The sequence below is a fragment of the Rutidosis leptorrhynchoides genome, chromosome 1 (genome assembly GCF_046630445.1).
Source record: "Rutidosis leptorrhynchoides isolate AG116_Rl617_1_P2 chromosome 1, CSIRO_AGI_Rlap_v1, whole genome shotgun sequence".
Lineage (NCBI taxonomy): Eukaryota > Viridiplantae > Streptophyta > Magnoliopsida > Asterales > Asteraceae > Rutidosis > Rutidosis leptorrhynchoides.
Window position 1 is genome coordinate 562445973 of NC_092333.1, and position 72089 is coordinate 562518061.

General features: G+C 35.9%; 2 protein-coding genes across 2 annotated transcripts; one reads left to right on the plus strand and one right to left on the minus strand.

Annotated features, from left to right (window-relative positions):
* The first annotated feature begins 15924 nt into the window (after positions 1–15924).
* LOC139881159 (BTB/POZ and MATH domain-containing protein 2-like) lies at positions 15925–19769 on the plus strand. Its single transcript, XM_071865678.1, has 4 exons — positions 15925–16445; positions 17457–17805; positions 18374–18650; positions 19351–19769. Exons 1-4 carry the CDS (start codon positions 16021–16023, stop codon positions 19527–19529), a joined length of 1230 nt encoding a protein of 409 aa, XP_071721779.1. The 5' UTR covers positions 15925–16020; the 3' UTR covers positions 19530–19769.
* A 4278-nt stretch (positions 19770–24047) lies between these two features.
* On the minus strand, positions 24048–30346 carry LOC139881167 (aminopeptidase M1). Its single transcript, XM_071865686.1, has 18 exons — positions 30045–30346; positions 29804–29955; positions 28325–28427; positions 28052–28238; positions 27781–27874; positions 27489–27642; positions 27292–27396; positions 27090–27206; positions 26851–26964; positions 26574–26756; positions 26242–26497; positions 25999–26120; positions 25822–25919; positions 25163–25340; positions 24896–25078; positions 24706–24780; positions 24515–24592; positions 24048–24390 (listed from the first exon to the last, which is right to left on the minus strand). Exons 1-18 carry the CDS (start codon positions 30261–30263, stop codon positions 24205–24207), a joined length of 2604 nt encoding a protein of 867 aa, XP_071721787.1. The 5' UTR covers positions 30264–30346; the 3' UTR covers positions 24048–24204.
* Positions 30347–72089: the final 41743 nt, after the last annotated feature.

Here is a 72089-nt window from a genome sequence, read left to right on the forward strand (position 1 = left end):
TGGGAAGATTCACATTTGTTTAAAAGTTGTCCCGATGGAATAATACGCCGATGTGTATTCGGAGATGAAGCTAGTCAAATCTTAAACCATTGTCACACAGGACCAACAGGAGGGCATTATGGGCCTCAGCTCACAGCAAGAAACGTTTACGATGCTGGATTCTATTGGCCTACAATTTTCAAAGACGCACACCTTCTTTGCAAATCCTGTGATGCTTGTCAAAGGCCCAGAAAAATAAGTCAACGTGATGAAATGCCACAAAATGTCATTCAAGTATGTGAAGTATTTGACATTTGGGTATTGACTTTATGGGTCCATTTCCAAAATCTCATAATAATCTCTACATTCTCGTTGCCATTGATTATGTATCTAAATGGGCGGAAGCACAAGCTCTCCCAACTAACGATGCACGAGTTGTAGTCAACTTTTTAAAACGTCTTTTTGCAAGGTTTGGAACACCGAAAGCTTTAATAAGTGATCGGGGTACTCATTTCTGTAATAATCAACTTGAGAAAGTTCTCAAAAGATATGGAATAACTCATAAAATCTCCACTGCATATCATCCACAAACAAGTGGACAAGTTGAAAATACCAACTGAGCTTTAAAACGTATTCTAGAGAAAACCGTAGGATCAAATCCGAAGGAATGGTCCATGAAATTGAAGGATGTACTCTGGGCTTTTAGAACTGCCTACAAAACTCCAATTGGAACCACACCTTTTAAACTCGTTTACGGAAAAGTATGTCATCTTCCAGTAGAAATTGAACACAAAGAATTTTGGGCTTTGAAGACATGTAATCTTGATTTACATGAAGCCGGACGTCTACAATTAAGTCAACTAAACGAATTAGAAGAATTAAGACATGAAGCATATGAAAATTCGTTGATCTATAAAGAAAGAACGAAGAAATGGCATGATAAAAGAATCAGAAGTTCAAAAGAATTTAAAGAAGGAGACAGAGTTCTTCTTTTCAATTCACGATTCAAGCTATTTCCTGAAAAATTGAAATCAAGATGGTCTGGACCATTTATAGTCAAAAGAGTTTTCCCATACGGAACAATAGAGTTAATAAATTCAAATGGGATTGAATTTAAAGTTAATGGTCACAGAGTTAAACATTACATACATGGTCCGATGAAAGTTGACAATGAAGTCAATCATAATTTCATCACCCAAGAAAACCCTCAAAATGAAAACATAAATATGTTATCAACAACATATGAAAAATCAAAATTGGAAAATAGGGAGGATTCAAATTGGAGTGATGAAGAAGAATTCCTATATAAACCTCCCATTCCAAGAAACGAAGAAAAATGTGAACAAAAAGTTCAAATAGAAGTGAAAGAACCAAGAAAAGAACACCCAAAAAAGGTTTACAAACCAACTCGACTTACTAAAGCAGGAGACCCGGGTGAATTTATCATTTCTTGCTTGCTTAATGATGGTGCTGTATATAATTGTGATGACCCGAAAATTTCTGACCAAATTTAAACTTAATCTTTGTATGATTAACATTTCCGACACGATAAGCAAATTCTGTAAAACTGAATCTCAAAATTTTTGAACTACTTTTATATATTTAAATACCCTTCGGTTGTTTTCGACGATTCGCGAACAATTAGATGTAAATAGATACATATATACTATAACTTGAAAAAAAATAACAATGTATTAATTGTTTGATACCGTATAATTTCAAGTTATTTAGTAAACGATAGTAACATTCGTTTGTTAATTCGATTGATATTTAGATAAGTGAACTAAAACATTTAAGATGAACCAGTAAAACACTAATTTGCTACAGTATTTTCAAATTGCTACAGTACCCAAAATGCTATAGTGTTTTCAAAAATCACTATTTGCTACAGTGAAATTGACTTTGCTACAGTGAATTGCTACAGTAACTTTGCTACAGTAAAACACTATTTCAAAATGAAAATGTATGTATTATATATATATTAACAAATAGCGAGACGATGATTTATAGAAGTAAATGACCAAAACACTCAAGTGTATAAGTTACAATTCTAGTGATATAGTTTATAGATAATTTAAGGTTATATTTAGACAAAGGTACGTGTCACGAAACATAAAAAACGAGTTTTCTAAGCGTACGAAAATGCGTTCGAGAAACCGGAAGCGGGACATAAGTCGAGCGTAAACGTACGAGTCATCGGAACGAAAAGTTCAAGTCAACTATGCATGTGAATTAAATATAATATATAATTAATTATATAAATTAAATATATTATATATATATATATATATATATATATATATATATATATATAATATAAAAATATGTCGACGAGGAAGAAGTTAAACAAACCTGAGCTGGAAAAAGAGGCCATGCGATCGCATGGCCATTGTGCCTCTGACCCATGCGATCGCATGGAGGGCTGGGACAAGTCAGGATCTATAAATTCAGCTGAAGTCAGTTCATTTTATTTACACACATACATATTACACTCGTATACATATTTATTAATTATATTATTATTATTATTATTATTATTATTATTATTATTATTATTATTATTATTATTATTGTTATTATTAAGATTAATATTATTATTAATCTTATTATTATTAGTAGTATTATTATTAATTAGTATTATACATAAAATACTACGACGAGGTCATGAGCGTGTCACTTTCAAAATGGTTTTCAAGCGGGATAGAGCTAAGGAAATTATGGGTTATTGCCAAGGAGATTATGGGTAATGTTCGGGGGTATATTTGTGAATCAAACCTAGTGTTTATCATCTCCGTTGCGTCTACGTACTTTCCTACAATATTGAATCTCAATATTGATACGTTGAAATCTACGGTTATTTGGTAATCCGTGTTTCGATCACATTTTGGTGAACGACTTTATATGCTGCTAAGGTGAGTTTCATATGATCCCTTTTACTCTCTACATTTTTGGGCTGAGAATACATGCAAATGCTTTATTAACTGATTTACAATATTTATATGTGTGAGTTTCATTTGCTCCCTTTTTAATTGCTTTTGCAATATATATTTTTGGGCTGAGAATACATGCACTTTATTTTAAACACAATGGATACAAGTACATACTAAATTCTACACTGAGTTTGAACCGAAAATCCCTTAGCTTTGGTAACTAGTAACTGCCAGTTATAAGAACTGGTGGACGCGAGTAGTAGTATATGGATCCATAGGGCTTGATATCCCTGTCCGAGCTAGAGCACTAGCCTTTTAACGGACGTATGCTATTTGAGAAGCGTACACGTTGGTTTACGTGTATTATTAAGATGATTATACAAAGGGTACAAATTATATATACGTTAAGTTTAGTTACCAGGGTGCTCAATTTCGTAGAATATTTTGATAAACGTTTCTGGATGAAACAACTGAAATCTTGTTATCCACTTTTATATGCAGATTATGCGAAACACTAAAACTATGAACTCACCAACCTTTGTGTTGACACTTGTTAGCATGTTTATTCTCAGGTTCCCTAGAAGTCTTCCGCTGTTTGCTTATATGATAGACAAGCTATGTGCATGGAGTCTTACATGGCATATTTTTTCAAGAAAACGTTGCATTCACCAATTCATCACCATGTACCTTATTTAGACTGCATTGTCAATGGAAGTACTATTGTAAACTATTATATAAGGTGATTGTTTATATGTAGAAATCATCAGATGTCGAAAACCTTTGATTTAATATTCATTTATGGTGTGCCTTTTCAAAAGAATGCAATGTTTATAAAACGTATCATATAGAGGTCAAATACCTCGCAATGAAATCGATGAATGACGTGTTCGTCCATATAGATTTGGAGCGATCGTCACAATAATGGACTCGCAGATTTAGGAACAAGTGCAAATATTATGCCTCTTTCCTTATACAAAAGATTAGGTATGGGTAAATTAAAACCAACCAAAATAGGTGTTCAATCATTTGACCTAACCATTAAACACCCAGTTGGAATAGCAAATAATTTACTTGTTAACGTGGGAAGTTTGACCTTTGTTGCAAACTTCATAGTGATTAATATGGAGGAAAACCTTGATATTCCTCTAATTTTAGGTCGCCCATTTTTAGAAACCACCGAGGCATTCATTGATGTAAGAGAAGGTAGAATGACACTTAGGGATGGTGATACATCGATCACCTTTGTGAACCGAAAGTTTAGATCTCCACCAACCAAAACTGTTAAACCAATAAAAACGCATAAGTGTGGGAAGATGAAGAAACACTTAATGATGATCCGATCACAAAGAACCCCGTTGATGATAAGAAATTAGATGAACACGTTTTTAACAGTTCAATGAAGAAACTTTATAAACGGATTCACGATGCTAAGATTAAGGGAAACTTTAAGTTATGTAACTGATTAATATCCAATTTATCACCAAAAGAAAAGGCGATGTTAGTTGAATTTGTGAAAGTTACGGAGGAAATCAACAAATGGATTGAAGTAAAAGTCAAAGATATTCAAGTTGTTGATGATCCAATTGAAAATAACTTTAATCACAATTTCAACTAAGTGTGAGGAGGTTCGAATCTTTTTAGGGTAATATGTATTTCTGTTAGAGTTAGATTTTCTGTTTTCGTGTAGTTCTCGAGAATGGAATCCGAATGGTCTTTCCCTAGCAGACCCTAAAGAACTAGTCTTCTCCCCCCATTCTGAATTTTTATTTTTTTTAGGTTTTACGAGATGAAGACTTCTTGTGAATTAAACCATGGTCTAATGCTACACGCTTTGATCACTAAACGTAATAATGACACCCTTCCAAATGAATTGGTATAATTAATCAGAGGTAAATTGGACGGAGTAAGAAAAGAATCCAGGAACGGAAATAATAAGTTACAGTTTGGTAAAGGAAAATCAAAATCCGCAGCGAAAAGAAGAGCACGACACCTTGAAAGATGTCACAAATGCGGAAAATGGTCACACGAAGGTAAATGTTCAAATAATCAAACATATTCAAATACCGAATTTGTTACTTTATGCAGAGATGGACCGTTCATATGTTTCGAAGAAAAAACGTTGAATGCTCGAGGTTATGCCTATGTAGCTATGGAAAACCAATTAGTCCGACTATCTTATGAGTGGGCTAAAACAGGTCACTGAGAATTCCATTTCACAGGTAAGTATGTACAGTTTTTATTTTTATTTTATTGCTTTTAACCTTTTGATATTAAATGCTAAATTGTTCGCTATAAAGTATTAAATTGGTATTCAATAAAATTAGGTTTTGCGACCGAAATTATTGATATCATACAAAAATTTATTACATCACTGCGAAATTTACCGTTTATTCTTAAGGTATAAATATCTTTAATCATTCAACCCAAAATATTTCAAAAATTCGTCATGAGTTAAACTAGGTTATGGAATCGAAATTACTTTACCGAAAAGAGGGGCGTATATTTTTGATAATATTTGATTGATTAAAGTGGGATAAAAGACCAAAAAGATTTTTAATTCTATTTTTACTTTGTTTTTAAAATTAATATTAAATTATTATTGTAAACTTTTTAAAATCAATATATTTAAGTTTGTAAATATTTGAAAAATTAATATTTTTAATATAAGTTTGCATATATAAAAACAAAAATATAATAAAAGTTTGGTGTGAATTTTCAATTTTATTAATATAAATTTTTAATTTTATGAATTTTAAATTTAAGTTTGGTGTGAATTTAAAAATAAAAATTTGCTTTATTTCGTTAAGTTAAAAATATGATTTTTAAAATTCGTCGTAAGTTGAAGACTAGGTCATTGAACCGAAATTGCTTTACCCAAGGGAGGGACGAGATCTTTTATTATCATTATTTTTAATCTTATTGAATTAAAGTATGCCAAAAACATTTAAAAAATCCAAAAACCTTTGCTTTTAAAACTGCGCTTAAAATTGACAAATTTTAAAATTTTGTCGAGGGACGGACTAGGACATCATTCCGAAACGCCCTCATCCTAAAAAGAAACAAATTTTTAAAATTTAATTTAATTATATGTTTTAAAAAGTGTAAGGTTTTATAATATATATATATATATATATATATATATATATATATATATATATATATATATATATATATATATATATACCAGACCCATGCGATCGCATGGGTTTTGAACTGCAACTCCATGCGATCGCATGGAGCTGGATTTCAGGCCAGATTGATAAAACCTAGCGAGCTGTTCTTTGTCTCCACAAAACACACACATATACACACGAACTCTCTCAAATCCTCACCAAATTTCACCATTTTTTCACCGTAATTCGTCAAATTTCTTGCTCTAATCATGCATAGGTTCGGTTTCTTCAACAAAAAGGTAAAAATTACACCCCTAAACTCATAAATTTTCTAGTTTTTGTGATAATTATCAATATTTTATCTAATGCAATTTTGTTAATTTCTAGTGTAATTAGAGTTAAATTGTTAGTATATTGTGCATGTATAACCTAGATTGATGCTATTTAACATGATTTGAAGCCAAAAACTTCAAAATTTTTAGAAATCTAGGGTTTGTGTTCTTGAGCAATTTGGGGCTTTTTGATATAAACAGGTTATGGCCGATTTTTGTCATGAATTATTGCTAAATTAAGTAGTGTAACATGTTTAGGTAGCTAAATGATCCAAACATTGATCCTAAACATGATTTTTGGAGATTAAAGTAGACTTTTTAAGTCTAAAATTCATGAACTTGATTAATTTGATATAATTGCCATTTGAGACTTGTTTAATTGTTTGTAATGAATATTTTGACATGTTATTTGAGTTAAATGCTTATGAACTTTGTATAAATTTTCATATGTGCTTATTTGAAAAAGTGTAGAATTGTAAAAAATGTGAAAATGTGTATAAGTTTAATTTTGATTGAACATGCTATTGTGGTTAATTTAAGTTGTTATTTTGCTAACACTAATGCATATTTGGATGCACAAATTTTGTGTTTAATGTGTTTTGCAGAAAACCGATACTACTGGTGCTTCATCATCATCTAGACAACCACAAAAAGAACCTGAACCAGAATATGAGCCGCAATACTAGCCAGAACCCGAACACGAACCACAACAGGAACAACAACATCAGCCTGATCAACATGTACCTTATTATGATCCGCTACAGTTTGTTAATGAATTCATAGTAGTTCTGATGCATCTGCCAATAGAATACCCAACGATTCTTGAACACACGTTGCATCCTAATCTGAGATTCGACAGAAGCTGGAGAGATTACCCGGCATATCAAAGTAATAAATTCAAATTAGTAACGAAAGATGTAGAGGTGCCTAGGGTAATTGATTGGGATCCTTTGGAAAGGGTACATCTAGCTGACCGTGTTAGACTGCTACTGATTCAAAGGTATGGCAGTTCTTCTTTTACTGATTGGGAATGCTTATTCACCATTCATAGGCCTGTATATAAGGAATGGTGTGTCGAGCTGATGAGTACTATAGCATTAAATGTAGATGTAGATAGATTAGATGATAGAAGTTTTCTTAGATTTATACTTGGCCGTAGGATGTACAGGATGTCCATGCTGGACATGGCCAGGGCTTTGCAGATATATACGCCCGCTGAATTACTACTCCCATATTGTATGAATTTGATTTATCGTGGTGAAAGGGTAGATAGGAATTTTGATGCGAACGCCGTCTGGAGGCGTATGTCAGATTATAATGTTTTTGGGCGGGCAGGAACACATACCTACTTGCATATTAACAGAGCCGAGCTTCGTATAATTCATAGATTTTTGGCTAACTCGATTACACAGAGAGGTCACAACAAGGAAAAATTGACCTTACATGATTTATTTTACCTAAAGTATATTCGAGACCCAAGAGGCTTTGTTAATATCCCTTACTGTGTTGATTTTTATTTGTCTAAGATGGTTGAAGGAATACAGGAAGGGGGGATAATTGGAGGAGGTATTTTTGTTACTCTCATTGGAGAGTATTTAGGTGTAGATAAGGACCAAGGGGGTCCACTTTTGGAATGTAGGGAACAGGTTGAGCCTTTAGGATTGAGGGTTTATGCGGGTGCTAAGGTATTGAAGAGTAGACGCAACCAGGCAATACCCTATGAAGGTAGTCATCCACAGGTAGAGAGAGGATCAGATGAGGAGATGGAGGAAGCGGATGACATTAGGGATGTCATTCGGGAGGCTATGACTGACGTCTATCAGCATATAGATGAGGTAGATATGACAAACGCGGAGAGATTTCGTCGGATGGAGCAGTGGCAAGCCCGGAATGATTACGAGCATTCCAGGGAACGATAGCATGATAGATGGGACTATCATCAGCGTCAGATTATGAGCCAGCTGTCACCTCAGGATCACTACGTTTCGACCCGACCCGCTTACTATCCTCCACACCAGCCCGAGATGAGACCACCATATACTCTCTACGACCCTAACCAGGCATACCAGTACACCTATCACCAAGCATGGAACCCGGACGACGACATGAACTGGAACCCCTATCCAGATTGATATAGTTCCTGTTGGTGATTTCTATGATTTCTATCTTTTTATTATTTTTATTTATTTATGTTTAAACATATGATATTGTGATACATTAATGTATTGTTTAATATTTTTTATTTTGTACTAATATTGCATATTTAATTTGAAAGTGGGATTTTAAGTCCCATTTCAAATTAACATGCATGTTTATATTTGTATTGTATGTATGTATATTGTCAATTGTACACAACAGGGTAAAACAGCGCATTTTCAAAGACTGGCATTAAGTTCAGCAAAAGATAGTACTTTTGACGACAAAACAAAAAACAAATGTGATATAACAACAAGACGGAATGAACAAATGATGTGCACCATTTATCATTCAGCAAACAAAAGCCAATATGTTTGGAAACTTTGGTAAAATTTAATCATTTTTCTACGCTAATCACCCTCAATAATTTAAATTATTACTGATTTCTTGCAAATGAGGGCATTGCAAGATCTTAAGTGTGGAAAGGGGTTAAATTCTTTCGGATTTTTAAAATTTTAACTTATACACTTGGTTACCATTAAAAATACTAGTAACGCAGTAGTTGTATTAGAATCTAGTGCTCTCTGATAATAAAGAACAGTCCTAGTCTTATATACTGACTACCCAATTCTAGTAAAAAATTTCAAAATTTTCAAATAAATGAATTCAAAATCATGTTTATACATATTTATGAACGATAAAACTAGGTGTTAACACCGAAATTATTGTTACCTCGGAAAGGACATAAATTGAGAAACAAACCAAAATGTTAGAATTCATTTAAAATGGAATAGAGGACAATAAAAAGGAAAATAAAAGCCAAGTGTGGAAAAAATTTACCAAGTTATTTAAAACATATATCACATATTTCTGTAACAAATAATTAAAGATACTTTTACTTTAGACTAAACTAATCAGTTTTACCAAATTTACTGTAATATATTTGAAAGAAAGATGGAACTACACGATGAATCAATTCCATCATTAAAAGGAAGTAAAGTCTTCCGAAAAAGAAACGCGCTTCTTGATTTAGGTCAGGAAGTTGTCGTCCAGACCAGTTGTAGAGTCTACGAAAAATCTTGAAAAGTTTTCTAGAAAATCAGCAGGAAATCCACGGACCTCAGCATCAAACAGGGTCGCCAGGTGATCAGACTTATCCTAACCATGAGAGGATCTGTCTTGTAAAATGGGGAGGGCGCCGTGCAAATTAGCTGGATAAGACTAATGAACCAGATCCCCAGAAAGGATAATCTCCTTAAAAGATTAAAAATCAGCCTTTAAGCCTGATATTACTCAATCCTTGAGATTGACTTTAAAGATTGAGAATTACAAACTCATGAAATTCGATGATATCTAAACTCGAGCTTGAACGAGAAAATATTTTGATCAAAATACAAACCGATTTGTTTTCTGAAAACCCAATTTTTTTATGCGTTCATTACCATTGAACGTAAAATCTTAGGAATTCACCTGGAATTCATTAGGTCACCTGAACCAAATCGGGTGTCAACCGTAAGAACGGTGGTTGCATAGCATGGTCAAAGACAGGACCTTGTGCCAGACCGAAAAAAACTATAGGGTGAGCTTTACTATTGCTCCTACAAAGGATAGTAATTGCATCCGACAAGTTATAAACCATAATTAAAAGCATGTCAGGGGACAATGCCTTAACAGTTGCTTGTTCAACGCTTTCCTTTACAACCGGACGGTAGTTTACCAAAAGGTAATATACGGAGCAAGTATACTGGACGTGTTGCTTTCCCAATACAAGGTTAGCAAGTGGGTGACACAAAACCGCAAGTTTTGAGCTAAAGTTTTCAAATCTGAAACCCACCAAACCTACAAAAACAATTTGCAAACACCGGTGAAGGGTTATTCCGGAAAACTTATTTAGGGTAAAAGCTAGATTAAATTTTCAAAAGATCAAATGTTTTCATAAAGATCCAATTTCCTTAAAGGATCTAAATTTTTATAGTCATGTGGGACTGTAAACCACAACGTTACTACCATTGTTTATACCGCCGTATAGAATTCACTGATGTACAAAGTGTGAAGAATAAAGAAGTGATTCTAGTATGTTTTTATTTCAAGACTATATTGCTTGAGGACAAGCAAAGCTCAAGTGTGGGAATATTTGATAATGCTAAAAACGAACATATATTTCATAGCATTATCCCTCAAAAAGACAAGCTTTTAATTGAAATTGTTCTACGTACAAGTAATATTCGTTTAAATAATAAAAGGTGAAGACAAAAGACAGATTCGACGAATTGAAGACGCAAACGACCAAAAAGCTCAAAAGTACAAAGTAGAATCAAAGTGGTTCAAATTATTGATGAGAAACGTCTCAAAATTACAAGAGTACAAGACGCAAAACGCAAAGTACAAGATATTAAATTGTACGCAAGGACGTTCAAAAATCCGGAACCGGGACCAAAGTCAACTCTCAACGCTCGACGCAACGGACTAAAAATTACATGTCAACTATGCACATAAATATAATATAATATTTAAATAATTCTTAAAATTATTTATATATTATATTTATTTATAAAAACCGTCGGCAGAAGAAACAAGCTCATGTGAGCTGGAAAAGCAGGCCATGCGATCGCATGGCCTGGCAGTTATAAAGCCATGCGATCGCATGGTGAATAGTACCAGGCCACATTCCTATAAAAGCACGCTCTAGTCGACTGAAATATATATCCATCCATCTCTCTATCTATCATACGTAAATATATATATATATATATATATATATATATATATATATATATATATATATATATATATATATATATATATATATATATATATATATATATATATTATATTTTAATTTTAATTTTAATTTCAAATTCTAATAATAAGGGTATGTTAGCGAATGTTATAAGGGTGTAAGTCGAAATTCTATCCGTGTAACGCTACGCTATTTTTAATCACTGTAAGTTATGGTTAATGTTATTTTTAAATTAATGTCTCGCAGCTAAATTATTATTATGCTTATTTAATGCCGAAGTAATCGTGATGTTGGGCTAAATATTAAAATTGGGTAATTGGGCTTTGTACCATAATTGGGGTTTGGACAAAAGAACGACACTTGTAGAAATTAGACTATGGGCTATTAATGGGCTTTATATTAACTAAACGATACCTCGTTAATTTAATATATAGACTTATAATTTGACGTATTTATATATAACCACATACGCTTGACTGGGTACAGTAGGAGGGATATCTATAAATACCAATAATTGTTCATTTTACCGGACACGGAACTGGATTAATAGTTAATAGACTTGTTGAAACAGGGGTGGATTACATTCAAGGGTAATTGGTGTAATTGTTAACAAAGTAGTAAAACCTTGGTTTACACGCAGTCGATAACCTGGTGTATTCATTAAACAAAGTATTAAGACCTTGTTACAATTTGAATCCCCAATTAGTTGGAATATTTGACTTCGGGAATAAGAATAATTTGACGAAGACTTCCGCATTTTATGATTATGACTGATGGACTATTATGGACAAATCCGTATGGACATATCGAATAATCCAGGACAAAGGACAATTAACCCATGGTAATAAAACTAAAATCAACACGTCAAACATCATGATTACGGAAGTTTAAATAAGCATAATTTATATATTTCATATTTAATTACACTTTTAATTATCGCACTTTTATTTATTGTCATTATATTTAATTGCACTTTTAATTATCGTACTCTTTAATTGTCGTACTTTTTATTTATCGCATTTTTATTTATCGCAATTTCATTATCGTTATTTACTTTACGTTTTAAATTAAGTCTTTTATATAATTAATATTTTACATTAGGTTTTAACTGCGACTAAAGTTTTAAAATCGACAAACCGGTCATTAAACGGTAAAAACCCCCTTTTATAATAATAATACTACTTATATATATTTTTGTATTTTTACAATTATAAGTTAAAAATAAAGCGTTAAGCTTGTTTAAAAGATCCCTGTGGAATGAACCAGACTTACTAAAAACTACACTACTGTACGATTAGGTACACTGCCTATAAGTGTTGTAGCAAGGTTTAGGTATATCCATTCTATAAATAAATAAATATCTTGTGTAAAATTGTATCGTATTTAATAGTATTTCGTTGTAAAAATAATACTATTTCATATACCCCTCGCATAACATCAATGACCGAATGTTGATGTTAGATTTCTATCGCACTTTAAAAGATGAGTTGAAACGTAAGATTAGTCGAGGAATGGCTAAGTCTTTTGAAGAGTTATTTGAGTTGGCTCGGGGTTTCGAACCGAAAGTTCCAAAGAAAAGCGATTTCTCTTTATCTAAGAGAAAATTCGAAGGTTCGAGTCATTCGAACTTTTCAAACAAGAAGAGTAAGAAGGGTTCCGAAAGTGTTAATAGCGTGAAGAAATGTGGTTTTTTGAGTTATGGACCTACCTGTTTTAATTGTAATCAAAAGGGGCACATGGCCCGTGATTGTACCAAGGCGCCGAACAAACTTACTTGTTACAATTGTCAAAAGGAGGGGCATCGAAGGACGGAGTGTCCCGATTTGTATGGTGACCAAGTGAAGAAGTTAGAAAAAGCGGCGGGTACGGCTAGGGGTCGCAACTATTTGATGACCAACGATGAAGCCAAACAATCCAATGAAGTTGTCTCAGGTACTTTCATGGTTAATTCTAATCCGGCAAGGATACTTTTTGATAGTGGTGCTAATTTGTCGTTCGTGTCTCCGAGATTTGTGCTTAAACTTAATAAACCGCTAGCTAAGTTAAGTCATCCGGTAGAAGTCGAAATAGCGGATGGTAAGACGGTGCTAGGGGTTGATGTTTGTAAAGATTGTAATGTTGTATTTGGTGCCGAAACGTTTAAAATTGATCTCATTCCGATGACTTTGGGTGAGTTTGATATTGTTGTTGGTATGGATTGGCTCGATCGTTATAGAGCCGATATCGCATGCCATGAGAAGTCAATTCATGTAAACACCCCAAGTGGGGGAGAGTTAATTATTCATGGCGAGAAACGTAGAAGGCTTGTGCCATTATGCACTTATGCACAAGCACGTCGATTTCTTACTAGTGGTGGCATTGTTTTTCTTGCCCATGTAGTTGATACTCGTGAAGAGCCACCATCCATTCGTGAAATTCCGGTGGTTAATGAATTCGAAGACGTTTTTATGGATGAATTACCGGGTGTTCCGGCGGAAAGACAAGTTGAGTTTCACATTGAGTTGGTTCTGGGGGCTACTCCCATTGCTAAAACTCCTTATCGTTTAGCACCAACGAAAATACAAGAGTTGTTAAATCAAACCCAAGAGTTGCTTGAAAAGGGTTTTATTCGACCGAGTGCTTCGCCATGGGGCGCTCCGGTTTTATTCGTGAAAAAGAAAGATGGTAGCATGCGGATGTGCATCGATTAAGTTGAATAAAGTGACGATCAAAACTCAGTTGAACAAATGACAAATCCTCATTGGTTGATACAGCTGGTGGCCCCTGTCACGTTCGAAACAAGGTAGCCGTTAGGGAAAACTCATATGTCAATGGTATGGGTGATGTAGATGGGAGTCCTGCAACTGCCAACCCCTGTTTCTGCTACAAAGTACAATGAAAAAGCAAAGAGTGACCTACATCTTTCATTAGAAAAGTTTCAAAAAGCCGTCTCTATCCAAAAAATTAAAAATAAAGGTACTCCAGTTTTCATTAGTGCTTTTTCTAATCTCGATATCATAAGCCCAAAGCCGGTTGAAGGTAGTGTCCAAAGGACCAATTAAACTGCCCAAAAAGTCTCCCTTGACCTTAATGAAAAAGATTTTCCACATCTATAACCTAAAGTTCCAATCTCAGTCAACCAAAAATTAACATCACCTCAATCCCACAAAGCAAAACTGAATTAAAAACTAACAACCCAAGTGTACAAGCTAGCAAACAGTGTGTCGATAAAAAAGAAGTAGAAGTTATTGTGATGCTATTCGTAAAAGAGGAGGAAAAACATAGCTTGATAATGATAACAACCCCCTCCTCAAATCTCAATCTAAAAACGTATTTATCATAAAGAACATGTTGACAGTGCATGAGTAGTTGGCAAGTCTCCAATCTTTGATATGGTAAGTGAGATAAAAAACAATCAGGCACAAGGTTTATCCTCTGTTGGTGTCTCAAAATTCAAAGAAGATATTGTGGCGGGAACTTCATAAATCTCATACAAAGATGAACTCATAAGATTTAATAATATAATGGAACAAATGGCGGCGGAGGAGTTGCCATCTAAATTGTCAAAGGCATGACATTAGCCTCATAGAACACCCGCGGCCTCGGGAACATAGATAAGGGTCATATGGCGGGTACAATGATCAATCATTTTCAAGTTCACTTTCTAGCAATTCAAGAAACAAAGGTAAAAAAAAAGTCTCACAACCAATTTTGAATTCTATTTGAAAAAACTTCGTGTTCTATCGAGTGAATTAGACCACAATCTGTTGCTTCATGGTCCGTTGACTGAATTAGACCACCTGTTTTCTATCGAGTGTTTTAATGTGTTGTCCAACTTTAAGATCGAATCTTCTATTTCTGATGTGGTGGTTTGAGTGCCGGCTGTTAATGGCATTTTCAATGTGGCCGAAGCTGTTAGGCTTTCAACAGTTTCTGTTACTTCACAAAGCACAAGTTGAAAAAAGTTAATTTGGAACAATCGGGTTCCTTCAAAAGTTGCAATCTTCCATTGGTTAGCTTGTAAACATAGTAATCCGGTCAGGGACGTTCTTATCCGTAGACATATTCTTCCTCATAATCACTCTTCTTTATGTGTATAGTGTGATACTGAAGTGGAAACAATTTAACACCTCCTTCTTCATTGCCCATGGACTTTTAAAATTTGGTGTTCCATTTTTCAATGTCGGAATATTAGTTGGGTCATTCCGGGTTCAATTTTGAGTTTTTCGGCTGATTGGTATTTTAGCACGGGCATTGCGGATAAAAAGTTTTGAGATTAATCGATCCGACTACTCTTAGGGCCATTTGGTTAGCAAGAATCGATTTATTTTTAATGGCAATTACACTTGTTGGGCTTCCGTTGTTTGTCAAACCAAGCTCAAGGTCTTCCTTTGGGCCACTACTTTGAATTTGTGTTACGGTTACCAATCCTATGCGTAATCTCGATTTATTGTCATTCGGTTTAACTCCTTTATACGGAGTAATAGGTTTTATGTTTGTAAGAGTCCGAATGACTTTCCACGATATAAAAAGGGGAGTGATTCGTACACCACCAGCTTTTGGTCATACACCATCAAACATGCATTATGATGTTGTACTATACAATACTGTAAAAACATGTTTGGTGGTGTATGATTAAAAATTAGTGGTGTACGAATCATCCCCTATAAAAAAAAACTAGGCTTCCACCTTCCAATTTTTAACGGGTTGACAAATCAGTACCAATTTAACCACAAGATCAACCCGAATTGTAACCAAAACCCTAGCTTTAGAATTCAATCGGATCCCAAATCCATTTCTCCCCCAAAATCATGGGAACGGTAATCCGTCTTTCAAAATCAAAAACCCCAATTCCAATTCCACGGGCATCGATTCCATCAACCACAAGTTCATCAATTTCATCAACTGACACCATTAACGCATCTCATGAGTTCAAGATCACCTGTTACGATTCTTCAAAAGGAATCGGTGTGGGTAAATACATAGCATCTGAATCTTTTACAGTTGGTGGTCATACATGGGCTATATATTTCTATCCAGATGGTAAAAGCCCTGAAGATAATTCAACATATGTTTCTTTGTTTATTGCACTTGCGAGTGATGCAACCGATGTTCGAGCATTGTTTGAGCTGTCGTTGATGGATCAAAGTGGTAAAGGAAGACATAAAGTTCATACACATTTTGGGAGGGTGTTAGATGCTGGTCCGTACACACTAAAATACCGTGGTAGCATGTGGTTAGTACTTATATACTATGCATTATTGTTATTTTGCAGTTTTTAAATTTTTTATATGATACTCGTTGATTGTTGATTATATGTTAAAAGTACACTTCCATATATTGTTTGGTGCTGCCACTATAGGATAGGTAATAGATAGCTCCAAAATCATTGAAATAAAATTAAGCTGGACTACTATATTTCTCATTAGTCATTAGATAATAGATAGCTCCAAGTTTTTGCCTTTAAGGATTAGGGATTATGAGATATGGTTTGATATGCTCGGTTTGGTCTGATCATGGTTAAGCTAAGGTTCAGTGTAAAAACGAAAAACGTCTATTGAGAATTTGAGACACAGTTGTATCTGTTTTATAGCTTCTGGAATTTCAAGAAATATGGGTTGTATTGTTTTTATTAATGTAGATTGTAGAATAAACTAGGAGTTCTTTCTAGCTAGTATAACCTTGAAGTTAGTTGTGGCTGTATTGACCCGTTACATTACCAGTTGATCAATTTGGGCTGTATTTTATCTCTAGCAGGTTAAATAAATATTTGCCAAAAAGGGGAACTGGTCAAACGTCACCCAAACCTTTGTTAACGCGTACAACCTCCGAAATTGTCTATTGTAATAGTCTTTGATAAAGCATATAGAAGATGTATAGAAAGGTTTAAAGTGCACTTCAACTAAGATGTGGGTTCAAATTCCACTTGGGAGAAAGGTGTATTTAACATGTTGTGGATGTGCGAGTCTTTGGTGTCCAAAAGAAAGTGTTTAATATTTTGATCTTAGAATAAAACCTCCCGATTCCTGCTTCAAATACTCCATTGTTTTGCTATTTAGAAAAGAAAAAAAAAAGAATTAATCTGTTATAAAATTAACTCTCCGTGACCCATTACCAAACTATCATGACCCACCCGTTTTGCCACCTTTGCTTGAGGTTTTGGTAAGGTAGTCTGTTTATCATCAGCTCATTCGTGTTTTTGTTATAATTTTATTTTTATAACTGGAGAATCTACTGAATGTCACAGGGGTTACAAGCGTTTTCTAAGGAGGACAGCTTTGGAAACATCAGACTATTTGAAAGACGATTGTCTGTTGGTTAAGTGCACCGTTGGTGTTGTGAAATCATGTACAGAGGGCCCACAGGTTTTCAGTATACCTTCACCACCGTCTGATATCAGTCAGCATTTTGGCCATCTCCTTGAAAGTGGAGAACTTACAGATATAAACCTTGAAGTTGACGGTGAAGTATTTCGGGCTCATAAATTGGTACTTGCTGCACGCTCACCTGTCTTCAAGGCACAACTTTTTGGTCCTATGAAGGACAATAATACAGATTCCATTAAAATACAGGAAATAGAACCTTTAGTTTTTAAGGTTTGCTTTCTTATCTCATCTTTAACTTGCTTTATGAGTCTATACATGAAAGATTCATGGTTGCCAAACGATGGTTGCGGCGGTTTGGTGAGTAGCTCGTCCCGTTTCGCCTAAAACCTCCTTATTAGTCGGTCAACGCTAAAAGTCGGGAAAAGTCGGTCAAAAGTTGACTTTTTGTCTGGCGTTGTTCTAGTGTAAATGAAAATTTCAAAGCCATTTAAAAATGAGTTGGGAAAAGCACCGACTTATATAGTATCCCTTAAAAATAAATTAATAAGGTAATGATAATTATACAAAACATTATAAAAACCTATATATTATTTACAATAAAAGTCAACGTTAGTCAACGTCTGTCTGGACCCCGTCTCAACCAATTCGACATTTCAAGGTGCTGACCGACTCGTCTCCATCTCGCGTCTTTTTCAACCTTGTTTTACATGAAGTATACAAAACAACAAATTATTTGACTAACACATTCTATATTAATATATCTTTTTCAACCTTGATGAAATTATTATACCACATCAAATTAGTTGTACTTAATGCAAGTATGATGTGTTTAATGCAGGCTTTACTCCATTTCATATATTGGGATAAGCTCCCAGACATGGAAGACGTTAGTGGGCTGAGTCCGCAATGGGCTTCGACTCTAATGGCCCAACATCTTCTTGCAGCAGCCGATCAGTATGGAATTGAGAGGTTAAAGTTTCTTTGTGAAACTAAACTTTGTGACGATGTTGCCATTAACACTGTAGCCACAACTTTAGCTCTTGCCGAACAACACCATTGTTTTCAACTCAAATCTGTTTGCCTCAAATTTGTTGCCGAGCCTGAAAACCTTAAAGGTACTGCTGACCAAGTTTTATTTATTTTCTTTCTAAGACCATGTAAACATTCTAGTATAATTGATCAAAAAATGAAATTGAGATGAGGTGATGTTTCCTCTCTACCGGGTCAACATGATAAAAAAAAGGAAGTTAATTTCTTTTTCTTTTGTTTTTTTTTTTTTTTTCCCCCTTTTTTAAAAGCTAAATATGTATTAACCACTACTCTAGCAAGGAAGTTAGGTTACAAGGAAATGTGTTAAATGGGTCTAGTCACCGATCATAGTTTATGATCATATGTCAGTTTGACAAGCTGTATTTTAACAAAATGTGTTATGGGTCAACCCGGCCCATATTGCCAATCATACAAATAAAACATGTATCGTCCTCTGATGTTTTACTGTTTTAGTTATTTTAGCATATTTTTTTTGCGCTCTCTTAGTGTTTTTATCACCTTATGAATATGGATCATCCAAAGATAGAATAATTCCATACAAGGGTTATATTCTTAAATGTGTAATTTTGATCCAGAAAAGGGTAATGTAGTGATATGTATATTTGCATGAAAGTGCATTGTAGTTGTGATAATATCCTATCTTAATACTTAGTAGATCTTTGAACACTTGTGTTGCGAGTCATCGTAAAGATGGTCGGGACATGTCTACAAAAATGTTAGTTACTAACATTATGGTTTTATTAATTTTTTTTGGGTTGGTGTTAGCTGTGATGCAAAGTGATGGATTTGACTACTTAACGCTGAGCTGTCCATCTGTAATAACTGAACTATTGGAGTATGTGGCAAGGATGAGAGAACACTCTGTAACGTCTTATGGACATAATGATGGTAATCTTGATGGCAGTGGTCCAGATGGGCGCCGTGTTAGGCGAAGGATCTACTGATGATCGAATGAAGATGACGAGAGAGATCGATGCTAATATTTTTGTTTTGATATCTGATGTTGTATGTATGTATTGTTGTATGTAGTACCCGCCCCTGATTTTTAATCCTAATCGTGTCATTTTGTAATATCATCATATCAATTGCAATCATGAGTCATGAAGACATCAAGTAAATCTTCTATAGTTATTACATTTATATATTTTGTTTAACCTTTTTCTGTATGTATCAATATCAATGCAGGTTTGTTTTAACTGTAAAATCTTTGCAAATAAGATGTGAAGTGGCTTGGTCTGGTCACAGTGTCTCGGGTATCTTTTCATGACATGAATCGTTTTTGTCGGATGTGTTTGTATTGTACAGCTCGACTATACCACCTGCACGTACTAGCTTTAGCAGATATTTTTTGTGACTGATTCTTTTTTTTTTTTAATGACAAAACTAAAAGGAGAAAAGGAGAAATAATATGAAAGAGAGTTGAAGTGCATCTCTTTCTATGTTAATAAAGTTTTCATGACTCGTGGAAATGTTATTGGAACGTTTTGCCTGGAATCCTCTATGACTTCTTGATTCTGTTCCCTCTTTTTTAAGCTCATCTTTTTGATAACGACCCTCTCTTTCCCTACGCTTGGCATCATCTCTTTGCCAATTAAACGTTCTATTCATATCCGGCTTCTTAAACTTTTTTCCTTGCAATAAATTATTAAGATCATCTTCCTTGATTCTAGCCACTATTTCTCTAATTAAGGCTTTACATTCATCCGTATTTTAACCGTAGTCTTCATGGAATTCACAATATTTGTCATTCTTTCGCCCATCTCTATATTCTAATGGTGCCAGTGGATTAAACTTAGCCTTCACCGACTCCGTCATCAAAATTTCGCTTGGAGTTTTTGTTATATTATTCAACAATTTGCTCTTCTCATACGGCTTTTTGTGTTGCCGATCATAGCGATTGCTCTCATTGTTCCTTCATAGTTATTGTACTTTTTGTGATAAATCATTGTTTCCCTCACTTCTTCCTCCTGAACCATGATATCGACTTCTCTCTTCATCATCTTTCCTTCTCTGTTCCTTGTGAAATCCGACCTGCCTATCCTTGTCCTTCCTTGACCTCTAATATTGGCTTGCCATAGCTACACATTCGGGAAATGTTGTCGGTATATTCTATCATAGTTCCGCCACCAAATATGGGTGTGCATCCTTATCCAAACAAGATATGAATCCAGATATTTGTCGACTCTCCGGTTGACTCTCCGGCAGGATAGGAATTTTTTTACACTCAAACATATACCTTGTCACAAAAACATCAACTGGTTAATTTCATGAGCATACGTTAATGTGTGCCTTTGTAAATTTTGAGATTGCATGAGGAGATTGAAACGAAGGTCCGGGAAGCTTCTTATACTTCTTGGCGCTAATTTAGAAAACAATTCTCTTGCTAACGATTGCAATACTGTTGGGAATATGTGACAAGCTACCTCGTCACTCCAGTGTTGTGTCTTTATGGCTCCTTCAAATACTTGTAAAAGATCATCCGGATCCATTGTCCCGTCATATATTCCCAAAGTGGTCGGGATAACAACTTTGCCGGCAACATATGGCTAGCAATGTTTTTTGAAAACTTTTGAGTCGTAGCCGAAAGTTCAACAGTTTTTTAGCCTTATTACCTGTAAATCAGGCCGAATACATTTTCCACAGTAGTCACTGGACGGCTGGCTGAGATAATGAATATTTGTATGCTTGTGGAGCTTCCTGCTTAAGGAGTGTTGTTAACCACCTACTTGTCTCTTCCGTTGTCATTCCTTCATCACCTGTCTGAAACTATTGTTGTTCACCCAAATTAATCCCTCTAGTCCTCTGAAATTCACTTTCATCTTGTTGAAATCGTGTCGGTTGTTTACCACTGATCTTACTTTTCAATTTTGCCATTAACTGCGTTTCTACATCCCGTGAGATCATTTTTTCCATCAAATTTGTTTCGCTCTAAGATGCACTACCTTTGCTTGCTTCTCAAATCATTTGATTTGCAAAATTGAAGTTTAACTTTCTCGCTGTAACCGGAGATGGCTCCATATGCTTCATCGCTTTCAAATGTATTTTTTTCCTCATCAGCTTCTTCAATACTTCCAACATACAGAGTTCCAAATTGAATTTGTTAATTCGATTTCACACTTGTTGCTCCTAATTCCGCCCTAATTGGAGCTTCTTGAGTTTTATCAGCTTGCTCAGATTCATACGTTCCTTTTTCATCACCGAACTGCTCTTTGAGATCGTTGAATTGTTCGTATCTTTAGACTGCGCCATATGATTAAACCTTTTTTTCCCAGAATTAGATCTAAGCGCTTAATATGGGGGGAAATGGATTGATAGATTGTTTTATCTCCGTCATTCGTGTTAAACCCGATCGAAATTTGGATTCACGAGGGTGTAAAACAATCAATCGAATTAATTTACTTGATGAATCGGCTAATTAATATATGAGGTGATTGAATAGCTCAAGGGATCTATTTAAAGTCAGTTATTAAGATGGCTGACGTAGCACATGTATTATAAGTGGGAATAACAAACTTCACGAAATAGTTGGGCTGGCGTGGCACACAAACGCTCCTCTAGTGTGTCACTGCCTATATATATTGGGATACGTGTGCCGGCTGCATGGTAGCACACACGACCTGTCCGGACTAAAGGACTTACGTATGATTGTATGAATACAGGTTAAATTATTCATTAAGTGTTGCTTCCCGACAACTCCCTCTTCCCGGTGACTTCTATTGTCTTTTCTTTATTTGTTATCTTATTGCTATTCTCTGGTACCCTTGCATCCTGATAGAGTCAGACCTTCTATTTCACGATCCTCATATCATAATATCCTTTACTGTTCGGCAACACCCAAAATCCTTGCCGGTCCCGGCTATGCCGCGAACACTTTATTTTGTATCAAAGTAACAATCTGTATACGAACCATATGGCGTATCATTAGTACGCATATATGTTGTTATACAGAGACGTTCTTGAGCACAGGCAAGGTAGGCAATGGTCTAGGGTCCAAAATTTTGAATATGTATATACTTTTCTCAATATTTTCAATTAAATTCAATAGAAATTGTCAATCAAAGTTATAATAGTGTAATTTTAAATAGTTATATAAACCGTAAGTAATAAATAGAAAAATTTAAGTATTTAAAATTTATACGAGTCAAAAAAATTAACGAGTATGAGGGCCCATTTTTATTTTCGCCTAGGGCCCTCGAATTGTTGAGACGGCCCTGTTGTTATAGCATGTTTAATCCCTACCGAATGATTTTTTTTTATCCTCTCTATAATTTTCCGTGACGTGCAATCTTGTTCAAATGAGTCTTCTTGGCATTTGAATTGATAAAAACTAGTTGAAGAGCCCTCGCTTCGCGTCGAGACTCCGTTTTAAATATAACTTATTGCGTTTATTTCGTAAAATTATTTCGTGTTAAACGATTATGTCGGTGAAACATAACTTGAGTCTAACGAAGAGATAAAGTTTGTCAAAAATTTAGGTGAGTTTAGTAAACGGTTTATGAAAAATTGAGAAGTTACTGTTTGACACCTAAAGTTAACCTTTTCCCCAAAATAATTTACGTTTCGGCCCCTAATTTTTTTAATGGTTGTCAAATTTACGTTTGAGGTACAAACATTTTAAGCTAGAAAGTAGTTACTATTTATTATTTTTGCGTTTCACATTACGGGTTAATGTGTTACATGTAATGTTAACTCTTTCAATATGCATTTTCTTAGGTTAGAGATTTGACATGTGATGTGATGTGATGTGATGTACAAATTTACTACTCCGTAAATTAAACTTTAACTATACATATATAAAGGGGGAATTGCATTTTGTTATCGGTAACACGTGATACCAATAAATGTGATCAAAATATTAGTGTGCTATTTTTTTGGATATCAGTTTGGGATCACCCAGTGAGGATTAAATCACCCAGACGTTCATCTCTCGTAGTTTCATAACCCGCACTCAACTATTCCTAGAGGAAACTCGGACCAATCCGAGGGCATGACCGGTAAAACCCCCATCACCGCTGCCCCCACATTAAGCGAAAGGCGACCTGGGTGGATATTTCAGGTCATGGATAACATTGAGTGCAATGTTGCGGTCCAGCGGAATCGAACTCCTAACCTCTAGCTAAGTGAAATATTATTGCGCTATGCTTATTATTCAAGCATATACTTCTAAACAAACCAAATTTTCATCACCTTTCTGATTGCTTAGCCCATTTCATCGATATGGCTACCACTATATCCTCTTTTTATGCAACTACTATTATACTATACGGAGTATATATGAATAACAGTACATATTAACGATTATGAATTAAACATCATGAACAATTTTGTTTTTATTTTTCGTATTCACTGTTTCTCTTTAATCGTATTCCTGATTAGTGATCCTTAGCATCTGATCGTAACAATTTCATCCACAAAACTGTGGAGCGAAACCATAAATAATGAAGAATTTGATGAAACAAAAATGTCAAAAGGTCTCTTTTAGCAAGGTTTGAAAAGCAACAGATTGGTTTGTTTATCTCAACGACATGTAAGGCCAACAACTAAAGTACGAGTACGCAATAAACCATCGTCTTAATAAAGCAATAAAAAAGTGTGGAGAAAGAAAGAAAAAAGCAATTTCTAGTATTTCCTGTAGGCAAGTTCTTGAACACAATCTGCAAGCCCTTTCTCATTCTTAATCGTTTCAACCCACTTTGCGTTAATCTGAACACGCTCAATGCTCTGCTTCAACGTTCTAGTAATGGATGGCTTAGAACGTGTTGCAAAAAACTCCTCTACCTCCTCCACCTTTTCGTAAGACGAAAACTATACAAACAAAAGTAAAACAAATGGAATTATTTAATACTCGTATAACATAAAGGCGCCTCCTGAATTCAAGACACGTGTAGGGAACCTAACAGAAAAATACTTGAGCTAAAGAAACACGTACCGGTGATACAACTGCACTGACAAAACGTGTAATCAAGAAGCCACGGCCCCATGTATTTGAGATATGTTCCCAGTTGTTCTGCAGTTGAGAGAAAAATATATTATTATATGCATAATGTTGCATTGACTTACAAAATTTCTATTAAAAAAAGAAAACAAAAAAAAAAATTAAAACTTTTATTTGAAACTAACTTTGAACCAGTTCCAAGCCACTTCACGACCCTCTCTGCTAACAGCCAGTCCAAACACAGCATCCTGACTTCGAACCTAAACAAATAATCATTATCATTATCAATCTCTATGAAAAGAGATTACAACAGTTTGAAGAATATATGTATATATATAAACTTATAAGCACCAAAATTTTTGGTAATTTTAGTACCTCGGGGGTCAACAAAAAGTTAAGGACTTCAAGAATGATGTCAGGGTCACTGCAAGATCCAAGAGCACCTAAAATGCGTGTCTTTTCTTGACTTAAATCAGTCTCTCTATGAACTTTCAAAAGTGAATCAAAACCAGATCTGTTTGAAGCTGTCACCGATTTCATCACAGCAACATAAACAGCCTGATAAAAGCAAGAGATAAGTTTTTTAAAGTGCAAATAAGAAATTGATAGTAGTAGATATGAATTAAGAAATAAGAAATTGACCCTTCTAATATCAGGTGGAAGAAGAGGCGTGTTTCTATCTTCCAAAAATGCTTGAAAACGTCTGCTTGCTTCTTTTAATGTTTCTTCGTGTCCAAACAAGGCTAAAGTAGCAAACAGTTCCCCTCTTAACAAGGCATCCAAGTGGCTTTCCCCTTGCTTACAATCAAAACCGATCCTCCTGAAAAAAAAAAAAAAAAAAAAATTAACAGAAGTTTATAACAGTTGAGCTTAAAAAACAACTTGACAAAGTATTTATTTTGGTGTCTATGTATCTTCACTTGTACGGGATGATGCTATTTACCTAATGATCATTCACTTGCTTTAAGAAAAACACACATGATTACATTCTTATAATAAGAATCGTCACTCTTACATATGTTGAGCGTTTTCACGTTTTACACTGTACAATATGTGCAACAAAATTAAAAGTACAATTGATACAAAATCATTCACTCCATTTTCTAGCACCTTGAAAATTTAGGCACAAAACATACTAGTGGTAGCAATTTCAACCCATTAACTTATTATTGGGTCAATTTGGGTCAAATGGGACTATGTGTAATTAGTAATGTTGAATTAAATGGCTCCTGAGGTATACTTTTTTAATGCATAATATATCTTAAAAACTTGACATAAATGACAGGAGTTAAGAAACTGACTCTGCAGAATACTGTAAAACGTTAATGAAAAACATCTTAACGTTGTCCAGCAATTTGCTATCAGCATCAGCAACAATTGAGGCAACTTTAGAGCTAACCTGTGGTACCAAAAACATGAATCGGGATAACGTTTTTGAAGTATTAATAGAAAGTGGTTAATTCGGTAGGGGTCATTACAGTAATTAAGTTGGACAAAACTGTATATTCTGGTTCCTCTCTGTATGCACCGGTTAAAGTAAGCAAAGAAGATAAAGGTAACTGGCCAGCCATAGACAACGCAAACGAGTCATCCAGAATTCCTGTAGAAAAAAAATGGGTCAAGAAGGTTAAATCTCGACCCATTACCCAAATGGCCCATTTTGCCACCTCTAGAGAAGACTAAACAAAGTTCAAGATAAAAGTGAAAACATGAAAGCATACCATATCTATCCATTGCTGACAAAGATTTACTTTCAATTGCAGATCTAAGTTTAGCTGACAACTGCTCATCATATTTAACACGGTAAAAACCAGCCTGGTCAACATTAATCTTGACCCATTTACTCGATGGTTCATCGATAGTTTGAGATTTTTTATCCAATAAGAAGCTCTTCTTTGCTTCATATGAGCCGCATGCTAATGTTAAAGGCACAATCCATTGTCCATCTCCTGGGGACCCACTTGATAAGAATTGTCTCTGTTAATAAAACAACTATCAATAACCTTAAACCTTCAAACTAAAACTCATTATATATCAAAAGAGACATAAAAACCTGATCGAACTCCAACTTGTTATCTTTCAGACTAACAGAAATTACTGGATATCCTTGCTGTTTTGTCCATGAGTTCATCAGTTTATTCACAGGCTCCTTGGATTCTTCCTCAAGGACGGCCCACAAGTCCTCAGTTTTTGCATTTGAGCATGCGTGTCTTTTTATATATTTAGCAAGTGCTTGCTATTTTAAAAGGCAACAGATTTACAAAAATAATATTAAATCTAATAGAGAGAAAACATCAGTAAAGTTATATCAAACTCATGTGTATCCAAACCTGAAAAACTTCAGCACCAAGATAACTCTGTAACATGCGAATGACAGAAGCTCCCTTATGGTAGCTTATCGCATCAAAGATTTCATCTATTTCACATGCATGATTAATCTCCACCTGCAAATAATAAAAACCTTATCGTTTTCATAGGTAAGTCATATAAATAGCACTATTAAGCTTAAAATATAATATTTAACACCAAAGATATGAATAAATATAACAAATAATCCCATATAATCTACCTCGATAGGGTGTGATTCTGAAAGGCCGTCAAGTCGAAGACCAACAGTACTTTCATCAAGAAACTGAGTCCATATTTTCCAATCAGGGAACAAGCTATCGGCAGCTAAATAGCTTACCTGTAACAAAAGTAAAAATTAACATTTGAATATCGACAAACGTATAACTATCAAAGGAATGCATGGACCAGCTAAAAGTAATTACCCAAGTTGCAAATCCCTCATTCAGCCACAAATGTGTCCACCACTCCATTGTTACAAGATTACCAAACCATTGATGTGCAAGTTCATGAGCTACAACAGTTGCTACCTGAATATTAATTTCTGTTAGTTTAATTGATTAAAATGTAAGAAAAAATAGAGGCACTGAAATTAGTAAAGTTCTAATTTTGACAACATTACCCTCTGCTTGTTAGCAGCTGCAGAGTTCTTCTCATCATAAAGAAGAGCCGTTTCTCGGTATGTTACTAAACCATAATTCTCCATGGCCCCAGCAGAAAAATCAGGGATTGCAATCATGTCTAATTTAGGCAGTGAATACGGTGTTGCAAAATACCTGCATATATAATAAAAAGAATATATTATAATATTATTATTATATAAAATAATATAATATGATAGCACAAAAAAGAGAGAACGTGTTGAGCCGGATAAGATTGCAATTAGTGCAATCACAAAAGAAATCATAACATACTCTTTGTACAGTCCAAGCGTCTTAACAGCAACATCTAATGCGAACTTCCCTTGATCTGCTTTCCCAACTTGGCAATAAACCCTAACTTTGATTCCTGCAAAGAGAAAGATATACATTAAGAAAATAGGTTGACCCGTTTAAGTAATTAAAGATAAATCATTTTCCAAATCGACCCATACTCTAGCAGAAACGAAGAACTTTCCATCTAAAATAAATAATAAATTAATTTTTAATATAGAAGTAAATGACAAAAAATGTTATAGTATTGTACCATCAGGTGTATGATCTTCCACATAATCAAATAAACCAACAACAGCCGCCACTAAATATGTAGACATGATGGGCGATTCCTGGTAGCAAACAGTCTTCAAATCGCCATTCACTTTTTCTTCAACAACTGGCATGTTTGAAAGAGCTACAAGCTCAGAAGGCACCTCCAGTGTAATCTTGAATGTAGCCTAATAACAAAAGAGCCCTTAATAACAATGATGAATTTATTAATCAATTGAGTAAAAAAATTAACAAGAATTGCATAAAATCGTACCTTGCAGGCGGGTTCGTCCCAGCAAGGAAAGCAGCGTCTGGCATCAGCTGGTTCAAATTGAGTAACAGCCATGTTCTTTTTTTCTCCATTATGTTCATACTTACTGTACACATGAAATGAAACAAGATAAACTATAAATTAGCACAAACACATACTAAAACTGTTTAAAAACTGAACAGAAACCAAAATTATTGCAGTGGAATGCATATACAAATGCACTTATTTCCATAAAGTGTATAAAAAGTACACGATCATATATAAACAAATATAACAAGTCACTAATTAATTGATTCTTTATATGGTGGTAAGTACCTAAGTCCAATCTAAAAAAGAAAAATAACCCATCAGGTACACGATCATACGTAAACAAATATAAGGGGAGTTTGTCTTTGCATTTAGAACTTGGATTATTTGATTATCACGTTTTCAAATTGTAAATAATCAGTTTATAGTGTTTTGGCAAGTTAAACAGAAAAATCCAATTATTTGCGATTTGAGAGACTCAAAACGTGAAAATGAAAAAGCAAGTCACCCCTGACTTCAGCAAAACGTGATTATCGGATTATTGTGTTTTACTTGATAATTTAACAAATAATCTCATATTTACTAAACCAATTAATTGACTGATTATTCGATTATTGCGTTGTCAAACGATATAATAAAATCCAAACACTATTAATTTATGACGCGTTTTGATACAGCTGATTATTTGATTCTAATTATCTTAAACGCATAACCAATTTTCAAAACGCAAATCCAAACACCCCCAAGTCACTATTTAATTGATTCTTTTAATGGTGGTGAGTACCTAAGTCCAATCTAAAAAAGGAAAATAACCCATCATCCTTTTGTGTTAAAACAGCAAGTATTCAGTATTCTCACATTCTAAATCACCTACTATATACAATATATACAATCACACATTATATATTCATCTTTGGCTCAACTGAGACTTAAAACTACAATCTTTTGAGTGAAGGGGTACTCAGTACCCACATACTGCTAGTATGATAAAAGGCCCTTTGATAAACAAAATTGTCCGATTACTTAAAAATTCTATTAAGATAATTCTGTGCTACAGTGAAAATGGTCCTAAACTGTCCCTGTTCAAAATCAAAACAGAAACAATCCACTGTTAAATAGTAGTAGTAGTAGTTACTTTATTAACAAGGTGTTCATATTGCTAATTTTAAAGAGCATATCCGCAACCAAGTTAATTTTTGGTGCTTATTCCTTTCTTTCTTTCATTTCATAAATAAATAAATTAAAAGAGAAAATGAAAGACTTTTCAATAGATTATTTGGTTTTTTAATTCTTTACTTGAACACCCAATCCCAAATGGGTGTACCTATAATTAAATAATGAAACAAACCAGATCATAATAAATCACAAATTAGTTCCAACAACAATACTGTAACTCTTAACTCTAATCAATCAAAAATCAAATAAAAAAAATAAAGAATATTAATAATCACTGACCTTCTGTAAAAACCTTTCATTTGATCATTCAAAGTACCATTGAATCTCATAGACAAAACACTACCACCACCAATATCTAAATTTTGATCAAATTCCAACACCAAAATCTCATCTTCCTCCAATAACTCCACTTCCTTAGCCTCCAAAGATCCCTATTATCACAGTTAAATTACAATAACTATTAACCTCGTAATCTAAAAACCAAATCAATCAATCATTAAATAACAAATGGATTCAATACCTTTTCGGATGTGAATCGAACGGATTTAGGATCAACGGAAAGATCGGCAGCATTGAGGACAATGAATTTGGTATCGGAGACGATGTCGAGAGTGACGTCAACGGTACCGGAAAACTTGCAGTCAGTGAGGTCTGGTTTAAGGAAGATATTGTAGGTTTTTGGGACTGCAAATTTAGGAAGGCGCGGTTGGCTTCTGAACTGTTCGTACTTATTCGCCATGATTTTGAATTTTGATTTTGATCTAATCAATCGATGAATGAATGTGTTCTGATATTTGTGTGTGATTCTGAGAGAAATGTTTATTAGATGGAGAGGCGATGATCAACAGTTACTATGTTATTCCCTTTTTGTATTTATAGGCAGAATATTATGATTAAAATACATTTTGTTTTATATTTTTTTATGAAAGACATTAATATAATATTTAATATTAAAAATTAATATTAATATTATTATTATCTCCACGAGAATTCTATGCCAAGATAAAAACAAAATTATCCATCCAATAAATTTTAAATAATATTTCATTCTATCTTATATCTTATATATTATCTTAATATGAAGTAGTATATTTAATATTTAATATCTTATGTGTATCCTTTGAATATAACGAGGATTAAACTCGCGTTTCGTTGCGGGGTAGTTTTGGTTGGCTAGCAATTGATTACTTGAATGTTAAACAAGTCGGATAACGATCGGTTAATTATACGCTTAAAAATAAAAGATTGAAAAAGGAATGTAAAAAAGGAAATAAAAAAAGTACGATTGGTAGATTGAACTGTATAAAAATGATTAACAGTTGTTTAAATTTAACGTTTATAAAATAATGAAATGTAAAAGAAAGGTAAAAAAAGTTTTTTAAAAAAGTGTTAAAAAGTACTATATGAAAAAAGTTTTTAAAAAAGGAAAAAAAAATAACATGTTATCAAATTACCCCTAAAGTTGAGGGTAATTACAGCATGTCACCATGAACAGTAAATGCTTTTGGTATTATGGATAACTAGTTTATAATCCGCGAATTTGCGGGATTTTGAAATGCATACTACAATATTAGTTGTACATATAAAGATTACAAAAAGAAAAAAATAACACGTGAGTTCTGAATGCAAGCGTGCAACATGATAAAAGTTTTGAGTATTGATATATAACAATGCATGTCATTACAGATCCACCATATAATTACTTGAGTACACCTCTTTCGCAGCCTTTACACGTAATGTCTTAAATATTCTCAAATGTTTCGAGAAAGCCTCGGGGTTGAAAGTAAATATCACAAAAAGTAGCGTTAACGGGATTGGTTTAACCATTAACGAAACCGAAAGTTTAGCCTCTAGATTTGGCTGTGTGGCAGGTAGTTTTCCCCTAACCTACCTGGGAATTTATAACACCCCGTCAAAATCCATTAACGGAATGTTAACTCTGGTCCCAGTGCTCGACTTGACTTTTACGTAACAGCAATGTTCTACAGCGGAAGCAACTAATACCTGAGATAAAACATGCAAAACGGTTCAACATAAAGTTGAGTGAATCTACAGGTTTGAGTAAATAGTTCATCATATGTTTCATAAAACAGTTTCCATAAATCATTTGTCGAAAAATCAGTTCTCAAAATCGTTTATCAGTAATTAGTATTCCGAAAATCAGTATTCAAAAATCAGTAAACATTTATCAGTATAAACCACCAACGTTTAATCTCAAAAGTTTGCATACAGCAAATGTCAAGTGTTAAACTGTTTGTAATCAGCGATGTCAATTTTCAACTGTATGTGACATCAAAAAGTTCTTTTTGTTTCACTTGCTTGTAGACATTACCATGTCTAGTTTCTAGTTTGTAAACATCAAGTTTAAGTAACATTCATCGTGTGACGCCCCGTACAAAATTAACGTGTACAGATCAGCAACAACAGGATCATTACAAGGTCAAACACTATATGCTGTTTTAAAATAAGTTTGTATTCATAAGAAAGGGTGACGTCATAACCAACATCAAAAGTCTTACAAACGAAAGTATGCTTCTATGAATAGAAGCAATTAACATAAGTACGAGACCCAATGGTCATTACAAATTCATTGTTTCTGATGTGTGTCGCGAGGGTACGAAATAGTATTAATTTTTACTACAAAATGCTACGAAATATTACACAAGTTATTTATTTATTTATCGAGTGGATATACCAAAACCTTGCTACAACACTATAGGCAGTGACGCAGTGTACCTAGTCGCGGAGTAGTATAGTTTTTAGTAAGTCCGGTTCGTTCCACAGGGAGACGGTTACACTATATTTTTATATAACTATATTTGTACAAAATATATATAATTATATATAATAATATATAAAAGGAGAGTTTACCGTTTAATGACCGGTTTGTCGATTTTATATTTTAAGCGAAGCGTATAGTAAATGACGATATTTAAATAACAATATAAAATAAATAACAATAATTAAAATGACAATAAATAAAAGTACGAGGAAATATGAAATAAAATATATTATGCTTATTTAAACTTCCGTAACCATGATGGTTGACGTGTTGATTTTAGTTTTATGCCCATGGGTTAATTGTCCTTTGTCCTGGATTATTTAATATGTCCGTCTGGTTTTTGTCCATAACAGTCCATCGGTCATAAATTTAAAGTGCGAGTGTCCTCGTCAATTTATTCTTATACCCGAAGTCAAATATTCCAACTAATTGGGGACTTAAACTGTAACAAGGTTTTAATACTTTGTTTAATAATTACACCAGGATATCGACTGCGTGTAACCCAAGGTTTTAATATTTTGTTATCAATTATGCCAAGTGTCCTTGTACATAATTTCACCCCTGTTTTAATAATTCCATAGACTATTAATCCATTCCCGTGTCCGGTTAAATGAACGATTATTCGTACATATAAATACCCCGCCCATCGTGTCCGATCGAGTGTATATGGTTATTTATAGGTACATCCAATTGTAAATCTTTATATTAAAATTAACAAACTATCATTTAGTTAAACAAATATAAAGCCCATTAATAGCCCATAGTCTAATTTTCACAAGTGTCGTTCTTTTGTCCAAACCCCAATTATGGTACAAAGCCCAATTACCCAATTTTAATATTTTTAGCCCAACATCATGATTACTTCGTCTTAAATAAGCATAATAATAACTTAAGTACGAGACATTAATTTAAAAAGGAGAACATAGCTTACATTGATTATTTATCGCGTAGTGTTACACGGACAGAGCTCCGACTTTAAAACCCGTAAAATAACCTTTACATAACCCGAACTAATCTAATATAACACTAATCTATATTATATATATATATATATATATATATATATATATATATATATATATATATATATATATATATATATATATATATATTATATATATTTATTTATATTATACTACGGAGTATTATTATTATTATGTTGGTGTCCTTTAAACTCGAGCAGAAAGTCGCCTTTTATAGGCATTTGGCCAGGTTTTTGATCCCCATGCAAGTTGCATGAGGTTTAGTGTATTTGCCATGCAACTTGCATGGGCTTGTTTTTCAGCTCACATTTTGTCCTTTGCTACCGACATGAATTTTAAAATAAATAAATATAAAATATAAATAATTTATATAATTATTTATATATTATATTATATTCTCGTGCATAGTAGACTCGTAATTTTTGGTCCATTGCGTCGGGCGTTTCTTCTTGGCTCAGGTCCCGGCTCCGGATTTTCGAACGTCCTTTCGTACGATTTAATATCGTGTACTTTGCGTTTTGTAACTTGTACTCTTGTCGTTTTTAGACGTTCCTCATCAATATTTTGAACCTTTTTTATTGTACTTTGTACATTTGAGCTTTTTGGACCTTTGCGTCTTCAAATCGTCATTTTCGCCTTTTGTCTTCGCACTTATTTAATATAAACGAATATCACTTGAAAATAGAACATTTGCAACTAAAATCTTGTCTTTCTTGGGGGATAATGCTATGAAATATATGTTCCTTTTTAGCCTTATCAATATCCCCACACTTGAGCGTTGCTTGTCCTCAAGCAATACAGTCTTGAAATAAAAACATACAAATCACTTCTTTATTCTTCACACTTTATACATCAGTGATTTTGATACGGCGGTATAAACAATGATAGTAACGATAGAACCATGGTTAAAGGTGGGTGTGTCATCCACAGTTGCCTTGGGTTTAGGTCAACGACACTTGCAATCAAATAGCCGATTTACTTTCGGTTTTCAAAGCAAAGTGCACATTTGAAAGGTGGTTTACAGTCCCACATGACTATAAAAATGTAGATCCTTAAGGAAATTGGATCTTTATGAAAACATTTGATCTTTTAAAAATTCAAGCTAGATTTTACCCTAGACAAGTTTTCTGATTTGATCCATCATCGGTGTTGCAAAATATATTTGTGGATCAATATTTTGGCTTAAAACTTTTAGGTTCGTGTAATCCACTGCTATCCCGGTATCGGAAGCACACATCCAGTTTACTTGTTCCGTATATTACCTTTCGGTAAACTACCGTCCGGTTGTAAAGGAAAGCGATGAACAAGAAACTGTTAAGGCAATGTCTAATGACATGCATTTGTTCATGGTCTAATTAACGTGTCGGATGCTAGAACTATCCTTGGTAGGAGCAATAGTAAAGATCATCCTTTGATTTTCGGTCTGGCACAAGGTCCTGTCTTCGACCATGCTATGCAACCACCGTTCTTACGGTTGACACCCGATTTGGTTCAGGTGACCTAATGAATTCCAGGTGAATTCCTAGGATTTTACGTTCAATGGTAATGAACGCATTGAAAATGGGTTTTCAGAAAACAAATCGGTTTGTAATTTTTATCAAAATATTTTTTCGTTCAAGCTCGAGTTTAGATATCATCGAATTCCATGAGTTTGAATTCTCAATCTTTAAGGTCAATCTCAAGGATTGAGTAATATCAGGCTTAAAAGCTGATTTTTGATCTTTAAAGGAGATTATCCTTTCTGGGGATCTGATTCATTAGTCTTATCAAACTAATTTGCACGGTGCCCCCCATTGTACGAGATAAATCCTTCTCATGGTTAGGATAAATCTGACCACTTGGCGACCCTGTTTGATACTGAGGTCCGTGGATTTCCAGCTGATTTTAGAGATGACTTTTCTAGATTTTTCGTCAACCTACAGCTGGTCTGGACGACAACTTCATGACCTAAATCAAGAAGCGCGTGTCTTTTTTGGAAGACTTTACTTCCTTTTAATGATGGAATTGATTCATCGTGTAGATCCATCTATTCTTTTTTTTCATCGGGTAAAATAGTTAATTTAGTTCAAAACAAAAACACCTGCAATAACTTTGTACAAACATGTGATAGATAGTTTTTTTAATTGAATAACTTGGTACATTCTCCCCACACTTAGTTTCTTTCTTTGCCTTTTTATTCTCCTTTATTCCATTTTAAATGAATTCAAGCGTTTTAGGTTGTTTCTCAATTTATGTCCTTTTAGAGGTAACGATAATTTCGGTATTAACACCTAATTTTCATCGTTCATAAATATGTATAAACATGATTTTGACTTCATTTAGTTGAAAATTTTTCAAATTTTCACAAAATTTGGCAAATAAACCAAGTGTAAAATCCGAGAGAATTTATAACCCTTCCCCACACTTAAGATCATGCAATGCCCTCATTTGCATGAAATCAGACTCTAATTATAAATTCATGAGGGTGATTAGTGTAGAAAAGTGATTAAGAATACCTAGTTTGTACTTACAAAGCTCGTCGAATGATAGATGGCGCGCCTCACCGTTCATTCCTTCTTGTTTTATCACACATGTTTTTCTTCAAAAATGGTTGCTTTTCTGAACTGTTTGCTAATTTTTGAAAATGCGTATTTTACCCTAAGTTATCATGCATGTTTATTAACGAGTTATGCACTAACCCGAACCCCTAATTTAACGTTAAGTGGGGTTAGACTTCCCCACACTTTAGCTGACGATATGTGAAGTCGGTGGAATAAGTTCCACGAATTAAAATAGTGAGCCAGTTATTTATATCTCGGGTGGTGTATAATATATCAATGGGTTTAAAGTTTAGACTCACCCGAACGTCACTACTTAATTCTTTTTTAAGTGTAGCTTTTAGTAAATGGATATGTCTCTTTTCTGTTTCTTGGTCAAATGGATCGATATACACCGACATACATTCTATAGGGCGGACAATTCCTAATATTTTCTTCCTTTTATTCTCGGGATCAAAGTTTTCACCTCTATTACCCAATTGGGTGAAATCCGAAGTGTCATTATCTATTACAGCTCGTAGTTCATCTTGGGTAGATAACTCGTCTATTGAGAATATTGGGTTGGAAGGTTGTGGAATGGTGAATTTCGGTTTGGCCTCGGGGGTAAAATTTTCAACGTTATCGTTTTCCCAAGAGTACCAATTTGTCACCCTTACTTTATCTTTATTGGTTGATGGATTGATGCTTTCGTCAGTAGAGGCTAATGTGTCGATATATTGTGAAATTGGTAAGACTGAATAAAAAGTATCATCGGGATAGTTGGTGATTTCGGAGCTCTCGAATTCATCAAAATTCGATGATATGAGATTTTCTTGCACAATACTCCTCAGATCAACAGGTGTGTAGTCTGATAGAGTTTCAGCTTGCCGGTTTACAAACTCGCTCATTTGTTCATTTTGAGCATCGAGTTCTTCGAGTTTGATTTTCATATGATCTAAAGAATTTTCGGACACGTAATTTTCCTCGTCTTCTGGTTGTTGAGTTTCGATAAATTCTTGGGAATAATCCCAGTTTGAATTGCGTTCTTCGTAATCGCTCCATTCAGGTTCTGTGGGTACGTAATTTTCCATAGGAACATAATAGTAACATTCCCATGTTGAGTGATAATCTCCACAGATTTCACAACCAGTTATTGTTTCGTCGTTCGCGATCCAAGATTGACTGACCGAATTGTCATCAACACTCATTTGAGAGTATTGATTTAATTGATTTCGGAGTTCAAAAAGAGTTTCCAAGGCTTTGTTTTCAAATTTTTCCATTTTATTGCGATGGCCAAATTTTAGCTACAATGTGGTGCATTCACGAATTATCCTATTAGTTATAAAAAAATAGAAAAACTTATCTAAGTTGTCCAATTAATAGACTTTTCTGATTTTTGCCCACGTTTCGAATAGCCAAAAGATGCAGCAGGTAGCCAGGACCCTTTAAATCGGAAGCCCACAACTAGCCACTAACAAATCCAACTATTACTACGAACCAGAAAAATGTCAACGTCCATTAATTTAACCACTTAAATAATTTTTCTTTCCGTTTGAGAATTAGATAAGAAGTAGAGAAAATTTCTAAGTCCTAGAAAACTAAAGCGTCGAGAAATAAGAAAGAAATAGATTGCGCGTCGAAAAGTGTCGAAAAAATAAAAAGGTAGAAAAATAGGCGTCGAAAAATAAAAATAAGAAAATAGCACGAAAAATGGCGTCGCAAAATTCTAAAGCACCTAATACTTAGTCTAAGGAATAAGCACTTAAGGGATTTTACGGCAAAGCCTAAAAATCTAAAAATAAAAATAACTACGGCAAAAATAAACTTAATACTAAAAGTTGCGACTATAGTCTAAAAAAAACTAAAGGTAATAAAACTTAAAATAATTTTTTTATAGACAAAATCTTAAAAATATATAATTTTTTAAATTTTTTTTTTTTTTTTTTTTTAAAAAAACGAATTTTTTTTTTCTTAAAAAAAAACGTTTTTTTTTTACAGAATTTTTTTTTTTTTTAAGTTTTTTTTTTTTTTTTTACAGAATTTTTTTTTTTTTTTCAAATATAAATTAAAAATATAGTGTTTCGCCGAGTCCCCGGCAGCGGCGCCAAAAACTTGATGTGTGTCGCGAGGGTACGAAATAGTATTAATTTTTACTACAAAATGCGACGAAATATTACACAAGTTATTTATTTATTTATCGAGTGGATATACCAAAACCTTGCTACAACACTATAGGCAGTGTACCTAGTCGCGGAGTAGTATAGTTTTTAGTAAGTCCGGTTCGTTCCACAGGGAGACGGTTACACTATATTTTTATATAACTATATTTGTACAAAATATATATAATTATATATAATAATATATAAAAGGAGAGTTTACCGTTTAATGACCGGTTTGTCGATTTTATATTTTAAGCGAAGCGTATAGTAAATGACGATATTTAAATAACAATATAAAATAAATAACAATAATTAAAATGACAATAAATAAAAGTACGAGGAAATATGAAATAAAATATATTATGCTTATTTAAACTTCCGTAACCATGATGGTTGACGTGTTGATTTTAGTTTTATGCCCATGGGTTAATTGTCCTTTGTCCTGGATTATTTAATATGTCCGTCTGGTTTTTGTCCATAACAGTCCATCGGTCATAAATTTAAAGTGCGAGTGTCCTCGTCAATTTATTCTTATACCCGAAGTCAAATATTCCAACTAATTGGGGACTTAAACTGTAACAAGGTTTTAATACTTTGTTTAATAATTACACCAGGATATCGACTGCGTGTAACCCAAGGTTTTAATACTTTGTTATCAATTATGCCAAGTGTCCTTGTACATAATTTAACCCCTGTTTTAATAATTCCATAGACTATTAATCCATTCCCGTGTCCGGTTAAATGAACGATTATTCGTACATATAAATACCCCGCCCATCGTGTCCGATCGAGTGTATATGGTTATTTATAGGTACATCCAATTGTAAATCTTTATATTAAAATTAACAAACTATCATTTAGTTAAACAAATATAAAGCCCATTAATAGCCCATAGTCTAATTTTCACAAGTGTCGTTCTTTTGTCCAAACCCCAATTATGGTACAAAGCCCAATTACCCAATTTTAATATTTTTATCCCAACATCATGATTACTTCGTCTTAAATAAGCATAATAATAACTTAAGTACGAGACATTAATTTAAAAAGGAGAACATAGCTTACATTGATTATTTATCGCGTAGTGTTACACGGACAGAGCTCCGACTTTAAAACCCGTAAAATAACCTTTACATAACCCGAACTAATCTAATATAACACTAATCTATATTATATATATATATATATATATATATATATATATATATATATATATATATATATATATATATATATTATATATTTATTTATATTATACTACGGAGTATTATTATTATTATGTTGGTGTCTTTTAAACTCGAGCAGAAAGTCGCCTTTTATAGGCATTTGGCCAGGTTTTTGATCCCCATGCAAGTTGCATGAGGTTTAGTGTATTTGCCATGCAACTTGCATGGGCTTGTTTTTCAGCTCACATTTTGTCCTTTGCTACCGACATGAATTTTAAAATAAATAAATATAAAATATAAATAATTTATATAATTATTTATATATTATATTATATTCTCGTGCATAGTAGACTCGTAATTTTTGGTCCATTGCGTCGGGCGTTTCTTCTTGGCTCAGGTCCTGGCTCCGGATTTTCGAACGTCCTTTCGTACGATTTAATATCGTGTACTTTGCGTTTTGTAACTTGTACTCTTGTCGTTTTTAGACGTTCCTCATCAATATTTTGAACCTTTTTTTATTGTACTTTGTACATTTGAGCTTTTTGGACCTTTGCGTCTTCAAATCGTCGTTTTCGCCTTTTGTCTTCGCACTTATTTAATATAAACGAATATCACTTGAAAATAGAACATTTGCAACTAAAATCTTGTCTTTCTTGGGGGATAATGCTATGAAATATATGTTCCTTTTTAGCCTTATCAGTTTCAAAAGTAACATAGTTGTGAATGCAAGGTAAACGTTTCATGCAGAGACATCTCTAACAAAAGCAGCGGGAGTTTACACAGCAAGACTACTACAGCGGAAGCATCAAACCTCTAAGCACCTGAGAAAACATGCTTAAAAACGTCAACAATAATGTTGGTGAGCTATAGTTTAAGTATAACAGTAATGTAAGGTAGGCCACGAGATTTCAGTATTTCAAAACAATATGAAAGTATATGTTCAACCGTGGGCACTTGGTAACTAACTTAACGTAATATCACCCCCTAAAAGTACACTTGGCGAGTGCGTAAGTTTACGAAGTATTAAACACCCGTTAAATGATAGCGCTACTAGCCCGAGTTGGGATGTCAAACCCTATAGATCCATATCTAAGATTCGCAATCACCGGTTCAAAGACCAATGACTAAACGTTACCGAGCTAAGGGGAAAGTTTATGTCGTTGTATAACACACACATATATAAAGTTTAAGTACTCGTGCCTAGTATGTAAAACGTAAAAAGCGCATGTATTCTCAGTTCCCAAAATAGTTAAAGTAAAAAAGGGATGCTATAACTCACAGTGAAAAGTAGTAAAGTCGGTACGAGATAATTAAGCAAGTAGTTGGTCTGAAAGGTCCTCAACCTAAGTCAAAAGTTACTAAGTCAGTAAATCGTTCCCAAAGGTTTAAAAGTATGTAAATTAGGTCTTAAGTATCATCATCATTCATCATAAGTCAAAAAGGGTAAAGTAAGTTTCAATCAAGAATAGAGTTCGAAACAAAGGCTGACTTCGTTCAGCCGCCACGACCTCTATACAAACTGAAATGAGGTGAGACCAGTGGCCATGGCTCCGTATATGAGTCCCCTAGTTTCTGACCAATTTCAAGAACCAAAATCGTATTCGTTTGACCGTGGTGACGGTTTAAGTGCGAGTAGGTCAGAAATTTCAACACAACGTTATAAGGGCGTAGTGACTTTCAGAAGGCTATAAATCCTAAACCGTAAGTCGGATTAAGATGAGGCCTAAATGTAAAATCATCTACTCGAACCGAACTAACTGGAAATCAACTTTCCAGTAGCCCAGGAAGCCTGATCAGACCCAGAAAGTAGTAATCAAAGTGCTCCGGTGGGTTATTGGTGCTTGATGCTCATCACGGTTCTCATCCTTGATGCTTATAGCTTCAAGTGTACAACTTGTTGATGTGTTTGCATCATCTTTGCCAAGTTATGAACATCATGACACTAGTGTATGTCTAAGATATGTAGCACAACTCATTTAAGGGTTGTAAGAAGGTTGATGAACTAAAATTACATCAAGATCTTAGATCCGACACATACATGAGTTCTAATAGTAATATTAAGCTATAAACTTGAATGTAAACTAAATAAACATGATCTTAAGTTGTAGAACTTAGATCTTAGTTAGATCTTGAAGATCCTAGACTCAAAAGTCTAGATCTAGTGTTCTTAAGTTAAACCCTAAGTTATGGAACTTTGATCTTTACTTTAATAAAACCATAAGTTATGAAACTTAGATTTTTATCTTGTAAAATGTATATAAGCTTATAAGCTTTTGTTTCAGACAAAATTGGAAGACCATAAGCTATAGAAACTTAGATCCAACATAAGTGTATGAAGTTATAACTAGAAAGTTAAACTTCCATGTTCTTGAACTTACAAAGTTTAAACTTTAGTTTCAAGAAAAATGAGATCAAGTTTAACTAGTAATACATGACCAATATTATACAATCATGAATTTAAAACAACAAAAAAAATAAGGTAATCAACTAAAGTTACAAGTAACAAGTTCATGTTTGTTTCATACTTAAAAAGATTCAAGCCAAAACTTGGATCTTAGGAAAATAAACCTTAAGTTTACAAAACATGAACACAAGTAAGATCTTAAAGCTTATGAACTTTAGATCTTTATAATATTTCAAGTGTGGAACCATAAGCTAACAAGCTTAGATCCTTGTTCTTGGTTCTTCATCAAAACAAAGGATGGAAGAAGCAAGATCCATGAAGATACAAACTAGAAAGTTTGATCTTTAACAACAAACAACAAACTAGTAAATAACATGATGATGATACTTGGTGATTTTAAAGGAAAAAAGAAGAAAGAAAAATAAAGTTTCTTACTTAAAATTTAGAGAGAAATTTGAGAGAAAAGAAAGTGTAAGTTTGATGTGTGTGTGGAATGGAGTAATACTAGCATATAAGTAACAAAAAAAAAATTTGATCTCCCTCTCCCCATAACAAAGGCCGACGGTCTTGGCTCCATAAATGGGGTAGTCAACTTCAACTTTCAAGTGTGGGAGGATGGTGAATGCTAGGAAGAGGTATAAAGTTAAATGCATGGAAAGTTGGTGCTTGCATGCTTGAAACATTTTTGTTTCCACACTTAACTTAATTAATCTTGTTTAAGCTTAATGTATCACTAGCATAATGATGGGCTCACAATTAGTCCATTAAGAAATGTAGGGTGGGCTTTGATAGTCCAAGTCCATTAATATAAGCCCAAGTATAAGTAAGCAACAAATTAGTAACAAGCCCAAGTAATTAACTACTTACATTAGTTAATTAGAAATAATTAATAACAATTAATTATGAACGTAAATAATATTTGAAATATTATTCGAGAAAAGCACGTGTCAAAAAGACGAGTCGGGACATGGAAAGTCAAATACGATAACAAGTAAAATGTATAAGAATACATTTAATACAATGCAAGTATTAATAATAAGTATTAATAATATAAGTCGAAAAATCCAGGGTCGTTACATTACCCACCTGTTAAAGAAAATTTTGTCCCGAAATTTTAAGCTGAGGTATATGGAGGAGTTGGGAAAAGGTGAGGATACTTCTGCATCATTTGATCCTCTCATTCCCAGGTAAACTCGGGTCCTCGTTTGGCATTCCATCGGACTCGGACGATCAGAATCTTGTTGTGTTTCAAAGTTTTGACCTCACGGTCCATAATTTCGACAGGTTCTTCCACGAAGTGAAGTTTGTCATCAATCGTAAGTTCCTCCAGTGGTATGACAAGTTCCGGTTCAGCAAGACACTTCTTAAAATTCGATACGTGGAAGGTAGGATGAACTGAGCTCAATTGAGTCAGAAGATCCAGACGGTAAGCAACGGGTCCAACACGCTCCAAGATTTCGAAAGGACCAATGTATCGCGGGTTAAGCTTCCAATGTTTTCCAAAACGGATCACACCTTTCTAAGGTGCGACCTTCAACATTACACGGTCACCCACGTTGAATTCGAAGTCTTTACGTTTAAGGTCGGCATACTCTTTTGGCGATCACGGGCCGTCTTGAGCCTCGCTTGAATTTGGACAATCTTCTCTATTGTTTCATGGACTAACTCGGGTCCAGTGATTTGCTTTTCTCCTACTTCGGCCCAACAAATAGGAGAACGGCATTTGCGGCCATACAACGCTTCGAAAGGTGCGGCATTAATACTCGAATGATAACTGTTGTTGTAAGAGAATTCGGCTAGCGGCAAATGCCTTTCCCAAGCCTTTCCGAAATCAATAACACAAGCACGCAACATGTCCTCCAAAGTTTGAATCGTTCGCTCGCTCTGACCGTCGGTTTGTGGGTGATACGCAGTACTCATGTCGAGACGAGTCCCCAAGGCTTCTTGCAAAGAACGCCAAAATCTAGAAGCAAAACGGGCATCTCAGTCTGAAATAATCGATAAGGGTACACCATGATGAGATACAATTTCCTTTATGTATAGTTGAGTGAGTCTCTCCATCGTATCCGTTTCTTTCATGGCTAAGAAGTGTGCAGATTTAGTAAGACGGTCAACGATAACCCAGATGGTATCGTAACCGCCTACCGTCTTCGGTAGCTTTGTGATGAAGTCCATCGTTATCCTTTCCCACTTCCATTGCGGGATTTCTGGTTGTTGAAGTAACCCAGATGGCCTTTGATGTTCGGCCTTAACCTTCGAGCAAGTCAAACACTTACCAACGTAAGTTGCAACATCCTTCTTAAGGTTAGGCCATCAATACTGTTCCTTGAGATTGTGGTACATTTTGCCGGCTCCTGGATGAATCGAATATCTCGACTTGTGGGCTTCATCTAGTATAAGGCTCCGTAGATCTCCATAACTAGGTATCCAAATCCTTCCGGCAAAGCATCGGAATCCAGTCTCCTTAACCTCGAATCGTGAAACGAGAATGTTCAAGTGTTCTTGAGAAATATTCTCCTCTTTGAGAGCCTCTTCTTGGGCTACTCGGATCTGACTATTGAGATTTGAATGAATGATGATGTTCAAGGCGCGAACACGAAGAGGTACCGTCCTCTCCTTTCGGCTCAGGGCATTGGCTACAACATATGCCTATCCAGGATGGTAACGAAGTTCACATTCATAGTCATTCAGCGTCTCTATCCATCGTCGCTGCCTCATGTTCAGTTGTTTCTGATCGAATATGTGCTGGAGGCTTTTGTGGTCGGTGAAGATGGTACTTTTAGTTCCATAAAGATAGTGTCTCCACAATTTGAGCGCAAAGACCACGACTCCAAGCTCGAGATCGTGTGTTGTGTAGTTTCGCTCGTGAACCTTTAGTTGACATGAAACATAAGCAATGACCTTCATTCTTTGCATCAATACGCAACCAAAACCATTTTTCGAGGCATCACAATATACGACGAAATCATCACTGCCTTCAGGAAGAGATAAGATAGGTGTGGTGGTCAATTTCTGCTTCCAGTTTTGAAATGCTGATTCATGTTCTTTTTCCCAAACGAACTTCTTCCCTTTGTGAGTCAGCGCGGTCAAAGGACGCGAAATTAGAGAGAAACCTTCAATAAATCTTCGGTAGTAACCGGCAAGACCTAGAAATTGGTGGATGTGAGTCGGAGTAGTGGGGGTTTCCCACTTGCTGATAGCTTCGATCTTTGCGGGATCAACTTTGATACCTTGATTACTCACAATATGACCCAGAAATTGGACTTCCTTCAACCAAAATTCACACTTGGAGAATTTGGTATAAATTTGCTCTTGTCTCAAGAGTTCCAACACTAGTCGAAGATGTTGTTCATGTTCTTCTTCACTTCGGGAATAGATGAGGATATCATCTATGAAAACGATAACGAACTTGTCCAGATATGGCTTGCATACTTGATTCATGAGATCCATAAACACGGCAGGTGTGTTGGTTAAACCGAATGGCATCACTAGAAACTCATAGTGACCATAACGGGTTCTGAACGCAATCTTCATCACATCACTCTCCTTCACCCTCAATTGGTGATAACCTGATCGCAAATCGATCTTAGAGTAAACGCTGGATCCTTGCAGCTGGTCGAAAAGATCGTCAATTCTGGGAAGGGGATACCGATTCTTAACCGTCAACTTTTTCAGCTCACGATAATCGATACACATGCGAAAAGATCTGACCTTCTTCTTCACGAATAAAATAGGTGCACCCCAAGGCGATGAACTCGGTTGGATAAATCCACGGTCTAGCAATTCCTGCAGTTGACTCTGCAAATCTTGCAGTTCAGAAGGTGCTAGTCGATAAGGTGCGCGAGCTACGGGTGTAGCTCCCGGCACTAGATCGATCTGGAACTCCACTGCTCTCGGTGGCGGTAATCCAAGCAATTCTTCCGGAAAGACATCGGAAAATTCATTCACAATTCGTACATCATTCACACTCTTCACCTCGGCTTCTAACATTTTCACATGTTCTAAAACAGCAAGACGTCCTTTCTTCATGATCTTTTGTGCTTTCATGCAACTAATGAGGTTCAGCTTCGAACTACATCTCTCTCCGTAAATAATCAGTGGCTCACCATCTCCGTGGGGTATACGAAGAGCTTTATCTCCACAGATAATGTCGGCCCTTACTTTGGTCAACCAGTCCATACCGACAATCACATCAAAGCTTCCCAATTTGATGGGTATCAAGTCAATCTCGAAATCCACACCAGCTATGTTAATAATAGCTCCTCGGCCAATTTGGTCATCTTTCTCAAGTTTTCCATTGGCTACCTCAACAAGCATACTCCCTTTTAAAGGAACTAACAACCAATCTATCTTAGAGCAAAAGTGTATACAAACATAGCTCCTATCGGCACCAGTATCAAATAGGACAGAAGCTAATAGATTGTTGATAGTGAATATACATGTAACCAAGTCGGGGTTCTCACGGGCATCCCTTGCGTTTACATTGAAAGCTCTTTCACGTGGTGGTCCGCCGTCCTTTCGCTTGTTTGGATATTCATTCCTAAAGTGGCCCTGTTGTCCGCACTCATAGCACTGCCTTGGTCCAGTAGGGTTTGTCTTCACCATTGGGGTGGGAATCTTGCAGTCCTTACCAATATGCCCGGTCCTTTTGCACTTTTCACAGACCACATTACAGTACCCAGTATGGTGCTTGTAGCACCTCTTGCACTGCGGTAGAGTACCCTTATAGTTGGGGTTCGAGCTCGGGGTCGGGTTGGGGTTCCTCCAGTCGTTGTTTCCCTTGAAACCCTCATGCCTCTTAGCTGGGTTTTGATAAAAGCCCTTTCCCTTGTTTCCATCCTACTTACGCTTCTCATGACTAGTCCCCGATTCTGATTTCGCTTTCTCAGGTTCCTTGCGGGTGATCTGGTTCATCAGGGTGTGCGCCATGCGCATAGCTTCCGGGATGTTGGGTGGCTTCGAAGAGGTGACATTTCTCTGAATGGACTTGGGGAGTCTCCACAAGTATCGTTCCATTCTCTTAAACTCCGGGGTAACCATCGAGGGACACATCAGTGCTAATTCCAGATACCTACGGTTGTAACCATCAAGATCGTTTCCCACAACCTTCAACTCCCAGAACTCAGCCTCCATTTTATGTATCTCTGTTCTGGGGCAGTACTCTTCGATCATGGCTCCCTTAAATTCTTCCCAAGGAGTAGCATAAGCGTCGTCAATACCTTTGGCCTGAGCAAGTGTGTTCCACCAGGTTAGGGCGCCGTCCAACAGCGTACAGGAGGCATACTTGGTTTTTTCGTCTCTGAGCAGTTGGTTACACGGAACACAGCTTCTAGTTTCTCAAACCATCTAGTCAATCCAACTGGCCCGTCAGTACCACTAAAGTTGTGGGGCTTGCAGCTTTGAAACTCCTTATATGTACACCCGTTATGGATGGGCGGGTTAACTGGTGGAGCTTGGGGGTTGATTTTCGCAATAGCTGCAGCTACTCTTTCTGCAATCATTTCCTCAATTTGTGCTGCTGTGGGCGCTGCTCTTCCGTTTGCCATTGCTCTTCTAAACAGAAATTTTGACTTAAGTCAAAATCAAGCATTTAATAAATAATAATATAGTATATGGCAACCAACATGGAATCAACGCAACACATGTTAACTAAGCAATGCAACTAGATACAGATACCACAAAATCACCATACAGTAACGTAATTAGAACACCCTACAAAAAGTAAACAACACTAAGTTACATTCATTAATAATAAGTTGCATACATCCGCATGGGTTTGCACAATACATGAGTAGAACATGAAACTACAAACGAGATTACATAATGAAATCTACTACAATGCCCTATGGTGACGGTGGGTAAAGGATGTCCATTACGTGGGACATCTGGTCCTCGAGCTCAGTTACCCGAGTACGGAGGATCTCCACTTCCCTTGTCAGTTCCTCAACGGAGGGAGATGGTGGGGCAGGCGGTGCAGTCGGTACAGGTGGTGCAGGTGGTCCAGTGCCAGAAGTAGATGGTGCGTAACGGTAAGCCTTACGCACGAATGGATCGGTAGGATACGGCACAACCCGCTTGCGAGCGGTGACCCTAGTCCTCAGTCCATGTGCGTTAACGAACGACCTACCTCCGTTAAACCCTGGAATAACGGTACCATCGAAACGATACCGCTTCTTCGGTGGGGTAGAGGGTGGCTGCACGGGCCTCTCCTCAGGGTTCTCATCGGAATCCTCGTCACTGGAGTCATCAGAGGATGAGTCGTCGAAAATAGCTGGAGGTGGCTCTGCTCGGCCGGTATTTATAATCTGATATCTGAAAGGCAGAATCGGCACGACACGTCCATCAGGAAGGCATCTGCACCAATGGTTATGCTCATTACAGAACAAAACGTCCCCATATTCCCCTGGAATCACAACACCACCAGAATGGTGATGTGGCTCTGAGGGTCCTGGGATGAGTGGAGCTGGAATCTCTAGTGGATCCTCGTGTCCGTCTGAGGTGATCACTGGGTCGAGTGCATGGCCACTGGCTCCAGAGGTCGAAGCGCCAGAGTCACTAGAGTGTGTTGATGACGGGATCTGTGAATCGGCAACAATGGCAGGCGAGGTGGAGGGTGAGTCTGAGTCGCTCTCCAAAATGATAACGGGTGGGACATCCGACATCTGAACAGGGAAAAATATCTTTTTCCATGTCAGTAAGTCATAAAACAAGCACGTATTAGGCAAAATAACTACGACAGTCTAGATTACCTATAGCAGTAAATAGCATGGCAATAAATCGTACAGAAGTATCATGCAATCGAAAGCAGATAGTAGCATGTAGTAATGAAAATCAAGTAGCAGTATACATCATATAGCAGTAGAAGTAAGCAGCAGCATGCAGTAAGTTCTGCAGAAACAAGTAAACTAGCAAATTGTAGATTAGTCCTATGAGTGAATCCTACTCAGTCCTGTCTAGACTCACTAATGCAACCTAATTCCCTACAACCAATGCTCTGATACCAAGTGTGACGCCCGTACAAAACCATTGTGTACGATTCGTCAACAACGGGATCTTTACACGGTCAAGTACTACATGCTATTTGAAAACCAGTTTTGCATTCATAAAAGACATAGCGTTTACAAAAGATAACGTGACACAAGGGTCGTTACAAAGTCATTATTTGAAAATAACATAAATTACGAATGCAAAAGAAAAGTTCCATGATTGAGACATCTCTAAGTAATGCAGCGGAATTCTAGCACAGCAGGTCCTTAATAGCAAGTCTAAACATCAAGACAGCAAGTCTAAACAGCGGAAGCAACAAACCTCTAAGCACCTGAGAAAACATGCTTAAAAACGTCAACAATAATGTTGGTGAGCTATAGTTTAAGTTGTAATAGTAATGTAAGGTAGGCCACGAGATTTCAGTGTTCCAAAACAGTATGAAAAGTGTATGTTTAACCGTGGGCACTTGGTAACTAACTTAACGTTTATACCCCCTGAAAGTACACTTGGCGAGTGCGTATGTTTACGAAGTATAAAACACCCGTTAAATGCTAGCGCGACTAGCCAGAGTGGGGATGTCAATGTAGTGACCCGAACTTTTCCATGTTTATATATATATTAAATGAAATTGTTATTTACATGATTAAGTGTTTCCAACATGTTAAGCAATCAAACTTGTTAAGACTTGATTAATTGAAATAGGTTTCATATAGACAATTGACCACCCAAGTTGACCGGTGATTCACGAATGTTAAAACTTGTAAAAACTATACGATGACATATATATGGTTATATATATAGTTAACATGATTTTATAATAAGTATGTATCTCATTAGGTATTTTAACAATGAGTTATATACATAAAAATGAGACTATTAATTTAAGAAACTCGAAAACGATATATATAACGATTATCGTTATAACAACGTCTTACTAGGTACATATGAATCATATTAAGATATTGATACACTTGGTTAATTATGTTAAATGATAAGTAAATATATTATTAAGTGTATTAACAATGAAATATATATGTAAAAATAAGACTACTAACTTAATGATTTCGAAACGAGACATATATGTAACGATTATCGTTGTAACGACATTTAACTGTATATATATAATACTAAGATATATTATATATAATAATATCATGATAATATAACAATTTAACATCTCATTTGTTATAATAAACAATGGGTTAACAACATTCAACAAGATCGTTAACCTAAAGGTTTCAAAACAACATTTACATGTAACGACTAACGATGACTTAACGACTCAGTTAAAATGTATATACATGTAGTGTTTTAATATGTATTCATACACTTTTGAAAGACTTCAAGACACTTATAAAAATACTTCTACTTAACAAAAATACTTACAATTACATCCTCGTTCAGTTTCATCAACAATTCTACTCGTATGCACCCGTATTCATACTCGTACAATAAATAGCTTTTAGATGTATGTACTATTGGTATATACACTCCAATGATCAGCTCTTAGCAGCCCATGTGAGTCACCTAACACATGTGGGAACCATCATTTGGCAACTAGCATGAAATATCGCATAAAATTACAAAAATATGAGTAATCATTCATGACTTATTTACATGAAAACAAAATTACATATCCTTTATATCTAATCCATACACCAACGACCAAAAACACCTACAAACACTATCATTCTTCAATTTTCTTCATTTAATTGATCTCTCTCAAGTTCTATCTTCAAGTTCTAAGTGTTCTTCATAAATTCCAAAAGTTCTAGTTTCATAAAATCAAGAATACTTCCAAGATTGCAAGTTTACTTCCAAGTTTTCTAAATCCATTCCAAGTAATCATCCAAGATCAAGAAACCTTTGTTACTTATAGTAGGTTATCTTTCTAATACAAGGTAATAATCATATTCAAACTTTAATTCAATTTCTATAACTATAACAATCTTATTTCGAGTGAAAATCTTACTTGAAATTGTTTTCGTGTCATGATTCTGCTTCAAGAACTTTCAAGCCATCCAAGGATCCTTTGAAGCTAGATCCATTTTTCTCATTTCCAGTAGGTTTATCCAAGGAACTTGAGGTAGTAATGATGTTCATAACATCATTCGATTCATACATATAAAGCTATCTTATTCGAAGGTTTAAACTTGTAATCACTAGAACATAGTTTAGTTAATTCTAAACTTGTTTGCAAATAAAAGTTAATCCTTCTAAATTGACTTTTAAAATCAAATAAACACATGTTCTATATCTATATGATATGCTAACTTAATGATTTAAAACCTGGAAACACGAAAAACACCGTAAAACCGGATTTACGTCGTCGTAGTAACACCGCGGGCTGTTTTGGGTTAGTTAATTAAAAACTATGATAAACTTTGATTTTAAAGTTGTTATTTTGGGAAAAAGATTTTTATTATGAACATGAAACTATATCCAAAAATTATGGTTAAACTCAAAGTGGAAGTATGTTTTCTAAAATGGTCATCTAGACGTCGTTCTTTCGACTGAAATGACTACCTTTACAAAAACGACTTGTAACTTATTTTTCTGACTATAAACCTATACTTTTTCTGTTTAGATTCATAAAATAGAGTTCAATATGAAACCATAGCAATTTGATTCACTCAAAACGGATTTAAAATGAAGAAGTTATGGGTAAAACAAGATTGGATAATTTTTCTCATTTTAGCTACGTGAAAATTGGTAACAAATCTATTCCAACCATAACTTAATCAACTTGTATTGTATATTATGTAATCTTGAGATACCATAGACACGTATACAATGTTTCGACCTATCATGTCGACACATCTATATATATTTCGGAACAACCATAGACACTCTATATGTGAATGTTGGAGTTAGCTATACAAGGTTGAGGTTGATTCCAAAACATATATAGTTTGAGTTGTGATCAATACTGAGATACGTATACACTGGGTCGTGGATTGATTCAAGATAATATTTATTGATTTATTTCTGTACATCTAACTGTGGACAACTAGTTGTAGGTTACTAACGAGGACAGCTGACTTAATAAACTTAAAACATCAAAATATATTAAAAGTGTTGTAAATATATTTTGAACATACTTTGATATATATGTATATATTGTTATAGGTTCGTGAATCAACCAGTGGCCAAGTCTTACTTCCCGACGAAGTAAAAATCTGTGAAAGTGAGTTATAGTCCCACTTTTAAAATCTAATATTTTTGGGATGAGAATACATGCAGGTTTTATAAATGATTTACAAAATAGACACAAGTACGTGAAACTACATTCTATGGTTGAATTATCGAAATCGAATATGCCCCTTTTTATTAAGTCTGGTAATCTAAGAATTAGGGAACAGACACCCTAATTGACGCGAATCCTAAAGATAGATCTATTGAGCCTAACAAACCCCATCCAAAGTACCGGATGCTTTAGTACTTTGAAATTTATATCATATCCGAAGGGTGTCCCGGAATGATGGGGATATTCTTATATATGCATCTTGTTAATGTCGGTTACCAGGTGTTCACCATATGAATGATTTTTATCTCTATGTATGGGATGTGTATTGAAATATGAAATCTTGTGGTCTATTATTACGATTTGATATATATAGGTTAAACCTATAACTCACCAACATTTTTTGTTGACGTTTAAAGCATGTTTATTCTCAGGTGAATACTAAGAGCTTCCGCTGTTGCATACTAAAATATGGACAAGATTTGGAGTCCATGTTTGTATGATATTGTGTAAAAACTGCATTCAAGAAACTGATTTCGATGTAACATATTTGTATTGTAAACCATTATGTAATGGTCGTGTGTAAACAGGATATTTTAGATTATCATTATTTGATAATCTACGTAAAGCTTTTTAAACCTTTATTTATGAAATAAAGGTTATGGTTTGTTTTAAAAATGAATGCAGTCTTTGAAAAACGTCTCATATAGAGGTCAAAACCTGCAACGAAATCAATTAATATGGAACATTTTTAATCAATAAGAACGGGACATTTCAGTTGGTATCCGAGCGTTGGTCTTAGAGAACCAAAAATTTGCATTAGTGTGTCTTATCGAGTTTGTTAGGATGCATTAGTGAGTCTGGACTTCGACCGTGTTTTCTTTAAAAATGATTGCTTAACATTTTTGTTGGAAACTATATATTATTAACATGTATATATTATGTGATATATTAATCTCTTAACATGTTTGATATTGTGTGATAGATGTCTACCTCTAGCACAAATCCCATTGACTCACCTAATAATAATGAAGAGTTGAATATATATTGGACTGATTCACAAGTTCCCGAAGAAGAATCGGAAGAAGAATCAGAACCGGAAGAAGAATCAGAACCGGAAGAGGAGGAACCGGAGGAGGAAATAGAACCGGTGGGGGAAATAATAAAACGGTTAAGTAAAAGAAAATCCTCAACCAACCGACCAAGGTTAATTATGGTCAATGGTGTTTCCGCCAAGGAAGCAAAATATTGGGAGAATTACCAATTCTCCGATGAATCGGATTCCGACGAGAATTCCGATGATGTTATAGAAATTACCCCAACTGAATTTAAAAAGGCAAAAGAAAATAATAAGGGAAAGGGCATAAAAATAGAGAAATCTAATTCCAACCCCGATGAACTTTATATGTATCGTCAACCCCCGAAGCCCTTAAGTTGTAACAATGACCCGGGAACCTCTAAACCACCAGGTTTTTCTAAACCGTTGTGGAAAACGACAGCTCGTATTAGGGGAACATCATATATCCCTAGAAACTTGGCAAAATGAACCAAAACCGAAGTAGAAGAAATGAGCGAGTCAGAATAAGATAGTTGTATTCGTGTGGTGTAATATATGTAATATAGTGTGCTTATGCTTTATGATATATGTAAAAATTGCTTGTATTAATAAATTTTTTTTTTATGAATCTAACTCTTGTCTATTTTACAGTATAAAAACATAAAATGGATAGACAACCCAATATTTTAAGAGACCTACCCGGAGACATGATTGATGAAATCTTGTCTAGAGTCGGTCAGAATTCTTCGGCACAACTATTTACGGCGAAATCAGTTTGTAAGACATTCGAAGAACGTTCCAAGAATGTCTTGGTTTATAAGAGACTTTCGTTTGAAAGATGGGGGATATCACATTGGGAAACCCATAAGTTACGATGTGTTTACTTTGACGCATATATTGCGGGGAACCCAAATGCTATTTTACGCAACGGGTTAAGAAATTATTTTGACTCAATGTATCCGAATATAGGACTTCATGATTTAGAAAACGCGGCTAACATGCAACATAAAGAAGCATGCTATGCTTACGGGTTAGTAATGTTCGCTTCTCACCAAAGTGAGAAAAAGAACATCAGGCTACAACTATTAAACAAAACGTTCCCACAAGTGACGGAGTCGGTAATTGGGGTAAGAAATGAGGTTTTTAGGTTATTACGAGACTGTTGGTCATTATGTAACCCTCGTCCCTTTGACGACGTTACAACACGCTGTCTTATCAACGGCCATAACGGTTATGTTCCACAAGACCAAGGATGGGAAGTAGTCCTAGTAAAACCAGAATGCATGACTTGTTTCTGGACGTATGAATTACGTTTCTTTATTGCCTTTGTTGAACGAATTGTGTACTAGCTAGAATTATCTTCACAACTATCTTGTATTAAAGTTATTGTGTGCTATATTTCATGCTTTATGTAAAATAAGCGGTATTGTAAGTTTGTAAAATATTGTATAAAAGTTTGAACTCGAAATATTATTACAATCAGTTTTTCATATAGAATTGTAGTAGTTGAATTGTATATTAGCTACTAAGTATGAACTTAACGGGTAGGTACTACCCGAATTTAAACTTATAAAACGCTAATATGAAGAAAAAGCTTTTATAAATGAGTTCATATTATGCTACGAAATACTATTAACTACTCTTAATATTCTGTATGATTAACTTGTTCCATTTGACTATTTTGAAGGAAATGATACCGACTACTCGACACACCGTGAATATGAATGAAGAGGAATTTCGTACTTTTCTAGCTTCAAACATAGCCGCAGTACAGGCTGCGCTACATACCAACAATAACCTTGGATCTAGCAGTACAGGAAATCGTGTAGGATGCACCTGCAAAGAATTCACTGCCTGCAAACCTTTGGAATTTGATGGAACCGAAGGACCGATCGGATTGAAACGGTAGACCGAGAAGGTCGAATCGGTGATTGCCATAAGTAAGTGTACTGAAGAGGACAAAGTGAAGTACGCTACGCATACCTTCACAGGTTCTGCGTTAACATGGTGGAATACCTATCTAGAGCAAGTGGGACAAGATAATGCGTACGCACTACCGTGGTCAGCATTCAAGCACTTGATGAACGAGAAGTACCGTCCCAGAACCGAGGTCAATAAGCTCAAGACAGAACTTAGAGGGTTACGAACCCAAGGATTTGATATTACCACGTACGAAAGACGATTCACAGAATTGTGCCTATTGTGTCCGGGAGCGTTCGAAGATGAGGAAGAGAAGATCGCCGCGTTTGTGAAAGGATTACCGGAAAGAATCCACGAAGATATAAGTTCACACGAGCCCGCCTCCATACAACAGGCATGTAGAATGGCTCACAAACTAGTGAACCAGATTGAGGAAAGAATTAAAGAACAGACGGCTGAAGAGGCCAATGTGAAGCAAGTCAAAAGAAAGTGGGAGGAAAACGGTGATAAGAATCACCAATATAACAACAACAGCAATTACAATAATAATCGCAACAATTATCCCAACAATCGCAACATCAATCGCAACTACAACAAACGGCCCAACAACAACAACAACAACAACAACAATAACAACAATAACAGCAGCAACTACAACAATCATCCCAACAACAATAACAACCGCAACAACAACAACAATCAGAAGCAGCTATGCCAAAGGTGTGAAAAGTATCACTCGGGGTTCTGTACCAAATTTTGCAACAAGTGTAAAAGAAATGGTCATAGCGCGGCGAAGTGTGAGGTCTACGGACCAGGGGTTAACAGAACAAAAGGAACAAATGGTGTCGGAACGAGTAATGACGGAGCAAGTAGTGTCGGAGCAAGTTATGCCAATGTAGTTTGTTATAAATGTGGAAAATCGGGCCACATTATTAGAAATTGCCCAAACCAGGAGAACACGAATGGACAAGGCCGCGGAAGAGTTTTCAATATTAATGCGGCAGAGGCACAGGAAGACCCGGAGCTTATTACGGGTACGTTTCTTATTGACAATAAATCTGCTTACGTTTTATTTGATTCGGGTGCGGATAGAAGCTATATGAGTAGAGTTTTTTGTGCTAAATTAAGTTGTCCATTGACGCCATTGGATAGTAAATTTTTACTCGAATTAGCAAACGGTAAATTAATTTCAGCAGATAATATATGCCGGAATCGAGAAATTAAACTGGGTAGCGAAATATTTAAGATTGATTTGATACCAGTAGAGTTAAGGAGTTTTGATGTAATAGTTGGCATGGACTGGCTGAAGAAGGTGAAAGCAGAGATCGTATGTTATAAAAATACAATTCGCATTGTACGAGAAGAAGGAGAACCCTTAATGGTGTACGGAGAAAAGGGCAACATGAAGCTACATCTTATTAGTAATTTGAAGGCACAAAAACTAATAAGAAAAGGTTGCTATGCTGTTCTAGCACACGTCGAGAAAGTACAAACTGAAGAAAAGAGCATCAATGATGTTCCCGTCGCAAAAGAATTTCCTGATGTATTTCCGAAAGAATTACCGGGACTACCTCCACATCGATCTGTTGAATTTCAAATAGATCTTGTACCAGGAGCTGCACCAATAGCTCGTGCTCCTTATAGACTCGCACCCAGCGAGATGAAAGAACTGCAAAGCCAACTGCAAGAACTATTAGAACGTGGTTTCATTCGACCAAGCACATCACCATGGGGAGCTCCTGTTTTGTTTGTTAAGAAGAAGGATGGTACATTTAGGTTGTGTATTGACTACAGAGATTTGAACAAACTTACCATCAAAAACCGTTATCCACTGCCGAGAATTGACGACTTATTTGATCAACTACAAGGCTCGTAGGTTTATTCGAAGATCGATTTACGTTCTGGATATCATCAAATGTGAGTAAAGGAGGATGATATTCCAAAAACTGCTTTTAGGACGCGTTATGGTCATTACGAGTTTATGGTTATGCCGTTTGGATTGACTAACGCACCAGCTGTGTTCATGGACCTTATGAACCGAGTGTGTGGGTCATATCTTGAAAAGTTTGTCATTGCTTTCATTGATGACATACTTATTTACTCAAAGAATGATCAAGAGCACGAAGAACATTTGAGAAAAGTGCTAGAAGTATTGAGGAAAGAAAAACTGTACGCTAAGTTTTCAAAGTGTGCATTTTGGTTGGAAGAAGTTCAATTCCTCGATCACATAGTGAACAAAGAAGGTATCCAGGTGGACCCGGCAAAGATCGAAACCGTTGAAAAGTTGGAAACCCCAAAAACTCCGAAGCATATACGTCAATTTTTAGGATTGGCTGGTTACTACAGAAGATTCATCCAAGATTTCTCCAAAATAGCAAAACCCTTGACTGCATTAACGCATAAAGGGAAGAAATTTGAATGGAAGGATGAACAAGAGAAGGCGTTTCAATTATTGAAGAAAAAGCTAACTACGGCACCTATATTGTCATTGCCTGAAGGGAATGATGATTTTGTGATTTATTGTGACGCATCAAAGCAAGGTCTCGGTTGTGTATTAATGCAATGAACGAAGGTGATTGCTTATGCGTCTAGACAATTGAAGATTCACGAACAAAATTATACGACGCATGATTTGGAATTAGGCACGGTTGTTTTTGCATTAAAGACTTGGAGGCACTACTTATATGGGGTCAAAAGTATTATATATACCGACCACAAAAGTCTTCAACACATATTTAATCAGAAACAACTGAATATGAGGCAGCGTAGGTGGATTGAATTGTTGAATGATTACGACTTTGAGATTCGTTACCACCCGGGGAAGGCAAATGTGGTAGCCGACGCCTTGAGCAGGAAGGACAGAGAACCTATACGGGTAAAAGCTATGAATATAATTATTCGTACTAACCTTACTACTCAAATAAAGGAGGCGCAACAGGGGGTTGTAAAAGAAGGAAAGTTGAAGAATGAGATACCCAAAGGATCAGAGAAACATCTTAATATTTGGGAAGACGGAACCCGGTATAGGGCTGAAAGGATTTGGGTACCAAAATTTGAAGATATGAGAGAAATGGTACTTAGAGAAGCTCATAAAACCAGATACTCAATATATCCTGGAACGGGGAAGATGTACAAGGATCTCAAGAAACATTTTTGGTGGCCGGGTATGAAAGCCGATGTTGCTAAATACGTAGGAGAATGTTTGACGTGTTCTAAGGTCAAAGCTGAGCATCAGAAACCATCAGGTCTACTTCAACAACCCGAAATCCCAGAATGGAAATGGGAAAACATTACCATGGATTTCATCACTAAATTGCCAAGAACTGCAAGTGGTTTTGATACTATTTGGGTAATAGTTGATCGTCTCACCAAATCAGCACACTTCCTGTCAATAAGAGAAGATGACAAGATGGATAAGTTAGCACGACTGTATTTGAAGGAAGTCGTCTCCAGACATGGAATACCAATCTCTATTATCTCTGATAGGGATGGCAGATTTATTTCAAGATTCTGGCAGACATTACAGAAAGCATTAGGAACTCGTCTAGACATGAGTACTGCCTATCATCCACAAACTGATGGGCAGAGCGAAAGGACGATACAAACGCTTGAAGACATGCTACGAGCATGTGTTATTGATTTCGGAAACAGTTGGGATCGACATCTACCGTTAGCAAAATTTTCCTACAACAACAGTTATCATTCTAGTATTGAGATCGCCGTTTGAGGCACTTTATGGTAGAAAGTGCAGGTCTCCGATTTGTTGGAATGAAGTGGGGGATAGACAGATTACGGGTCCGGAGATAATACAAGAAACTACCGAGAAAATCATCCAAATTCAACAAAGATTGAAAACCACCCAGAGTCGACAAAAGAGCTACGCGGACAGTAAAAGAAAAGATATAGAGTTTGAAATTGGAGAAATGTTCATGCTTAAGGTTTCACCTTGGAAAGGCGTTGTTCGATTTGGTAAACGGGGGAAACTAAATCCAAGGTACATTGGACCATTCAAGATTATAGATCGTGTCGGACCAGTAGCTTACCAACTGGAGCTACCTCAACAACTCGCAGCTGTACATAACAATTTCCACATCTCAAATTTGAAGAAATATTTTGCTAAAGAAGATCTCACTATTCCGTTGGACGAAATCCAAATCAATGAAAAACTTCAATTCATTGAAGAACCCGTCGAAATAATGGATCGTGAGGTTAAGAGACTTAAACAAAACAAGATACCGATTGTTAAGGTTTCAATGAAATTCTCGTAGAGGACCCGAGTTCACCTGGGAGCGTGAAGATCAGATGAAGAAGAAATACCCGCATTTATTTCCAGAAGATACGTCAACACCTTCAACTGCTTAAAATTTCGGGACGAAATTTATTTAACGGGTAGGTACTGTAGTGACCCGAACTTTTCCATGTTTATATATATATATATTAAATGAAATTGTTATTTACATGATTAAGTGTTTCCAATATGTTAAGCAATCAAACTTGTTAAGACTTGATTAATTGAAATAGGTTTCATATAGACAATTGACCACCCAAGTTGACCGGTGATTCACGAATGTTAAAACTTGTAAAAACTATACGATGACATATATATGGTTATATATATAGTTAACATGATTTTATTATAAGTATGTATCTCATTAGGTATTTTAACAATGACTTATATACATAAAAATGAGACTATTAATTTAAGAAACTCGAAAACGATATATATAACGATTATCGTTATAACAACGTCTTACTAGGTACATATGAATCATATTAAGATATTGATACACTTGGTTAATTATGTTAAATGATAAGTAAATATATTATTAAGTGTATTAACAATGAAATACATATGTAAAAATAAGACTACTAACTTAATGATTTTGAAACGAGACATATATGTAACGATTATCGTTGTAACGACATTTAACTGTATATATATAATACTAAGATATATTATATATCATAATATCATGATAATATAATAATTTAACATCTCATTTGTTATAATAAACAATGGGTTAACAACATTCAACAAGATCGTTAACCTAAAGGTTTCAAAACAACATTTACATGTAACGAATAACGATGACTTAACGACTCAGTTAAAATGTATATACATGTAGTGTTTTAATATGTATTCATACACTTTTGAAAGACTTCAAGACACTTATAAAAATACTTCTACTTAACAAAAATGCTTACAATTACATCCTCGTTCAGTTTCATCAACAATTCTACTCGTATGCACCCGTATTCATACTCGTACAATAAACAGCTTTTAGATGTATGTACTATTGGTATATACACTCCAATGATCAGCTCTTAGCAGCCCATGTGAGTCACCTAACACATGTGGGAACCATCATTTGGCAACTAGCATGAAATATCTCATAAAATTACAAAAATATGAGTAATCATTCATGACTTATTTACATGAAAACAAAATTACATATCCTTTATATATATATATATATATATATATATATATATATATATATATATATATATATATATATATATATATATATATATATATATATATATATATATACACCAACGACCAAAAACACCTACAAACACTTTCATTCTTCAATTTTCTTCATCTAATTGATCTCTCTCAAGTTCTATCTTCAAGTTCTAAGTGTTCTTCATAAATTCCAAAAGTTCTAGTTTCATAAAATCAAGAATACTTCCAGGATTGCAAGTTTACTTCCAAGTTTTCTAAATCCATTCCAAGTAATCATCCAAGATCAAGAAACCTTTGTTACTTACAGTAGGTTATCTTTCTAATACAAGGTAATAATCATATTCAAACTTTAATTCAATTTCTATAACTATAACAATCTTATTTCGAGTGGAAATCTTACTTGAAATTGTTTTCGTGTCATGATTCTGCTTCAAGAACTTTCAAGCCATCCAAGGATCCTTTGAAGCTAGATCCATTTTTCTCATTTCCAGTAGGTTTATCCAAGGAACTTGAGGTAGTAATGATGTTCATAACATCATTCGATTCATACATATAAAGCTATCTTATTCGAAGGTTTAAACTTGTAATCACTAGAACATAGTTTAGTTAATTCTAAACTTGTTCGCAAATAAAAGTTAATCCTTCTAACTTGACTTTTAAAATCAACTAAACACATGTTATATATCTATATGATATGCTAACTTAATGATTTAAAACCTGGAAACACAAAAAACACCGTAAAACCGGATTTACGCCGTCGTAGTAACACCGCGGGCTGTTTTGGGTTAGTTAATTAAAAACTATGATAAACTTTGATTTAAAAGTTGATATTCTGGGAAAATGATTTTTATTATGAACATGAAACTATATCCAAAAATTATGGTTAAACTCAAAGTGGAAGTATGTTTTCTAAAATGGTCATCTAGACGTCGTTCTTTCGACTGAAATGACTACCTTTACAAAAACGACTTGTAACTTATTTTTATGACTATAAACCTATACTTTTTCTATTTAGATTCATAAAATAGAGTTCAATATGAAACCATAGCAATTTGATTCACTCAAAACGGATTTAAAATGAAGAAGTTATGGGTAAAACAAGATTGGATAATTTTTCTCATTTTAGCTACGTGAAAATTGGTAACAAATCTATTCCAACCATAACTTAATCAACTTGTATTGTATATTATGTAATCTTGAGATACCATAGACATGTATACAATGTTTTGACCTATCATGTCGACACATCTATATATATTTCGAAACAACCATAGACACTCTATATGTGAATGTTGGAGTTAGCTATACAGGGTTAAGGTTGATTCCAAAACATATATAGTTTGAGTTGTGATCAATACTGAGATACGTATACACTGGGTCGTGGATTGATTCAAGATAATATTTATCAATTTATTTCTGTACATCTAACTGTAGACAACTAGTTGTAGGTTACTAACAAGGACAGCTGACTTAATAAACTTAAAACATGAAAATATATTAAAAGTGTTGTAAATATATTTTGAACATACTTTGATATATATGTATATATTGTTATAGGTTCGTGAATCAACCAGCGGCCAAGTCTTACTTCCCGACGAAGTAAAAATCTGTGAAAGTGAGTTATAGTCCCACTTTTAAAATATAATATTTTTGGGATGAGAATACATGCAGGTTTTATAAATGATTTACAAAATAGACACAAGTATGTGAAACTACATTCTATGGTTGAATTATCGAAATCGAATATGCCCCTTTTTATTAAGTCTGGTAATCTAAGAATTAGGGAACAGACACCCTAATTGACGTGAATCCTAAAGATAGATCTATTGGGCCTAACAAACCCCATCCAAAGTACCGGATGCTTTAGTACTTCGAAATTTATATCATATCCGAAGGGTGTCCCGGAATGATGGGGATATTCTTATATATGCATCTTGTTAATGTCGGTTACCAGGTGTTCACCATATGAATGATTTTTATCTCTATGTATGGGATGTGTATTGAAATATGAAATCTTGTGGTCTATTGTTACGATTTGATATATATAGGTTAAACCTATAACTCACCAACATTTTTTGTTGACGTTTAAAGCATGTTTATTCTCAGGTGAATACTAAGAGCTTCCGCTGTTGCATACTAAAATAAGGACAAGATTTGGAGTCCATGTTTGTATGATATTGTGTAAAAACTGCATTCAAGAAACTGATTTCGACGTAACATATTTGTATTATAAACCATTATGTAATGGTCGTGTGTAAACAGGATATTTTAGATTATCATTATTTGATAATCTACGTAAAGCTTTTTAAACCTTTATTTATGAAATAAAGGTTATGGTTTGTTTTAAAAATGAATGCAGTCTTTGAAAAACGTCTCATATAGAGGTCAAAACCTCGCAACGAAATCAATTAATATGGAACGTTTTTAATCAATAAGAACGGGACATTTCAGTCAAACCCTATGGATCCATATCTAAGATTCGCATTCACCGGTTCAAAAACCAATGACTAAACGTTACCGAGCTAAGGGGAAAGTTTATGCCATTGTATAACCCACACATATATAAAGTTTAAGTACTCGTGCCTAGTATGTAAAACGTAAAAAAAAAACGCATGTATTCTCAGTCCCAAAATAGTTAAAGTAAAAAGGGGTGCTATAGCTCACAGTGATAAGAGCGGTAAAGTCGATAATGAAAGTATGCAAGTAGTGAGTCGGTCCGAAAGGTCGTCAACCTAAGTCAAAGGTTATTAGGTCAGTGTGTTATCCTCATAAGTTCTAATAGCGCATAAAATAAGTTTAAGTGTCATCATCATCATCGTTCATCATCATAAAAGCTAAGTAAGTTTGACAAGAATAGAGATCGAAACAATAGGCTGACTTCGGTCAGCTGCTACGACCACTACGTAAATCAAAAAGATGTGTAATTAGTGGATATGGCTCCGTATATGAGTCTCCTAGTTTCTGACCAATTTCCAGAACCAAACTCGTCTTCGTTTGACCATGGCGACGGTTTAAGTGCGAGTAGGTCAGAAATTTCAGCACAACGTTAATAGAGTGTAATGACTTTCGGAAGGCCATAAATCCTAAACCGTAACTTGGATTAAGACGAGGTCTAAATGGAAAATCATATAATCGAACCGAAATAACTGAAAATCAACTTTCCAGTAGCCTAGGTGGTCTGATCAGATCCTGAAAACAGTAAACAAGGTGCTCCAGTGGGGTTCTTAGTGCTTAATGCTCATCACGGTTCTCATCCTTGATGCTTGTAGCTTCAAGTGTACAACTCGTTGATGGGTTAGCATCACCTTGACCAAGATTTTACCCTCAACAAACAATATGTTAAGACCAAGTAAGAACATAACTCATTTAAGAGTCTTAGATGGATGATGAACCAAGGTTACACCATATCCTTAGTCTTAACACAATTACAAGTTACATTTACAACTAAAGCTACAAACTTTACTTCAATCAAGCAAGTATGAACATAATCTAAGTCAAATGAAGTGATGGAACCCTAAGCTAGAGAGCTTGGATCCCTTTCACACAAGTTATAAGGTCACAAAGCTAGAAAGCTTGAACCTTTAGTGTTCTTGAAGAACTTGAAGCATAAAGCTTAGATCTTTAGGTTACATGAAGACCATAAACACAAGTTTTGATCTTTATAACAAAATAATGAGATCATAAGTTAGAAAACTTAGATCCAACAAAAGATATGAATATTCAAGCTAGAAAGCTTGCATCTTGGTTGTTCTTGAAGATCTTGAAGCATAAAGCTTGGATCTTTAAGTTACATGAAGATTACAAACACAAGTTTGAATCTTTATAACAAAATAGCAAGATTAAAGTTAAAAAAATATAGATCTACAAAGTGGGTGAAGATTCAAAGCTAGAAAGCTTGAATCTTCCATGTTCTTGAAGGATTCAAATCTAAGTTTGAATCTACAAGATGTAATCAAGATCAAAGCTAAAAAGCTAGACCCATGATGATGATGATGATGAATTTGTGAGAGAGAGAGAGGAAGAAGAAGAAGGAAAATCAATACTTACACTTTTTAGAGAGAGAAGGACTAGAGAGAGAATTAGAGAGTGAGTGTATGTGAATTACAAATGAAATCAAGTGTAAAATGGATGGAATGAGGCTTGTATTTATAGGTGAATGGGGGTGTGGGAGGGGGGTGGTGGCCGTGAATTAGAAGGGGGGGGGGACAAGGGAGACCAACTTTTGCTTTTTGGTTAATGGTTGTCTAAAGTTGGTGCTTATGTTGGGATCCCATGCAACATTAAGGATAATACTTGACATAAATGCTAGTATGTTCCCTCTAATAAATGGGAATTTGTCTTACATATTAATGGGTCACTAGCTAATATTAATTGGGCTAATTAAATAGTCCACTAACTAGTGTAGGGTGGGCTAAGGCCCAACAAGGTAGAAAGTCCAACAAGACTAACTAGTAAGCATAAGTAAATTACTACGCGTAATTAAGCATCCAAAAACCCAAGTAATTATTATTATGAAATAATAATTAAGATTTCATAGTCATAATATTCCGATTACGACAAAAGTTAAACGTGTACGCAGTACGCAGTTTGTTCGTAACGTCAAGTGACACTAACGGTCATACAGGCTTCCGGTGATCAAGTTAAGTATCCTACGTACTTAAAGGCACGTTTTAACACATAAATGAAAGTAAGCCATGTGTATAAAGATTCCAGAGTATAAAGTAGCATAGTACGCACAAATACGCAGTTTCGCTAAAACACAAGGCACAAAAGCAAGTCGAAAAAGTCGGGTCGTTACATTACCCACCTGTTAATGGAAATTTCGTCCCGAAATTTAAGCTGAGGCAGGTGTTAAAGTCGGGAAAAGGTGAGGATACTTCTGCATCATTTGATCCTCTCATTCCCAGGTAAACTCGGGTCCACGTTTGGCATTCCATCGGACTAGGACAATTGGAATCTTATTTTGCTTCAAAGTCTTAACCTCACGGTCCATGATTTTGACAGGTTCTTCCACAAAGTGGAGTTTATCATCAATCGTAAGTTCATCGAGAGGGATGACAAGTTCTGGTTAGGCAAGACATTTCTTCAGATTCGACACGTGAAAAGTAGGGTGAACTGCGCTCAACTGAGTCGGAAGATCCAAACGGTAAGCAACGGGTCCAACACGCTCCAAGATTTCAAAAGGACCAATATATCGCGGATTTAACTTTTTGCGCTTTCCAAAATGGATCACACCTTTCCAAGGTGCGAATTTTAACATTACACGGTCACCCACGTTGAATTTGAAGTCTTTACGTTTAAGGTCGGCATAAATCTTTTGGTGATCGCGGGCTGCCTTAAGTCTCGCTTGAATTTGGACAATCTTCTCAGTTGTTTCATGGACTACCTCGGGTCCGGTGATTTTCTTTTCGCCTACTTCGGCCCAACAAATAGGAGAACGGCATTTGCGGCCATACAACGCTTCAAAAGGTGCAGCATTAATACTCGAATGATAAATGTTGTTGTAAGAGAATTCGGTTAGAGGCAAATGCCTTTCCCAAGCTTTTCCGAAATCAATAACACAGGCACGCAACATGTCCTCCAAAGTCTGAATCATTTGTTCACTCTAACCGTCGATTTGTGGGTGATACGTGGTGCTCATGTCGAGACGAGTTCCCAAGGCTTCTTGCAAAGAACACCAAAACCTTGAAGCAAAACGGGTATCGCGATCTGAGATAATCGATAAGGGTACACCATGACGAGATATAACCTCTTTGATGTATAGTTGAGCGAGTCTCTCCATCGTATCCATTTCCTTTATGGCTAAGAAGTGTGATGATTTGGTAAGTCGGTCAACGATAACCCAGATGGTATCATAACTGCCTACCGTCTTCGGTAGCTTTGTGATGAAGTCCATCGTTATCCTTTCCCACTTCCATTACGGGATTTCTAGTTATTGAAGTAATACAGATGGCCTTTGATGTTTGGCCTTAACTTTCGAGCAAGTCAAACACTTACCAACGTAAGTTGCAACATCCTTCTTAAGGTTAGGCCACCAATACTGTTCCTTGAGATCGTGGTGCATTTTACCGGCTCCTGGATGAATCGAATATCTCGACTTGTGGGCTTCATCTAGTATAAGGCTCTGTAGATCTCCATAACTAGGTATCCAAATCCTTCCGGCAAAGCATCGGAGTCCAGTCTCCTTAACCTCGAATCGTGAAACGAGAATGTTCAAGTGTTCTTGAGAAATATTCTCCTCTTTGAGAGCCTCTTCTTGGGCTACTCGGATCTGACTATTGAGATTTGAATGAATGATGATGTTCAAGGCGCGGACACGAAGAGGTACCGTCCTCTCCTTTCGGCTCAAGGCATCGGCTACAACATATGCCTATCCAAGATGGTAACGAAGTTCACATTCATAGTCGTTCAGCGTCTCGATCCATCGTCGCTGCCTCATGTTCAGTTGTTTCTGATCGAATATGTGCTGGAGGCTTTTGAGGTCGGTGAAGATGGTACTTTTAGTTCCATAAAGATAGTGTCTCCACAATTTGAGCGCAAATACCACGGCTCCAAGCTCGAGATCGTGCGTTGTGTAGTTTCGCTCGTGAATCTTTAGTTGACGAGAAGCATAGGCAATAACCTTTGATCTTTGCATCAATACGCAACCAAAACCGTTTTTCGAGGCATCACAATATACGATGAAATCATCACTGCCTTCAGGAAGAGATAAGATAGGTGCGGTGGTCAATTTCTGCTTCAAGTTTTGAAATGCTGATTCGTGTTCTTTTTCCCAAACGAACTTCTTCCCTTTGTGAGTCAGCGCGGTCAAAGGACGCAAAATCAGAGAGAAACCTTCAATAAATCTTCGGTAGTAACCGGCAAGACCTAGAAATTGGCGGATGTAAGTCAGAGTAGTGGGGGTTTCCCACTTGCTGATAGCTTCGATCTTCTCGGGATCAACTTTGATACCTTGATTACTCATAATATGACCCAGCAATTGGACTTCCTTCAACCAAAATTCACACTTAGAGAATTTGGTATAAATTTGCTCTTGTCTCAAGAGTTCCAACACTAGTCGAAGATGTTGTTCATGTTCTTCTTCACTTCGGGAATAGATGAGGATATCATCTATGAAAACGATAACGAACTTGTCCAGACATGGCTTGCATACTCGATTCATGAGATCCATAAACACGGCAGGTGTGTTGGTTAAACCGAATGGCATCACTAGAAACTCATAGTGACCATAACGGGTTCTGAACGCATTCTTCATCACATCACTCTCCTTCACCCTCAATTGGTGATAACCTGATCGCAAATCGATCTTGGAGTAAACGCTGGATCCTTGCAGCTGGTCGAAAAGATCGTCAATTTTGGGAAGGGGATACCGATTCTTAATCGTCAACTTGTTCAGCTCACGATAATCGATACACATGCGAAAAGATCTGACCTTCTTCTTCACGAATAAAACAGGTGCGCCCCAAGGCGATGAAATCGGTTGGATAAATCCACGGTCTAGCAATTCCTGCAGTTGACTCTGCAACTCTTGCAGTTTGGAAGGTGCTAGTCGATAAGGTACGCGAGCTACAGGTGCAGCTCCCGGCACTAGATCGATCTGGAACTCCACTGCTCTCGGTGGCGGTAATCTAGGCAATTCTTCCGGAAAGACATCGGGAAATTCGTTCACAATTCGTACATCATTCACACTCTTCACCTCGGCTTCTAACATTTTCACATGTGCTAAAACAGCAAGACGTCCTTTCTTCATGATCTTTTGTGCTTTCATGCAACTAATGAGGTTCAGCTTCGAACTACATCTCTCTCCGTAAATAATCAGTGGCTCACCATATCTGTGGGGTATACGAAGAGCTTTATCTCCACAAATAACGTCGGCCCTTACTTTAGTCAACCAGTCCATACCGACAATCACATCAAAGCTTCCCAATTTGATAGGTATCAAGTCAATCTCGAAATCCACACCAGCTATGTTGATAATAGCTCCTCGGCCAATTTGGTCAACTTTCTCAAGTTTTCCATTGGCTACCTCAACAAGCATACTCCCTTTTAAAGGAACTAACAACCAATCTATCTTAGAGCAAAAGTGTATACAAACATAGCTCCTATCGGCACCAGTATCAAATAGGACAGAAGCTAATAGATTGTTGATAGTGAATATACATGTAACCAAGTCGGGGTTCTCACGGGCATCCCTTGCGTTTACATTGAAAGCTCTTTCACGTGGTGGTCCGCCGTCCTTTCGCTTGTTTGGATATTCATTCCTAAAGTGGCCCTGTTGTCCGCACTCATAGCACTGCCTTGGTCCAGTAGGGTTTGTCTTCACCGTTGGGGTGGGAATCTTGTAGTCCTTACCAATATGCCCGGTCCTTTTGCACTTTTCACAGACCACATTACAGTACCCAGTATGGTGCTTGTAGCACCTCTTGCACTGCGGTAGAGTACCCTTGTAGTTGGGGTTCGAGCTAGGGGTCGGGTTGGGGTTCCTCCAGTCATTGTTTCCCTTGAAACCCTCATGCCTCTTAGCTGGGTTTTGATCAAAGACCTTTCCCTTGTTTCCATCCCACTTACGCTTCTCATGACTAGTCCCCGATTCTGATTTCACTTTCTCAGGTTCCTTGCGGGTGATCTGGTTCATCAGGGTGTGCGCCATGTGCATAGCTTCCGGGACGTTGGGTGGCTTCGAAGAGGTGACATTTCTCTGAATGGACTTGGGGAGTCCCCACAAGTATCGTTCCATTCTCTTAAACTCCGGGGTAACCATCGAGGGACACATCAGCGCTAATTCCAGATACCTACGGTTGTAACCATCAAGATCATTTCCCACAACCTTCAACTCCCAGAACTCAGCCTCCATTTTCTGTATCTCTGTTCTGGGGCAGTACTCTTCGATCATGGCTCCCTTAAATTCTTCCCAAGGAGTAGCATAAGCCTCGTCAATACCTTTGGTCTGAGCAAGTGTGTTCCACCAGGTTAGGGCGTCGTCCAACAGCGTACAGGAGGCATACTTGGTTTTTTCGTCTCTGAGCAGTTGGTTACACGGAACACAGCTTCTAGTTTCTCAAACCATCTAGTCAATCCAACTGGCCCCTCAGTACCACTAAAGTTGTGGGGCTTGCAGCTTTGAAACTCCTTATATGTACACCCGTTATGGATGGGCGGGTTAACTGGTGGAGCTTGGGGGTTGATTTTCGCAATAGCTGCAGCTACTCTTTCCGCAATCATTTCCTCAATTTGTGCTGCTGTGGGCGCTGCTCTTCCGTTTGCCATTGCTCTTCTAAATAGAAATTTTGACTTAAGTCAAAATCAAGCATTTAATAAATAATAATATAGTATATGGCAACCAACATGGAATCAACGCAACACATGTTAACTATGCAATGCAACTAGATACAGATACCACAAAATCACCATACAGTAACGTAATTAGAACATCGTACAAAAAGTAAACAACACTAAGTTCCATTCATTAATAATAAGTTGCATACATCCGCATGGGTTTGCACAATACATGAGTAGAACATGAAACTACAAACGAGATTACATAATGAAATCTACTGCAATGCCCTATGGTGACGGTGGGTAAAGGATGTCCATTACATGGGACATCTGGTCCTCGAGCTCAGTTACCCGAGTACGGAGGATCTCCACTTCCCTTGTCAGTTCCTCGACTGAGGGAGATGGTGGGGCAGGTGGTGCAGTCAGTACAGGTGGTGCAGGTGGTCCAGCGCCAGAAGTAGATGGTGCGTAATGGTAATCCTTACGCACAAATGTATCGGTAGGATACGGCACAACCCGCTTGCGGGCGGTGACCCTAGTCCTCAGTCCATGTGCGTTAACGAATGACCTACCTCCTTTAACCCCTGGAATAACGGTACCATCGAAACGATACCGCTTCTTCGGCGAGGTAGAGGGTGGCTGCATGGGCGTCTCCTCAGGGTCCTCGTCGGAATCCTTGTCACTGAAGTCATCAAAGGATGAGTCGTCGGATGATGAGTCATCGAAAACAGCTGGAGGTGGCTCTGCTCGGCCGGTATTCATAATCTGATATTTGAAAGGCGGAATCGGCACGACACATCCATCAGGAAGGCATCTGCACCAATGGTTATGCTCATTACGGAATAGAACGTCCCCATATTCTCCTGGAATCACAACACCACTAGAATGGTGATGTGGCTCTGAGGGTCCTGGGATGAGTGGAGCTAGAATCTCTGGTGGATCCTCGTGTCTGTCTAAGGTGATCACCGGGTCGGGTGCATGGCCACTGGCTCCAGAGGTCAAAGCGCCAGAGTCACTGGAGTGTGTTGACAACGGGATCTGTGAATCGGCAACAATGGCAGGTGAGGTGGAGGGTGAGTCTGAGTCACTCTCCAAAATGATAACGGGCGGGACATCCGACATCTGAACAGGGAAAAATATCTTTTTCCATGTCAGTAAGTCATAAAGCAAGCACGTATTAGTCACAAGTAATTGAAACTACATTATATGGGTGAATGATCGAAGCCGAATATGCCCCTTTTGCTTGGTAATCTAATAATTAGTAAACTGATCTACTAATTGACGCGAATCCTAAAGATAGATCTATTGGGCCTAACGAACCCCATCCAAAGTACCGGATGCTTTAGTACTTCGAATTCGTTTTTATCATGTCCGAAGGATTTCCCGGAATGATAGGGGATATTCTTATATGCATCTTGTTAATGTCGGTTACCTGGTGTTCAATCCATATGAATGATTTTTGTCTCTATGCATGGGACGTATATTTATGAGAACTGGAAATGAAATTCTTGTGGTCTATTAAAATGATGAAAATGAATGATTATGATAAACTAATGAACTCACCAACCTTTTGGTTGACACTTTAAAGCATGTTTATTCTCAGGTATTAAAGAAATCTTCCGCTGTGCATTAGCTCATTTTAAAGATATTACTTGGAATCATTCATGACATATTTCAAAAGACGTTGCATTCAAGTCATTGAGTTCAGTAAAGATTATGATTAAGTAAATGGCAGATTAGATCATTTATAGGTGGATATTACGAAATAGTATGCATGCCTGTCAACTTTCGATGTAATGAAAGATTGTCTTTTAAAACGAATGCAATGTTTGTAAAATGTATCATATAGAGGTCAAATACCTCGCGATGTAATCATATGTTATTGTATTCGTTCTTATGGATTAGGACAGGTCTTTACAGCCCTTACCTTGGTCAACCAGTCCATACCGATGATCACATCAAAACTTCCTAATTTGATGGGTATCAAGTCAATCTCGAAATCCACACCAGCTATGTTGATAATACCTCCTCGGCTAATTTGGTCAACTTTCTCAAGTTTTCCATTGGCTACCTCAACAAGCATACTCTCCTTTAAAGGAACTAACGACCAATTTATCTTAGAGCAAAAGTGTCTACATGCATAACTCCTATCGGCACCAGTATCAAATAGGACAGAAGCTAATAGATTGTTGATAGTGAATATACCTGTAACCAAGTCGGGGTTCTCACAGGCATCCCTTGCGTTTACGTTGAAAGCTCTTCCACGCGTTGGCCCGTCGTCCTTTCTCTTGTTGGGACATTCATTCCTGAAGTGGCCCTGTTGTCCACATTCATTCCGCCGTCCTTTCTCTTGTTGGGATGGTGATCTTGCAGTCTTTGCCAATATGCCCAGTCCTTTTACATTTTTCGCAGACCACGTTATAGTACCCGGTATGATGCTTGTAGCATCTCTTGCACTGCAGGAGACTACCCTTGTAGTTAGGGTTTGAGCTAGGGTTTGGGTTGGGGTTACTCCCATCGTTGTTTCCCTTGAAACTTTCATGCCTCTTAGCTGGGTTTTGATCAAAGACCCTTCCCTTGTTGCTATCCCACTTACGTTTCTCA

What these genes read in the sequence shown, in the direction of transcription:
- LOC139881159 (XM_071865678.1), top strand. Translation starts at nt 16,021, where the DNA reads ATGGGAACGGTAATCCGTCTTTCAAAATCAAAAACCCCAATTCCAATT. An exon ending in AAATACCGTGGTAGCATGTG is followed by an intron (nt 16,446 to 17,456) that starts GTTAGTACTTAT and finishes TGAATGTCACAG; the next exon opens with GGGTTACAAGCGTTTTCTAA. An exon ending in TAGAACCTTTAGTTTTTAAG is followed by an intron (nt 17,806 to 18,373) that starts GTTTGCTTTCTT and finishes TGTTTAATGCAG; the next exon opens with GCTTTACTCCATTTCATATA.
- LOC139881167 (XM_071865686.1), bottom strand. Translation starts at nt 30,263, where the DNA reads ATGGCGAATAAGTACGAACAGTTCAGAAGCCAACCGCGCCTTCCTAAA. An exon ending in TTTTGTCCAACTTAATTACT is followed by an intron (nt 25,920 to 25,998) that starts GTAATGACCCCT and finishes TTGGTACCACAG; the next exon opens with GTTAGCTCTAAAGTTGCCTC. An exon ending in TCAGTGCAGTTGTATCACCG is followed by an intron (nt 24,391 to 24,514) that starts GTACGTGTTTCT and finishes TTGTTTGTATAG; the next exon opens with TTTTCGTCTTACGAAAAGGT.